The sequence below is a fragment of the Piliocolobus tephrosceles genome, chromosome 3 (assembly GCF_002776525.5).
Source record: "Piliocolobus tephrosceles isolate RC106 chromosome 3, ASM277652v3, whole genome shotgun sequence".
Classification (NCBI taxonomy): Eukaryota; Metazoa; Chordata; class Mammalia; order Primates; family Cercopithecidae; genus Piliocolobus; species Piliocolobus tephrosceles.
Window position 1 is genome coordinate 120,482,320 of NC_045436.1, and position 72,089 is coordinate 120,554,408.

At 35.3% G+C, this 72,089-nt stretch overlaps 1 protein-coding gene and 1 pseudogene across 4 annotated transcripts; both read left to right on the forward strand.

Annotated features, from left to right (window-relative positions):
• The first annotated feature begins 31,576 nt into the window (after window positions 1-31,576).
• On the forward strand, window positions 31,577-55,996 carry LOC111555799 (UDP-glucuronosyltransferase 2B18). 4 transcript variants are annotated; one of them, XM_026447944.1, is made up of 7 exons: window positions 31,618-31,935; window positions 32,287-32,338; window positions 33,640-33,788; window positions 48,131-48,262; window positions 51,767-51,854; window positions 52,720-52,939; window positions 55,618-55,897. In XM_026447944.1, exons 1-7 carry the CDS (start codon window positions 31,618-31,620, stop codon window positions 55,895-55,897), a joined length of 1,239 nt encoding a protein of 412 aa, XP_026303729.1. The 4 variants fall into 4 exon arrangements, with proteins under 4 accessions (XP_026303728.1, XP_026303729.1, XP_023087922.2 ...); XM_026447943.1 differs by having other exon boundaries at window positions 31,577-32,338; window positions 55,618-55,996; XM_023232154.2 differs by lacking the exon at window positions 32,287-32,338 and having other exon boundaries at window positions 31,618-32,086.
• Window positions 55,997-67,627: 11,631 nt separating this feature from the next.
• On the forward strand, window positions 67,628-68,801 carry LOC111555787 (annotated as a pseudogene).
• The last annotated feature ends 3,288 nt before the right edge of the window (window positions 68,802-72,089 follow it).

Genomic DNA, 72,089 nt, shown 5'->3' on the forward strand with positions numbered 1-72,089 from the left:
TTGCTTAATGCTCCCTTGCCTCTTACCCCTCCTCATCAGAAGCATCCAATCAACCATAGAATCCATAATTAACAGAACCACCTCCACTCAACTGACGGTTCTAACTAAGTATCAACCCGTACCAGAGAAGAACTGACTTGTAATGAGGAATCACATGATAGTGATGCCTTCTATTAAACTTCATTTACAGGAGGCATCAAAGGGGAAGATGAGGTGGGAAATTAAAGAAAGAAAAAATTAAATTAAATTAAAAAGGAGAAATAAGCTTTCCTGTATTAGGCTAACTTGTCCCAAAGGCAGCAATGGGTACAGCCCAGACCCAGGGAATGTCTTGATAATACTATCTAAAAAGCCAGAACACACACACAAAAAATGTGGTCAGGAGACTCTCCCAGCACTCCTTCAACAGAGAGAGAAGAAAAACAAATTTTCCTTTGTTTTGTGGTATGAGTTTATAGATTCTTGTTCTCTGTTACAGATTCTGTAACTAGTAACTTCAAGTATTCTGTTTTGTCTAAAAAGTACAGTGAAAGTCATGAGAAGCCTGAGCAGGCCTGAACTACAGCTGTCTGGGCACCATAGTGAAGGTTATAAGGTAAGCCAGTGCAAGGCTCTTTTGAGCAGAACCTAGACAAGAGACATCTAGGTTGCATAGCAATGGTCATGTGTAATCTTGAGTTATGAACTGTCACAATTTGATTAATTGTTCTGCCTCTGTATCCCTACTTTCACGCCACTGTAAGCCTGCATCAAGTTAGCCCACCCCTTTTGGAAAGTGTGTATGAAAGTCAAGTGCTGTCTTTGTTGCGGGACCAATCTTTGGATGTTAAGTCCGCTGAGTCTGAGTGCACTCAATAAAGATATCCTCCTGCATATAACCCAAAGTCTCTCTCTTGTCCTGCTGATTCCTGCAAAAAGAGGTCAGTTTAAAAACAATATACATAATAGATGATAAAATAGCACAAAGACAGTTGTTGATTAATAATACTTTGCCATTAATATTATGATTAGCAAAAAATTCATAATTAGGAGGTCCAGTGTGGCGTTTTGGTATTATTACGATAGTGGAGGCAGGTAACGGATGTCACCAAATTCTGCCCTGCCATTCAATTATATTATTTTTAGGATTTCTAAGTACACTGTACTCACTACAAATGTCATCAGAAAGGAGTTATACTTTATGGGTTACTTCACTAGCACAATAACAATAAGTAGGTATTGGAAAAAAAAATAGAAATGTATCATGGTGTTTAGGCTTTCCATGTCTGGGCCTCTTTACTTAACCAAATTTTGAAATAGGTCTATTCAGTGCATTGTTCACAGAGCTATTTAGAAGAAAGGAAGCCCAAACTCACCGACCCTGAGTCTAGGTGCCACTTAGCCACGTAGATTTACAGATACAGAAAAAACAAACTACCTTGGTGGACTGGACTTGGCCAATATCTCATAGGAAGATGCAATAGAAAAGAGGGAGATCAAATCCTGCCCTTAAGGTAGACAGAATCTGTCAATGCTTTTAGAGTATACCATCAAAGAGTTAACAGTCAGCAGAACAAAATTTAGCATCATCACAATTTAAGAAGTTTTTCAACAGCCCTATTATTTATAAACTGCCAATCAGCATTTTTATATGTAAATAATTTGCAGTGGGAGTAAATGTCATAATATTCTCGATATATGTGAAAAATATCACTTAAAATTTTTTCTTGGAAGAAGTGCTTAATAATTTGTAATCAGAAACAAATTACATGTACTTTCTAAGTAGATTAATCTATTTCTCATACATAGATGATGGCGTAGATTTGCTTTTCTAGTAAATTATCAGATATCAGACTCTAACTTATGGAATGAGTGAATATAAGTAACCTCCCTCCCATTTCATTTTTTTATAAATGAAAAGCTTAATATTAAATTTGTAAGACAAATATGTATGTAGTAAATACATTAGTAACATAGGTATAGACCATTAGTAACTTTTTATTCTTCTTTACACTAGAATTATGTCTGCCTAAAAATTACTTAAATATTTAAATTTTTAATTGTTATCACAATTCTCTAAGTCACTATATGTGAAACATCATGATTGCATTTAACATGACAATATAAAAATTAGTCAAGATAATATCATTGTTCAATTTACTTCAGTGTTCTAATAGTTCTCATTACTTAACTTGTCCTCATTTCCTTATTAGCCATATGGAAGGCATTTGACTAGGTGATCTCAATCTTTTTAGAATTCTAACAGAAATGTTATAATTTATATTTTACTCATAGAACAAGGTACATTCTTTTTTAAAGCTTTTAAGTTCAGGGGTACATGTTCCAGTTTGCTATATATGTAAACTTGTGTCATGGGGGTTTGTTTGACAGATTATTTCATCACACAGGCATTAAGCCTAGTACCCATTAGTGATTTTTTCTGCTCCTCTCCCTTGTCTCCACCCTCTGAAAGGCCCTGTGTATTGTTGCCCTCTATGTGTCCATGTGTTCTCATCAGTATGCTCCCTTATCTACATAGTTCTATAGAAATTTGATGACAGGAAATCAGATACCTTAGTAACAATACTCAACTATATAGTGGATAGTCCAGAATCACCTTCCCGGTAAGACTCTGAGGATCAAATATTGAAAACGTGGGTAACAGCATACAAGGATGAAAATAGTTCAACAGAAAACACACTGTTGACGTAATAAATGATTCACCATTTATTATTTAAAAAGTCAAAAATAAAATCTAACTTCTTTACATTTATCTTCCAGTCCTATGGAAAATATAATAAACTAAAAGGGGTTGATATTTTATTATACTCGGTCACATTCTTTATGGCCAGAAACAAACTATCTTTATTTCAAGTGTAGTTACCTTTCACAAAGTTTTTTTTTCAACAATTTTCTGGGTTGTCTGTCTCCTAATTCAATCATTACACCTACCCTTTCTCCTAATGTATAGATGTCACAAATGCAACTGAAAAATGACAGCTTTTCTTTCATTACGAGCTGCTGCATTTTCTATAGGAGTAAATACCCGGTCTTTATCCGGGAGTGTTGATAACACATTTCATGATGGAGTGTGGCCTGTCCTTTCTCTATTCAAGCACCACCACCACCCCACTCTAGTAAACAACTAGAGCTTTCAAATTTTCCTTTTAAAAATTATTGAAAAGAGGAGATATTAATATAAATGTAGCCATTTCTTTGTTTTTACAGTGGTGGTTGATTTGCTTATTTAGAAGAATTATAAAATCAAAAAATAGTTGACTTGAAAGAGATAAGTTGGAATATTTCTGTTTAATAGCCAAAATGTATGAAACCAGAAATATGTGGTTTAAAAATTATTTCAGCACATACATTAATTTCAGTTATGCTATTACTATTATACTAGTAATAGCAATAATTTTTAATAAACATAGCTCTGGTATTGAAAAATGACAATTTTTAATTAGTTGATACATATTGAATGTGTGTGACACACATTGTATTGGTTCTTTGTATTATGTGACCCAATTGTATAAAAAAAAATCAGAATTAGTGGCCTCTTCTGAAAAACTCAGTCCACCACGTGTTTTTTTAAGTAGCAAGGAGAGAAGTTACCTCCATTGCTATTGCTACAGTGCCATGCTTTAGCACTTCTTGGTTTTGACTTGGTAAGCAATATACATATATGCATCCTTATTCTTTGTCTATTAGTCCATAATTATTTCAACACTAGAAACAAATGGAACTGCAACACCTCAAAGTAAAATATTGAAAGCCACTTAGATTCTAAAATCCCAATACAAGAAAAAGAGTAATGACAGGGAACATTTACTGACAATCACTTTATGATGAGAATAATTCTACCAAGTATTCCGAGAATCATTACATGATGACTCATAATAATCAGGCAAGAAAGATACAATTCTTATTCATTCAATTTAACAATAAAAAAAAAAAAAACTTGAAATGGATACATTTTTAAAAAAAGGACCAGTAGATATTAGGTTAGGATTCAAACTAAGGCCATCCACTTTCATACTTTTAACCGTTAATCCACTGATGTAATGTTAATTCCAACTCTTGGTCAGTGCCAACTTCTTATGAGCTTTGCCCTGACATGCACCTGACCTCGTCAGATTTGTCTGCTATCTCTAGACTTTGATATTATTTTGAAACTTGTACACCAGTTCCATTATTATTTTTTTTTTTTACTGGATAATTCAATTTCTGTACTCTCAAATGATTTTTTTTAACCCTTTGGACTTATCTGATTTCAATTTTTAGGCTACAAATACTTGTTCTCTCTAAATTATCTCTTTACATCTTGAAATCTTATGCATGAAACAAATTCTAGCCCATAAACCAAAATCTCTATAACCACCATGAAATAAAATATTTTATTTTTCATCTACTTTTATGGGGCACTCATTTTTAACATCTACATAAAAATTTCACGTATTTGTCTTTTCTGGTTCATTATATACGTTGATGTCTATTTGATTTTCCATTAGCTGTAAAAAGGATGTGATGTAGTTATCAATCATTTCTAATGATCAGTCTCTGAAGCCCTTGGACCAAAAACTCTTCTAGGTTGAGTTTGTCATGCACCACAATGGAGCCAAGTACCTGCTGCCACCTACCCACAACCTCACCTGCTTGCAGTACTACTCCATGGATGTGCTGGCCTGCATGGCAGTTGTTACTCTCTTTGTCATAATATGTGGCTTGATTATCAACTGTTTGTTAAGGTAAGAAAGAAAGAAGAGAGGATATCTGTTTAAGATCTAAGGCAGGCAGGCATGATACAGAAAATCATGCCATTTAATGCCACCACTATGTATCAAGGTATGGACTAAATTCTTTACTGCATTTTACAAGACCTGTGCCTTCTTGATTTGTATGAAATTTTTAATCTTTGTTAAACATTAAGTAATGTACAATTTTAATTTCAGAAAACCTGTAATAATTCACTCTTAAGGCTAATCTATGTATATTTTTAAACTGAAAATAAAAAGAGATTCACTAGAAACTCAGTCTGTTTCCTTGAGAAGGCCAGAAAGACTAGATATACTTTGCATTTTAAGAAATCTCTTCTTTTATATATATATTTATATAATATATAATAAATTCATATATTATGCATTCATATAACATATAAAATAAATATATTTATATATTGTATTTTTATTGTTTAATTTCAACTTTTATTTCAAGTTCAGAAGTACATGTGCAGGATGTTCATGTTTATTACATAGATAAATAAACCGCTTCTGTATAAACAGATACAGTTATATGGAATATATGTGTGTCTGTCAGAAAAAAAGAAAAGAAAAGAAAAACTGAGCAAGATCCTTGTTAAAAATTGCAAGACACATTTTATTTTGACTACTGAAGTAGGGGATAGAGACTACAGTATGAACTGAACTCAACTCCAACTAAGACAAAGGTTAACTGAGACTTTTAAAGAAAATCTGTTTGTGAATAAAATGGGAATATGAGGAAATAAAAATAAGGAAACCAAAAAGAGAGTAGTTGGCTATATGGAAGTAGAAAATTACATGGAAATTAAGTGTAAATGATTGATTATTAGACAGGAGGAGTTAGACAGGGTAATTTTGCAATTTGGCAGGATCACATTTTATTGAGCAAAGCCTCAGTATGAAGGCTAGGGTCACCTTCCAGGACAAACCCATGACATAGTGCACATATAAGCTGGACTAAACTTAGCCAACTCTCTTAGTATGGTGTTTAGGCAAGTTCTTTGTGTTAAATGGGTATTTCCAATTAATATCCTTCATGAAATACAGCACATTTTCTCATGAAAATTTTCTTTATTTCAAAACTCTAGATGGTCATAACTGGCTTCCTAGGTAAAACTATGCAACCTGGTAAAATGTTTGTTTAGAAAGACTGAAGATATTTTCCACATGAGACCTTGAATACCCTTGAGTTACTATTTTTGCTTTAGTAATGACCATTTGTAATTGGATAGTAATACATAAAAGAAAAGAAAAGGCTAGTTCCCTTTAGTTAAGAATTATAGACATGGTCCAGCAGGTTTAGTCCAGTCCCTCTAGATTATAATGTTACATGATTTCATGCCTGCAATAAGATCTCACATTTCTTGTCCTTACCTTGTCAAGTATGATATCTCCTCCTACTTTAATGCCTGGTATACTAAGGATATACAAATCAGAAATGTATATAATTATTTTACTTATTCTCTTCTCATAACATATTAAAAACTAAATTATAGGTGGAATAAAGAGCCAAATATCACGTGCAACAATTTTTAAAGTCTATGCTGGAGAAAACGTAGTAAATGGCAAAAAGCTCTCCGATACTTACATTAAACTTGTTCATTACAGCCTTTGGACTCAGAACAAGGTTTGAAAAGCAAATAGCAGAGAAGAAGGGAACCAACATAAGAGCAGTTCTTCTGTCTGACAAGAGTTGTGTCTAAAACAGTTGAAAGAAAGAGAGGTATAATGATTATTTCTGACACATGAAATAGATTTTTATAGTACTCTTCTTTATGAGAAAATGTTGTAGCAATAATTGGTAATAAAATGAATTATTATAATGTCTAGAAAACAAATATATACCAAATATTTTATTTTACTAAACTTTGAACATAGAGTCATGCCACTAGAAAGAAAAAAAATAGCAAAGTACAAGAAAAAAAAAAGTGTAATGTATTTGTGCTGTTATAGAAATGTCTTCTTTATAAAAGGGGTAACCTTATAGATAATATTAGCCTGGGGAAATAATGTAACTCAACATGTACTACATAAACTAAATTTTAGTCTATTTATATTTTTTTAATGAAACAACTTCTGAAAATACATCAAGGACCTTGCCAAAATAGATCTTCTTTGCAATTCGTAAACCATATAGCCAGATACAAAAATCTATGTCTATTCATGAGTTATCAAAGAATACTTTCATTTTTTTTTCATATTGAGACATCTTTTCACATAAAATACTATGTACACATATAGTTAGGAACGTATGTGAATATGAAGGTTGACTTGATAGAGACTCATAAAATCACATAGTATATTAGATTCCAAAATTTCCAATATTGTTCATGTGTCTGTTTCTTTGAGATTGATTCTAAAAGCTTTTAAATATCTCAAGAGTTAACAAAATTTAAACACAGAAACTCTAATCACTTGGAATCATTGAATTGAAATAACATTCTTAATCCTTGTGATCATCTTTTTCTATAAAACTTTGAATATGCTGCTTAAAGACTGGAATATGAAGCACCACAGAAGTTGAAGACAAAAGTAAAATAATGGTGAATTTAATGGTGAAAGTAACATATGAAGCTGAATCTGTTTATGTCAAGGACAAATGGTTTATGTAGTTTTCTGAATTAATATCTATGCAGAAGGCAATGTTTGTTAAAGATAAAACAAATGTGCTAATTAGAAATTTCCTTCTTATATTCTTTAAGTATATTCTTTAATAGTCTTAAATATATTCTTTAACATACAAATTCTTAAAACCCAATAATAATTGTAAAAAATTACTGAATGACAGTAAAGAGTAGGGTCTTGCAAGGGATGTGTCTTCCAGCATCTAACACCTCACAACTACCCCAGTGTTCTCTATTGATGAAGGTTAATATTCAACTAGCTGGTGAAGGAGAAATGTTTACAGGATACTGATTCAGTATCATAAAGTTATATTTGTACCTAGGGGATAAGAAACTGAAAACTTGTAAAGCATAAATTTTCAAATTTTTTATTTGCTATCATTCTAAAAGTTGTGTTCCTTTGAACACTGAATCTTGGAAAAATTTGGTTGAGTAGGAGGCATGATTTTCTTTTGAAAACAACATTTTTGAAAGTGGGGGCATGTAGAGGTTCTGAGAAAGATGATTTAGAGTTGGCCCACTGGGTTCACCACCCCGCTGGTGGTCACTTCTCTAATGTCCAAATGTATAATAGGAATTGATGTACTAGCAGGTTGGATTTTTTATTTCAGTAGTAGCTAGCTCAGACTTGGTTAGAGGAAGTTTTGTCATGCTGGACCCATGCATACCCTTAGCCTATCACCACTCTATTCATAGTCCCAACAAATCAACACTGGAGTAGCCAGGTATTTGGTGCTTTACCTATAATGGATATTAACTGTCACCAATTCAAAGTATATCCAGATGTCTCATTGATTTCATTGCAAGTTCCTAATTATTAGTCCGATTAATCACTTTTTGGGTTTATGATCCAGTGAGAATTTTGTTCATGTACTGCACCGATTTCTTCAAGTGCCGTTTTGCTATAGATTCGTCTTTGGTATAGAGACTTTATTTAAGGATGAATTTGTTCTTCATAGAAGATCTAGAATCCTGACTCATCATGACAGTGGCTCAGAGTGATTGTCAAAAGCAAGATTGATAAAGGTCAGAAAAACAAGTAAAAATTAATGAATAATCCTCAGTCAGACAAGGTGAACTTTGCAGTTGAATTAATCTGTCATAATGAGGACACGCAGGTTGCAAGAGTTAAGACAGAATGAAATACAACTTGAGACAAACACATTGAATCAGGTTATAAATGTTTGAACAAAGCATGTAATGAGTAATTCAGACCAAGAAAATAACTAGAAACAAGAAAGCTTTGGAAAAAAACAGGTAATCAGGAAATTTCTTTTTTTTTTTTTTTTTTATTATTATACTTTAAGTTCTAGGGTACATGTGCATAACATGCAGGTTTGTTACATATGTATACATGTGCCATGTTGGTGTGCTGCACCCATCAACTCGTCAGCATCCATCAATTCATCATTTATATCAGGTATAACTCCCCAATGCAATCCCTCCCCCCTCCCCCCTCCCCAAGATAGGCCCCAGTGTGTGATGTTCCCCTTCCCGAGTCCAAGTGAGCTCATTGTTCAGTTCCCACCTATGAGTGAGAACATGCGGTGTTTGGTTTTCTCTTCTTGTGATAGTTTGCTAAGAATGATGGTTTCCAGCTGCATCCATGTCCCTACAAAGGACGCAAACTCATCCTTTTTTATGGCTGCATAGTATTCCATGGTGTATATGTGCCACATTTTCTTAATCCAGTCTGTCACTGATGGACATTTGGGTTGATTCCAAGTCTTTGCTATTGTGAAATTTCTAACGTAAGATGTTAACAAGCAATGCTTTTAGGTTTTAATCTGTTTACTGACAATTTCTAGAGCATTAGGTGATTCCTCCGGGGGCCTCTGTCAGTCAAGCATTTGGTTTCATTTTATTTCATGTACTCAACTATCATTTTGTATATAATTAGGAAGCCCATTTCTGATTTCAAAAATATCTGATTTATTTTTTATTCAACCTTCTCACCTCATCCCATGACTCTTGCATCTCTGAACATTTGAATCATGCTTATTTAAAAATCTCATTTTGTCCAGGCATGGTGGTTCACATCGGTAATCCCAACACTTTGGGATGTTGAAATAGGAGGATTGACCCCAGGAGTTTGAGATCAGTCTGGATAACATAATGAGAGCTTATCACTACAAAAATTTAAAATACTCGTTGGGTGTGGTCTCATGCATCTGTGGTCCCAGCCACTTGGGAGACAGGTGAAAGAATGACTTGAGCTTCGGCGGTTGAGTCTGAAGTGAGCTGTGATCACACCACTGCAGTTCAGCCTGGACAGCAAAGTGAGAGTCACTTGAGCTTGGTAGGTTGAGGTTGCAGTGAGCTCTGAACACACAACTGCATTTCATTCAGCCTGGATGATGGAATACCACCTTATCTTAAAATTATATATATATATATATATATATAAAATCAAAGCCTCATTCTGATTGTGTCTTCTATCTACTATCCTTGGATGAAAATCTTCCAACTACGTTATCACTGGTTATTTCCTCATATGGTTTTCTTGAGGAAGTCTTCAACATGTGTGGATTTCTGCAACATCCCTCATATTCTCTATTGTAAGAGAATCCCTTCACAATATTTAAAATTTCCTCTGCTGCAGTCTAGGGAGATCTCCAGTTACACACATGTTTAATTTTATTTTTTAACGAAAGTCACAACACTCTGTAAATTTTTGTTCCTTGCTTCAAGGTACTATTTTTCATTTGGTTTCCTCCCAAAAGTCACTTTTTCATAGTTTTCACAAGCATCTTTTCATAGAATTCCCTCCAATTTTAACAACTGGTGGACATTCTTCCTTCATTTTTTACTAGGCTATATATGTCTTTTGACATCATTTTTTAATGCATGTATATGTGTCTGGAGCAGAATAAGTTGGAAAAAGTTGAGTCACTTATGATCACCTCAGTATACTATGTCGTTTAATTTATTTGAGCCTAGTTTTTAGGACACCTATTTCATATATAAAAATCTATGAGTAAATATTTTAAAATGCTTAATGAATGATTCAGTAGTTGTAAAAATATAAATTCACACAAATTTTAGGATTTTATTGTGTTTTTAATGTCCATATGTAATGAATTTCATAGTTGCTTAGAGGCTTCTGTTGACCAAATCAATACCTCAAATTTGTGGAATTTGAGACATCACTGCAAATATTTTGACATTCTTATTAAACTGTGGTCCCTCCCCTTGAAATGTGGCAAGGCTTTCGACTTGCTCTGCAAATAAATTATAGTGAAAGGGACAGCATAATTTTGAAGACTGTTAGAAAATGCAGTACATTGTCTCTGTCTTTCTGTCTCTGTTTGTCTCTGTCTTCTACTTATACCTTTTTCTCTCTTTTTTTCTCCTTCTTCCTGTTTCTCTTTTTCTCCCTGTATACACTTTGAAGCCCAGTGTCACACACAAAGTCCTGATGATAAAGGACAATTTCAAGGAGAGATGCAAAGAGGAGACTAAGAAGTCATGATTATTCATTCTCACAGGAATTTGAGTCTTCTGACATCAATCATCACGTAAGTGAATGAATGACCTTGAGCTGATTACATCCCCAGCCACCATATGAAAGTAATGACCTGAGAAACACTGTGTATGAACCACCTGACTGAGGCTACCCAACACTCATGCTATGGGAGTTGTAATAAAATGCTTGCTGTTTTTCCAAATGCCCACAATTGAGGGTAGTTTATTATAAAGTGATAAATAGCTGCAAGGATATTTGTTTACTATATTATATTTATTATACTTTAAGTTCTGGGGTACATGTGCAAACATCCAGGATTGCTACATAGGTATACATGTGCCATGGTTGTTTGCTGCACCCATCAGCTCGTCACCTATATTAGGTATTTCCCCTAATGCTATTCCTCCCCTAGCCCCCCACCTCATGACAGGCCCCATTGTGTGATGTTCCCCTCCCTGTGTCCACATGTTCTTATTGTTCAACTCCCACTTATGAGTGAGAACATGCGGTGTTAGGTTCTGTTCTTGTGATAGCTTGCTGAGAATGATGGTTTCCAGCTTCATCCATATCCCTGCAAAGGACATGTACTCATCCTTTTTTATGTGTGTATAGTATTCCAAAGTATATATGTGCAACATTTTCTTTATCCAGTCTATCACTGATGGACATTGGGTTTGTTCCAAGTCTTTGCTCTTGTGAACAGTGCCACAATAAACATATGCATGCATGTGTCTTTATAATAAAATGATGTATAATCCTTTAGGTATATGCCGAGTAATGGGATTGCTGGGTCAAATGGTATTTCTAGTTCTAGATCCTTGAGGAATCACCACACTGTCTTCTACAACGGCTGAATTTACACTCCCACCAACAGCGTAAAAGCATTCCTATTTCTCCACATCCTCCCCAGCATCAGCTGCTTCATGACTTTTTAATGATCACTATTCTAACTGGCGTGAGATGGTATTACATTGAGGTTTTGATTTGTATTTCTCTAATGACGAGGGATAATGAGCTTTTTTCCACATGTTTGTTGGCTATATAAATGTCTTCTTCTGAGAAGTGTCTGTTCATATCCTTCACCCACATTTTGATAGGGTTTTTTTTTTTTTTCTGGTAAATTTTTTTAACTTCTTTGTAGATTCTGGATATTAGCCCTTTGTCAGATGGATAGATTACAAAAATTTTTCACATTCTGTAGGTTGCCGGTTCACTCTGATGATAGTTTATTTTGCTGTGCAGAAGTTCTTTAGTTTAATTAGATTCCATTTGTCTATTCTGGCTTTCATTGCCATTGCTTTTGGTGTTTTAATTATGAATCCTTTCCCATGCCTATGTCCTAAATAGTATTGCCTAAGTTTTCTTCTAGGATTTTTATGATTTTAGGTCTTATGTTTAAGTCTTTAGTCCATCTTGAGTTAATTTTGTATAAGGTATACAGAAGGGTTCCAATTTCAGTTTTCTACATATGGCTAGCCAGTTTTCCCAGCACCATTTATTAAATAGGGAATGCTTTCCCCATTGCTTGTTTTTGTCAGGTTTGTCAAAGATCAGATGGTTGTATAAGTGTGGTGTTATTTATGATGCCTCTGTTCTGTTCCATTGGTCTGTATATCCGTTTTGGTACCAGTACCATGCTGTTTTGGTTACTGTACCATTGTAATATGGTTTGAAGTCAGGTAGCATGATACCTCCAGCTTTGTTCCTTTTGCTTAGGTTTGTCTTGGCTCTGCGGGCTCTTTTTTGGTTCCATATGAAGTTTAAAGTAATGTTTCCTTTTTCCAATTCTGGAAAGAAAGTCAATGATAGCTTGATGACAATAGCATTGAATTTATAAATTACTTTCGGCAGTATGGCCATTTTCATGATACTGACTCTTCCTATCCATGAGTATGGAATGTCTTTCCATTTATTTGTGTCCTGTCTTATTTTCTTAAGCAGTGGTTTGTAGTTCTCTTTAAAGAGGTTGTTCACATCCTTTGTAAGTTGTATTCATAGATACTTTATTCTCTTTGTATCAGTTGTGAACGGGAGTTCACTCATGATTTGGCTCTCTGGTTTTGAAATTATTATTATTATTGGTATATAGGAATGCTTGTGATTTTTACACATTGGCTTTGTATCCTGAGACTTTGCAGAAGTTGCTTATCAGCTTAAGGAGATTTGGGGCGGAGACAGTGGGGTTTTCTTAACATATAATCATGTCATCTACAGAGACAATTTCACTTCCTCTTTTCCTATTTCAATAACCTTTATTTCTTTATCTTGCCTGATTTTCCTGTCCAGAACTTACAATACTACGTTGAATAGAAGTGATGAGAGAGGGCATCCTTGTCTTGCACCGATGTTCAAAGGGAATGCTTCCAGCTCTTGCCCATTAAATATAATATGACCTGTGGGTTTGTCATAAGTAGCTCTTATTATTTTGAGATATGTTCCATCAATACCTAGTTTATTGAGAGTTGTTAGCATGAACTGGTGCTGAATTTTGTCAATGGCCTTTTCTGCATCTATTGAGATAATCATTTTTTTTTCATTGGTTCTGTTTATGTCATGGATTACATTTTTTGATATTCGTATGTTGAACCAGACTTGCAACCCAAGTATGAAGCCGACTTGATTATGGTGGATAAGCTTTTTGATGTGCTGATGAATTTGTGTTGCCAGTATTTTATTTAGGATTTTCACATCGATCTTTATCAGGGATATTCACCCAAAATTTCCTTTTATTGTTGTGGTTCTTGCCAGGTTTTGGTATCAGGATGATGCTAGCCTCATAAAATGAGTTAGTGAGGAGTCCTTCTTTTTCTATGTTTGGAATAGTTTCAGAAGGAATGGTATCATCTCCTCTTTGTACCTCTGGTAGAATTCAGCTGTGAATCCATCTGGTCCTGGACTTTTTTTTTGGTTGGTAGGCTATTAATTACTGCCTCAACTTCAGAGCCTGTTTTTTCTTTCTCCTTTCTTGATGCTCTTAGGGATTTAATTATGAAATAAGATGAATTCAGTTGACTATCTTTGATTCTAGTCCACTCCTGGGTCTTAGAGGAGCCCCTTCTGATTATTTTCTCCATGCCTGTGTGTCTTTTGTTAAATGTTCTGGCTATGTGTCCTCCTCAGGAAGGGGCCATAGTTGGCACACAAAACCGTAACTTTGACCTGTCAGACTTAATCTGCTGTCTTTGTGCTTTCTGAAGTTCAGATGAAAGTGGAAATACTAGGTGGGTTGGAATCTCTTGCAGATGTGGCCCATCTGGCTATGAAAGGTGAGGACAAGTGAAGTTATTTGCCATGCTGTCGGTGTGTTACTGGGGCAATAGGAGTCTGCACCACCTAGTGACAAGTGACAGTGGTGGCTGGAATGTCACACATCCTGCCATACAAGTGTTTCCTGGGGTAACAGGAGGCTGCACACTTTACCTGAACTCACACAAAGCAAGATTACTGAGCTGGAAGCTGTATCAGGTATTACCTGCCTGGTTACCAGTGACAGGTTCAGGTGGAGCATGCTCTGCTGTTCAGGTGTTTCCTGGTACAATAGGAAGCTGAGCCCTCCAGCTGAGTTCACACAAAAAGGAGGCCACTTGGCTGGAAGCTCTAGCAAGCATTGCCCATCTGGCTAATGGCAGCAGAATGGGTGAGGTTGTGTGCCATGCCATCTGGGTGTTTCCTGGGACAACAGGAAGCTGCATCCTTCTGCTGCGTTCAAATAGAAGTGAGACTGCTGGGCTGGAAGCTCTAGCAAGCATGATAGTAATACAAGTTGATTCTTAATTAATTAAAGCACATGGAGGAGCCGATCCAAAAAGACAAACACCATTAAATCTCTCAGACTTTAAAAATATAGACATATTCATTTTTCACAACATAGCACATTGTGACAGGTCTTTCCTGATTTACTACATTTACTTATTATCCTCTGAAGTATATTTTTATGCCTGAATTTTACCTAAGCTCCAGTCTTCCATTAACTTTGCATTCATTCTTAATTTTTGTAAACCACCATATTTTCTAGAAATTGGTGATTATATTCTAAAATCATTATAGTCACCAAATCATATGAACACCTGCTTGGCCTCTCTGGATAGGGTCAAGTTCCTCATATAAGCAAAATTTACTTTTATTTGGCATTTACAATGTGAACATAATCTTAAAATCTGACTTTGGCTTTTGGTGTTATTAATAAGGTTTATAATCCAATTTGTGTGTGTTTTTTTTTTTTTTTTTTTTTTTTTTTTTTTTTTTTTTTTTTTTTTTTAGAAGTGATACAGCCATACTGTAATCCTAGCATGCCTGAGTTTTGTATATAGCTTGGAAATAATATTTATTGTCAAATATTTTTTAAATATTTAACTTTCTTCTAAGATATTTATTAATCTCAGCATCTTTTTTTTTGCATATTTTCCCTGTGAAGTGCCATTCACTCTATCAATTACTACCAGAAAATCTGTTGTCACCTTGCCTATTTATGCAAAGCAAATCATTCTCCAACTGTTGACTCTAATCCTTCCTCTCAAATAGGTTCTACTAAATAAATGACCGTGAATCTCCAGGCATGGTAGCACATGCCTGTAATCCCAGCTATTTGGGAGAATGAGGCACAAGTATTGCTTGAACCCAGGAGGCAGAGGTTGCAGTGAGCTGAGATCACACCACTGCACTTTGGCCTGGGCAACAGAGGAAGACTCCATCTCAAAAAAAAAAAAAAAAAAAAAAAAAATTGTCAATAACTACACTTTCAAATTTGCTTGTGGTTCTCTTCTTAGCAAAATGAGGTTATTAAAAGTGATTGGCATTTTAAATAACATTCCTTTGACTTTCTGAGCACCTATTGAAAAGTCTCAGCTGAAGCATAACTTCAACTGAAAAAAATTAAATGCATTTGACTTTCTGTACTAAACATTCTTCTCTACACACTCCTTACCATGGACTATCTCTAATGGAGCCCTTTCTTTAATATAGAAATAAATTCCATTCAAATTCTTTAAATATAAACACGTGAGCTACTTGACAAGGCACAGGAACTATATCACATTCTCTTTTATTCTCTATATACCATTACTGAGTGGATTACGTAAGTGCTGTAAATTGTGCATTAAATGTGTAACATGAAAAAAAACAGAAGCATAGATAGCTGAGCAAATAGAGAAATTATTATCTAATTCATATCATGACACTCTATCACTTTACCCAACAATGAGTCTCCTAGGAAATTATAATTATTTACATAGAAAAGTATTATTACTAAATTAATCACTGAAGAAAAATCAGTTGCAGAAAGATCATATTTTTCCCAAACATAGCACTCATTTTTTTTATATATATATTTTACCTAATGGCATTATCAATGTTTTGACCATTCAGGTAGAAACCATATCAGTGTCTTTGTTGATACAATACTTTCACCCTCAGATGTAGTCGGTCGGTAATCACAAATTCAAATTATATTCCTCACATTTACTAACATCAATGCAAGCCACAGCCCCAAAGTCTCATACTTGGTTTCCTAATAAATACTTTTAATTATTTTCCCTACATTTACACCCTTCTGTTTATTTGCCAATCTTTGTTCGGCTGCTAGACTGGTTTGCTAAAGAAACAAAACAAAACAGCAATGACTTTTTGACTGGTTTCCCTTAATGCTAGATTAAATTATTTTGCCTGTAAATTAAGATAGAAACCCGTATATCTCACATAAAGCTACACAAGTCCTCCAATTTCAACCAAAATTTTTCTTTTATAATCTATGGTATATGATTTACTCTAAAATTCATACTTGTGGGAATAGTTTCCAAATATCAGGAAATTCTCTCATTTTCTGATTTGTTTCCTTTAGCCATTCTCTGTCTAGAGCCTACCAAAGCTTTCATCTGACCGTATATGTGATCTGTCACATCAGCTTCTTCTGATTGCTCCACAGATGGCTAATGGTTTTCTCTGGGTTTCTGATCATATTGCACCATTTATATCACACATCACAATATTCTTCAGAGTACAAGCATACCTTACTTTATTGCACTTTGTTTTATTATGGTTTGCCCATGTTTAGTTTCTTTTTTTTTTTCTTTTTTTTTTTTTTTTTTTACAAATTGAATGGTTTTCGCAATTGCACATCACGCAAGTCTATTGACATCATTTTTTAAACTTCAAGTAACTAATTTATATCTCTGTGAGCCATTTTGCTAATTTTCACAAGTTCAAGCTTTTTGTCTATTATTATATCTGTCATGGTGATCTGTGATTGGTGATTTTTCATATTACTATTGTAATTGGTTTCGAGCATCACAAATTATGCCCACAAAAGATGTTCAACTTAATAAATGGGTGTCTACTGAGTGCCTCACATATCAGTTGTTTCCTAGTCTCTCTCCCACCCTTCAGGCCTATTTCCTGAGACACAAGGGCATTGAAATTAAGCCAGTTAATAATCTTACAAAGGTCTCTAAGTAGAAGGGAGAGTACCACATCTTTCACTTTAAATCAAAAGCTAGAAATAATTAAGAAACATGAGGAACACATATTAAAAGCTTAGAAAGACTTAAAGCTGGGCCTTTTGCATCAAACAGCCAAGTTGTTAATTAAAAAACAAACAAACAAACAAACAAAAAGATAAAACAAAATTCATGAAGGATATTAGAAGTGATATTCCAGTGAATGCCCAAATGGTAAAAAATTAAAAGCCCATTATCATTGATTTGAAGAAGTTTTAATCTGGATGTCTCAAACCAGCCACAATCATAACTTAAGTGTAACCCTAATCCAGCACAAGACCCTACCTCTTTTTAATCTATGAAGGCTGAAATAGGTGAGGGAGCCACAGAGAAAAATTTGGAAAGCTAGCAGACATTGGTCCATGAGGCTGAGAGAAAAAAAAAATCTATCTCTATAACAAAGAAGTGCAAAGTAAGGTAGCAAGTGCCAATGTAGAAGCTGCAGAAAATTATCGAGAGAACCTAGCTAAGATCATTGATGATGTTGATTACACTAAACAATAGAATTTGAATGTTGACAAAACAGTCCTTTATTGAAAAAATGTGTCATCTGAGACTTTAATAGCTAAAGAGGGGAAGTCAATGCCTGACTTTAAAGCATTAAAAGACAGGCTGACTCTTTTGTTAGTGGCTAATTCAGCTAGTGACTTTAAGTTGAAGACAATGTTCATTTATTATTTTGAAAGTTCTAGAGTCCTTGAGAATCATGCATTGAGAACCCTTGAGAATCTACTTTGCCTGTGTACTATAAAAGAGAAACAATGCCTAGATGACAGCAAATCCATTTAAAGCATGACTCACTGAATATTTTAAGTTGACTCTTGAGATCTACTCCTCAGAAAATAAAATTTATTTCAAAATATTACTGCTCAATGACAATGCACATGGACACCCAAAAATTCTGATGAAAATGTACAAAGAGATTAATGTTGTTTTCATGCCCACCAACATTACATCTATTCTGTGGCCCACTAATAAAGGTGATTTACTTTCGAGTTTTATCATTTAAGAAATACATTTTGTAATGGTATTGCTGTCTTAGATTGTGATTTCTGTGATTAGTATGAACAGAGTAAATTGTAAACCTTCTGTAAATAATTTACCATATTAGAAACTAAAACATTTATGATTCATAGGAGCAGGTCAGCATATCAACATTAACAGGAGTTTGGAAGAACTTGATTCTAATCTTCATGGATGACTTGAGGAGTTCAAGACTTTGTAACTACAGATGTGTTTTCTTCCATTACTTTCATCAATGTTTCATCATTTTATAATATCTTATGTCTTCATGGCTATATCTATTCCTACATATTTCATTTTTGTAGGTTTATAAATGTGATTTCTTTTTTTCACTCTTTGTTTTTCATTTAGATATTGGAATACAGACACACAACTGATTTGTTGGATGATAATTTAGTGCCTTCTGCCTTCACAGGATTTGTTGATTAATTTTAAGAGCTTCTGGTGGAGTCTTTAGGATTTTCTGTGTATAAAATCATGTCATATGCAGAGAGGGATAATTTGATTTTCTCCTTTCCAATGGATGCCCTTTATGTCTTTCTCTTGGCTAATTTCTCTGGCTAGAAACTCTAATGTTATATTGAATAAGAGTGGTCAACATGGACATATTTGTCTTGTTCCAGATCTTAGAGACAAAGCTTTCCAACTTTCTTTTTCTAGTGTGTTGTTACCGGTGCATTTGTCAAATATATGTCATAAAGTATATTTTTTAATATACTTTATTTGTTGAAAGTTTAACGTTTTCTTCATGAAGAAATGTACATTTTATCAAATCCTTTTTGTGCATCTACTGATAAAATTATATGTTTTTTCTTAATTCTCTTGATGTAATGTATCACATTTATTGGTTTGCATATGTGTAACCTTCTCTGCATCCCTGGGATAAATCCCAGTTCATCATTGTGTATAATCTGTTTGATGTGCTCTTGGATTTGGTTGGCTAGCAGTTGTTGAGTATTTTTGCATCTATGTCCTTCAGGATTATTGGTCTATAAATTCTCTCTCTCTCTCTCTCCCTCTCTCTCTCTGGCTCCTTCTTTCTGGTTTTAGTATCAACATAATCACACTCTTGAAAAATTATTTTTAAAGCATTTACTTAATGTTTTGGTAAAAAACATTGGAGAAAAAATTGATTACTTTTTTAAATTACACTTTAAGTTCTGCGATACATGTGCAGATCATGCAGCTTTGATACACAGGTATACATGTCCCATGGTGGTTTGCTGCACCCATCAACCAGTCACCTAGGTTTTAAGCCCCACATGCATTAGCTATTTGTCCTAATGCACTCCCTCCCCTTGCCACCCACCACGACAGGCCCCAGTGTGTTATGTACCCCTCCATGTGCCCATGTGTTCTCATTGTTCAACTTTCACTTAGCAGTGAGTACATGAAGTGTTTGGTTTTCTGTTCCTGTGTTAGTTTGCTGAGAATGATGTTTTCCAGCTTGGTCTATGTTCCCACAAATGACACGAACTCATTCTTTCTTATAGCTGCATAGTATTCCATGGGGTATATTGCCACATTTTCTTTATCCAGTCTGTCATTGAGGGGCATTTGGCTTGGTTCTAAGTCCTTGCTATTGTGAATAGTGCTGCAATAAACATATTTGCGCATGTGTCTGTATAGTAGTATGATTTATAATCCTTTGGGTAGATGCCCAGTAATGGGATTCCTGGATCAAATGGTATTTCTAGTTCAAGATTCTTGAGAAATCACCACACTGTCTTCCACAATGGTTGAACTAATTTACATTCCCACCAACAGTGTAAAAGCATTCTTGTTTCTATACATCCTCTCCAGCATCAGTTGTTTCCTGACTTTAATGATCACCATTCTGAGTGATGTGAGATGGCATCTCCTTGTGGTTTAGATTTGCATTTCTCTGATGACTAGTGATGATAAGCATTTTTTCATATGTTTGTTGGCTGCATAAATGTCTTCTTTTGAGAAGTGTCTGTTCATATCCTTTACCCAGTTTTTTATGGGGTTGTTTTTGTCTTGTAAATTTGTTTAAGTTCTTTGTAGATTCTGGATATCAGCCCTTTGTCACATGGAGAGATTGCAAAAGTTTTCTCCCTGTCTATAGCTTTCCTGTTCACTCTGGTGATAGTTTATTTTGCTGTGCAGAAGCTCTTCAGTTTAATTAGATCCTATTTGTCAATTCTGGCTTTTTTTGCAATTGCTTTTGGTGCTTTGGTCATGAAGTATTTGCCCATGCCTATGTCCTGAAAAGGCATTGCCTAGGTTTTTTTCCTAGGGTTTTTATGGTTTTAGGTTTTACGTTTAAGTCTTTAATCCATCTTGAGTTAGTACTGAAGCCATCAGTTCATGGTTTTTAGTTTTTGCTTTTTGATGTGAGTTCTTACTACTGTTTCAGTCTTTTTACTCATTATTTCCCTGTTCATGTTTCTATTTCTTTTAAATTCAATCCTGGTTGGTTGCACGTGTCCAAAAATTTTTCTATATCCTTTAGATTTTTTTATTTGTTGGCATGAACTTGTTTATAATAGTATCTTATTATCCTTTGTATTTCTGTGTATCTGTTGTTATGTATCTTTTTCATCTCTCATTTTATTTATTTGAGTCATCACTTTTTGTAGTTAATCTAGCTGAAGATTTTTCAATTTTATGTGTTCAATAAACCAACTTTTGTCTTGTTGATTTTTAAATACTTTCAAAACCTCTGTTTTATTTATTTCCACTATAATCTTTGTTATATCCCTTTTCTATTATTTTTTAGTTTAGTTTCAGTTTTCACATTTCTTGAGGTGGTATAGGTTGTTTACTTAAGACATTTCTGCATTCTTAATGAAGACATTTATTGGTATGTATTTGTTGTTTTAGAACTTATTTTTTCTATATCTTCTAGGTTTTGTTATATTGTCTTTCCATTTTTATTTTTCTCATATATTTTAAAATAATTTATCTATATACTCAATGGTTGTTTATGAGCACAGTTAATTCCCGTATAGTTGTACATGTTCCCATATTCTTTTTTTTTTTTTTTTTTTTTTTGATTTCTAGTTTTATTCCGTTGTGGAAAAAAATTGACCGAATTTTGATTTAAAAACATTTTAAGACATATTTTGTCCTAAAATATGATCTATTCTAGAAAATGTTTCATGTACTGTTGAGAAGATTACATATTCTGCACCTGTTTGATGGAATGTTCTGTAAATGTCCATGTTAGGTTTATCTTACCTAGAGTGCAGTTTAACTCTGAGGTTTCTTCTTTGATTTTCTGTCTGAATTATATTTTTATTATTGAAAGTAAAGTGCTGAAGTTTTCTATTATTATCATATCACAATAAAACTCTCTCTTCAGCTCTATAAATTTTGCTTTATATATTTGGATGTTCCAGTGTTATGATCATATATATTTACAATTTTATTTTGTTGCTCTATTTTGCTCTTGATTATTATATAATGGCCAACTTCTTATCAATCCTGACTTAAAATATATTTTAACTAAGTATGGCTACTACTGTAATTTTTTTATTTTTTACAATGACAAGAAACAAAATTGTCTATTTCTTTCCTTTTAGTCTTTGTATGCCTTCATAGGGGAAGTGAGTTTCCTGTGTGGACAATAGAGTTGATTTTTAATTATTCATCCATTCAGTCACTCTATGTCTTTTACCTGGATCATTCAATCAATTTCATTCTGCAATATTATTAACAGATAAAGATTTACTACCTCCATTTTTTTAACTGTTTTCTGGGTTATTTTTGTACATCCTTTCTCTCTCTGTAGGTGTCTTTATAGTAGTAGATTTATAATCCTTTGGGTAGATGCCCAGTAATGGGATTGCTAGATCAAATGGTATTTCTATGCTCTGTCTCTCTTTCGCTCTCTCTCTCTGTCTTTATCTCTCTCTCTCTCTCTCTCTCTCTCTATCTCTTTGTGTCTTCCTTTATGGTTAAGTAATTTTCTCTAGTAGTATGTTTTGATTTCAGCCATTTTTGTTTGTTGTGTCTATGTTTGGCTTCTTAGTTAATGAAAGATTTACAAGAATATTTTATTGTTATATATTTTAAACTGATGACAACTTTGAGCACAGAGAAAAATAAACAAAACTGTATTTTGACATAATTTTGTCTTCTACATAATGACTTTTTGACATCTCAATTTATATCCTTCCAAATTTTCATCTCTTAACCATTTATTATTTTCTTTAATAACCTTGTCTTTTTTCTTCATGATAAAGATATAAATGGCTTATATACCACAATTATAGTATTAAAGTATTCTGAATTTGTCTTTATAATTGCTTCTACTAGTGCTTTTTTTGCCTTCAGATATGTTCTTATTACATGTGAGTGTCCTTTTCTTTCCAATAAAAAAATTTTCCTTCTTACTATTTCTTATAAGATTGGTCTGGTGTTTATGCATGCCTTAGCTTTTGTTTGTCTAGGAAAATCTTATCACTCTTTCAGGTTTTAAGAATTGCTTTGGTAGGCACAGTATTTTTGTATGGCAGTTTTTTTCGGTACTTTAAATGTATATCTTATTGTCTTCTTGCTCACAGGTTGATTTATTTTTTTGAGAAATTTGATGAAACTTGAATTGGGACACTGTTTAATATAATACAAACTTTTTCTTATACTGTTATCACTATTGTTTCTTTGTATTTACCTTTTAACCATTTAAATAGGATGTGCCTTTGGGAAATACTCTTTGGATTAAATTTGATTATGGTAGCTGGATACTGTCATCTTTCTCTAGATTTACAAAATGTTCCATCATTATTTTCTTAACTATGCTTTCTAGATCTTTTTATTTCTTATCTCTTTCAAGAACTCCTATTATACGGAGGTAGTTTGCTTAATAATGTTTGATATTGTCATAGGTTTACTTCACTAATTTTAATTATATCTCTTTTTTTGCTCTTCTGACTGGGTAATTACATATGTTTTACCTTTAGGATTGCTGATTTCTTACTCTGTTTGACCAAGTCTGCTGTTGAAGTTTTCTAATGAGTTTTTCAATTCACTTCACTTATTTTTATTAATTGGATTTCTTTTTATTTTTAAAACATTTCCACTTATTTGCAAAATTTATCATCTCTTTCCTAGATTATTCTCTAAAGTGTGTTTTTTTCAACTTTCTAATCATATGTACTGTGATTTCTGAATTTTTAAAATAGTGGTGCACTAAATGTCTTATCAAAAATTGTATGGAGCATCTGAACTTTAATTCTTCACTGTAACTTAAAACCAGACTTGCAGTGATTTCTAGTTCTTGGAAAGACTTAAGCAATAACAGAAACTTAATCTCAAATGTTATACTTGTTTGCAGGTCATAGAAAAGCTCCGTATGAGGACCTGAGAATTGTAAAAAAATATGTGTCAAAGATTCAGACCTTCCTTTGGATTTTGGTCCCTGCAGTGTTATGGTACTGGTCAGACCCTGCAGTGTAGCATTCCTGCTAATAGGAACACCAATCAGTTGCTGAGACCTGTGTGCCTGTCACTGTTATTAGTACTCCCACTCTTGTTTCCAATTCACCCCAGGTAATTCAACTGTCTAACCACTCCTAATGCCTCTCCTGGAGTAGGACAAAATTGGACTTTCCAAAAAAAATCACAGATCCATGAAGAAACTGAACGTTCACTTCAAATTTCCTCCTCTGATCTTGTTAACTGCAGGTAAAGTTCTCTCACAGTGGTGTCTTCTTGGTGTGTGGAAGGGGTGTCATAATCCAAAAGAATTATTCATCTTACAGATCATGAGTTTTCCCATGTCTATGAGTCTTGGGATTTTCTTCTTCTTTTTTTAGCTCTGGTGAATTCAGAGTGTTTTTTTGTATTGCATAGTTACTAGCAATATTTTTGTGTGGGAATGAATGTTGGGGGTGTTATTTCATCATTTTGCTGACATCACTCCTCAAGGAATATTTTTATGAGTTTGCAAACTATTGTGATTTTAGAATTAGATATTTACCAAATATTAAAAGAGCTGTATATTTATTACTTAAGTGTTCTGTATAATTATTTGGTTGGGCACTGTTTCTAGTAAATAATTACTATTTATTGAAGCCATGTGTTTCTAACACAAACTTTCTTGTAGAGACTGGAAGTATATGGCAGAATATAGGGACAATATAACTATACATATGGAAACTTCTTCAGATTTTTATTAAAGCATAAGTAAACTACATTATTCTACATAATATTGCATCTTATGATGCAGAAATTATTTTCTTTGTAGGAAATGAAATAATTTGTCCATATCTCTGGCAAAGATGGCACTGTGGTGTTTTCTCTGGGGCCAGTTGTGCAAAACCTTACAGAAGAGAAGGCTCATCTCATTGCTTCAGACTTGGCCCAGATTCCACAGAAGGTGAGTACAACCTCCAATCCTTATAAGCAGCCGTTTACACAGTGAAGAAAGTGTGGGTTTCCATTCAGGATTTGAATCTCATTTTCTGCTTTGCATTAACAGGCACTACTTCTACATAAAAAATTTTAAAGCATTATAGTAATGTATGTGGGCGCATGTAATCATTTCCCTATGAATTCTTGAAGTTACTTTGGAAATACTTCTCTTTGTTGTCATTTGTTTGTGACAAAATGAAAATAAAATATTAAGTTCCTATCTCACATTTTGAGATATTAAATCCTTTTTTTGTTTGTTTGTTTTTTAGACGGAGTCTCGCTCTGTCATCTAGTCTGGAGTGCAGTGGCGCAATCTTGGCTCATTGCAAACTCCGCCCTCCCAGGTTCACACCATTCTCCTGTCTTAGCCTCCCGAGTAGCTGGGACTACAGGCACCTGCCACCACAACCGGCTAGTTTTTTGTGTTTTTAGTAGCCTAGTAGCTGGGACTATAGGCACCCGCCACCACGCCCAGCAAATTTTTTGTATTTTTCGTAGAGAGGGGTTTTCACCATGTTAGCCAGGATGGTCTCAATCTCCTGATCTCATGATCCACCCGCCTCGGCCTCCCAAAGTGCTGGGATTACAGGCGTCAGCCACTGCGCCTGGCCAAGATTTTAAATCTTAAGATCTGTGCTGACTCCTCAAAAACAAACAAATCAAAAAACAAACAAACAAAAGCAACCCTGAAGTGTACTAACTCCAAGGAACATATAAAGAGAGGGCTGATATAACAAAGATAGAGAAGAATTATGCCCAAGAATCTCCTCAACATATTTGACTGTGTCAGAACTCCACCCAGTGTACTTGGGCATAAAAGTAGAAGCTTAGATTGATGTAGTCTTTCTTATGAATTAGACATTTCTAGAATTAAAAGGGAATTGTAATTTTGATATTATAGTTTAGCAATCAGTTAATTTTAACTTTCTTGTTATTGCAATTCTAGATTTCCACTCTTTAGGTAGTACTATTTCACTATCCAATGAGTTTTTTTTTTTTAATTTAATGTTTAATTAAATTTAATAAAACTCAATAAAAGCAAGTATGCTAATTAGGATTGTGAAATTTGTTTTGTTTATGAAATTGGGACATCTATGTATTCCTATGTTTTCAAATGCAATATTTTCATATAGGTTTCCCATAACAAAATGAAGTATGTGACAAAAGGCATAAAGATGAACAAAATTCAACATTTAACATAAATTCTAAGTAACTTTTTTTCTTTTTTAATTAAAAGAAATTAATATATAAAATCAAGGAGCAAAGGAGGCATGAAGAAAAGCAGAAAGTAAAGACGACTAACTATCCAAAAACAAATAGCAAAATCTAAAGCAAAGTTTTTCTATGAAGAGAATAGCATGGAAAAGACTCATCCCCATGATTCAATTAATTCCATCAAGTCCCTCCTACAACATGTGGGAATTGTGGTAGTTACACTTCAAGATGAGATTTTGGTGGAGACACAGTCAAACCATATCAGGCCATTATGATCTCCTGTTTTGGTTACAAATGCACATTTTTAATAATCCTTTCTAATTTTAAGATCTTGACTTTACATGCCAATATTAATTGACACAGTTGCTTGCTAAAGGAAAATCTTGATTTCATAACTGTCATTCTTTAAAAGTTGTGTAAGTAAATTTTGGAGGTGTATTAATAGTATGACAAGTAAGACTGCCTAATGTGTTCATTCCAAATTAACTGTCTTTTGTAATCTCCTGCCCTCAACATTCTCTGTGATCCATACACATTGGGATGCTCTCCATATGTCCATGACCTTTACTGTTTCTGTTCTTTGTTGGAAAATCCCTTCTTGGCCACACACTCCCTAGGTCCAATCAAAGCTTTCATCTTATATCGTATGTTACCTGCCTCATTAAGTTTTTCTAATTATTTCATATAGAAGTACTTGTGCTTTTCTTTTTTGGAACTCTAAACATCCTTATTATTCATGTGATTCGTATCAAAATAGTCTTTATATTATAGCTATTCCATGTATTATCAGCTAATTAGTGAAGGTCCACATAGGTAAGGTGATGTAAAATATTTGTTTTCCCAAACCTCCTTGTACCTTTGGGCTTTGTGTGGAATGCCAGAAAGTGTTTATATGTTTGTGTTTTGTGTGAATTAGAAACTTTAAAGATTACATTTTTTTTTTCTGTCATTGAAAATATAGATGAGTACAGTTGTATTTCATGTATTTTTATTTTTTTAAGGTTGGAACAAATTTTCTGGATACACTATTTTTTGATTCCCATAATAAACATCAAGTTTCAAAATAAACAGTGGCCATTTATACTTAATATTTAATGTTTAACATCTGTGTATATTTCTTTCAATTCTGAGCACTGTAAACTCTGAGTCTCTGTGAGCAGTGTGTCTGGGAGCTACCATCATGGTGTTTGAGAGTGGGCTTTAACTATTCTCCACTGGCAGCTCTGCTGTGCTGGTTGTGCATTCTGTGGGAAAGTCCTGGCTGGCCTTGTGACGTGAGCCACTAGCTTAATGTCAAAAACATTCTAGAGAAACTCATAGAAAGGGACCACAAAGTAACAGTGTTTACTTACTGCAGGCTTTTCTCATTGACTACAAGCCTTATTCATTGAATTTCAAGGAGGTCCATGTGGCACATGACAAAGGTAATCTTGAGAATGCAAATGATGAATTTTTGACCTAGCTTAATATTTTATTTTACTTTCTCTTTGAGACAAGGTCTTGCTTTGTCACCCAGGCTGAAGTGCAATTATGCAATCATGGCTTGCTGCAGCCTTGAAATCTCAGGCTCAGGTGATCCTCCCCACCAAAGCCTCCCAAGTAGCTGGGACTATAGTCACACCCCAGCACACCTGGTCAATTTTTTTTGTAAAATGTTTTTACAGAGTAGGTCTTGCTATATTGCCTAGGCTGGTCTCAAACTCTTTGCCTTAAATGATCCTCTCACCTTGGCCTCCCAAAGTTCTGGGATTATAGGTTGAGCTACTACATTTGGCTCCTAGACCCAGTTCTCAATATCTTTCCTGGCTTAGCATCTGGTAATCAAAGGTATAACTAAATATATTTTTTAATTGAATTGGGTGGAATTTTTAAACCACTACGTGAGTGTTGTCTACAGTCAGACACTCACGAAGAAGCTGCAGGAATTGAATCATTACAAGGTAATGGTTCACTGACCCTATAGTTTTCTCTGGGGAGCTAGTGGCTAAGCTGCTTGCAGTCCCTTTTGTGCTCACACTTAGGAGGCAAATCGGAGTGATAATGCAGGAAACTTCTAGCTCCACCTTCCTATGTACCTGTGCACATTGTAGGACTAACAGACAGAATGACCTTTCTGGAAAAAGTAAAATATAAAATGCTTTAAGTTTTCTTTACCTTTTGTATCCAGGATTATAACTTTCATTTTTGGTAATCATTTTATAGTGAGGCATTAGATAAGTGTCTTTTATTTTAAATGAGTTATCAAAATAAATAGAAAAGAGTTAAATGAAATCTATGTAAATATAAATAATACATTTTTATATATCTGTCCTACATGCAAAACAGTGATACCAATGAAAGACTAATCAAAATCTAATTGGGAATAGAAGTAATACATTTCTTAAAATAGTTACACTTTCTTTACAGACAGTTAACCATTTTTCTTGATACTTGTTACAGTAATGTCAAAAAAATAAAAATAAAAAACAGTATTAATACTCTGGAAGATGTATGGTTTGTTGTACATAATCTCCAAAGCCCACTGGCTGGAATTGCTGAGTTGCCCAAACAGCAAAGATGGTGACCCATATCTCTCTCTGTGAGCTCTGTCCCAGGGAGTTTTCAAATCTCTGTGGGCTCAAGAACAATGGTGGAAGTGCCTGGAGTCCCACGTTGGGAGGTCCCACCCAGTGAGGCGGAACAGGATCTGCAACCTACCTGAAGAAGCAGTCTGGCCATGTTTTGGTAGAGTAGCTGTGTTGTGCTAGGGAATTCCTTCCTTCCCCTGATCGATTTGGACTGTCCAAAACTGAAATGCCAGGACAGCTAAGTTGCACAAACAGCAAAGATAGTGGTCCGGGTACCCAGCGTGGCTGAGAGTTCCATTCCAGGGAGGCCCAACACTCCTATCATGGCTGGTTGAAATTCCAAGCCAGTGAATCTTATCCTGTGAGTTGCTGTGAAAATGGGACCCATAGACTGTCACTGCTTGGCCCCCTGAATTCAGCCTTCCACTTTGCAATTCTAACCTTCCACTTTGCAAGAGTTACAACTACTTTTCCCAGGAAGCCCTGAAAGCCAGAGTATCTAGACACCACATCTCTACATGTGCCTGAGTGACTGCTCTGCTGAGACTCCGCATACCTCTGTGTGTCAGACTGAAGGCCCTGGTTGAGTGAGTTCATGAGGGGATCTCGTGACCTGAGGGTTACAAAGATCTGTGAAGGAAACCTGTTACTTGGAGTAGCACATACACTCACCACTTCCCTGGGTGAGGACATTTTCCTTGGTTCTGTGTTGCTACCCGGTTGGCTGCCGTCCTGCCTTGCTTTTCTTCATTCTCTGTGGATCAAATTGTTTCCTTAAATAGTCCCAATGTGAGTGCGTGTATGTTTCAGTTGAATGGGCTCTATTTACTCACCCTTTCTGTTCCTCTTTGTGAGAGCCATGCATGTTACCTACCTTCAGTCAGTCATCTTGGCCACTCTTCCAGCTTAAAATATTTTTAGGATATATCTCATATTAAGTGTTTTCACTAATACAAGGCATACTTCTGAGATGTTGCAGATTTGGTTCTCGAATACTACAATAAAGCAAATATTGCAATGAAGTGAGTCACACAATTTGGTTTCTAAGGCATATAAAAAGTTATGTTTACACAATGCTGTAGTGTATTCAGTCTGTGATAATATTAAGTCTATAAAGTATATGCCTTAATTAAAAAACACTTAATTGCTAAAGAGTGCTAATGATCATCTGAGTCTTCAGTTAGTGCAACTTTTGTTAATGGAGAGTCTCGCATCAATGTTGATGGTTGATAATTTATTATGGTGGTGGCTGCTAGTAGTTGGCACGGCTGTGGCAATTTCTTAAAAATAAGATAACAATGGCATTTGCCACATACATTAACCCACCCTTTCACAAAACATTTTTTTTTCAGCATGCAATGCTATCAGATAGCATTTTGCCCACAGAGGATCTTCTTTCACAATTGGAATTAATCCTATCAAACTCTAATGCTGCTTTATAAAGTAAGTTTAAGTAATATTCTAAATCTCCTGTTGTCATTCAACAATGTTCATAACATTTTCACCAGGAGTAGACTCCATCTCAAGAAACCAGTTTCTTTGCTCTTCCCTAAGAAGTAACTCCTCACTTATTTGTTTTATCATGAGATTTCATCAATTCTGTTACATCATTAAGTTCCACTTCTAATTATAGTTATCTTTCTAGTTTTATTATATTTGCAATTACTTATTCCATTGAAGTTTTGTTATAGGACCAACAGGATCATATGTTTACTGTCCAATAATAGTCCGATTACACTGAGACGTTAGGTTTGGCAGCGAAGAAGGAGTTTAATATTTGCAGGGCACTGAGCAAGGAGATGAGAAGAGAACCTCACATCCAGCTCCTCAAGGAGTTCTGCGCTGGAGGTTTTAAGGAGATCATAGATGGAGATGGACTGGAAAATTTGGGTAATTGATTAGTCTGGGTAATAGGGACAAAGTTATCAGAACAAGAAACAACATTATTTGCTGAGTCAGTTCCTTGTGGGGTCCTCTAGATCAGCTGGCATCAGTGAAGTCCCTCAGATCAGCTGGCATCAGTGAGGTCCTTCAGACCTGCTGAGTCAGTAGTTTTATCAGTGTGCTGGACCTGAAGGAATATCTCAGAAGGAAAGTTGACCATTTCATAATGTTTAAGTTATTACCTATAGAGGAGTTAAGAGGAACTACAATCTCATAACAAAGTCTGCATAATTCCACGACAATAGCCAAATAACTATGAGGAAGTGTGTCAGAGAAGAAGCTAACCTAATGATTAATGCTGAATGTACTACAAGCTTGATTTACTTTTCTCCTTTTCTCTCTTTATCTTTGATTACTTTAATAAAGTGTATAAAGATAGTATCATCTTGAAACTCTCAATATCTTACATCATGGTTGTAAGAATCAACTTGTATATGCTATATAATAAATGAACATTTAAAATATTATGTTACATAAAAGAAGCCACTCACGAAATACCACATATTGTATGATTGCATGTATTAAAAATCGTCCAGAATAGGCAAATCTATAGAGATAGAAATTCAATTAGCAATTACCCAGCACAGGGGAAATGCAGAAACTAGATGTGGAGAGGAAAAGGCTAAAGTCTATAGGGCTTATTTTGGGGAGATAAAAGGGCTGTCAAATAGATTGTTGTGGTAGACACACAATTCTGTGAATATACTATGAAACAGTAAATTTTACACAATAATTGACAAATTGTATGATATTTACATTATACGTCAACAAAGGGTACAAAAATGTATGGACCATGTTTAGTCATTTTATCTTTACTTTTATGTCAAATGGGCTGCAGAAACATGACCTTTCACTGCTACTATTCTGGACACTCTTCTAAAATATATTGCATAAGACAGAAGGCATGTCCATACAAGATCCTTGATATTAGCTGAAGGATAGCACTCAGAAACATAAACGGGAAATTAATCACATCTGTGTAAACAGGTCATTTACCTTCATTTGTCTTCCTGCCATCCACATGCTCAGACTGTTGGTTTAATGATATTGTAAGTACTTTGAAGAACAAGGGTTACATTTTAACTTCTTGGCTAATTTATCTTTGGACATAACCATGAGAAATGACAGAAAAGAACAGCAACTGGAAAACAAGCATTGCATTGCACCAGAATGTCTGTGAAATGGACTTCAGTAATTCTGCTAATACAACTGAGCTTTTACTTTAGCTCTGGGAGTTGTGGAAAGGTGCTGGTGTGGGCAGCAGAATATAGCCATTGGATGAATATGAAGACAATCCTGGAAGAGCTTGTCCAGAGAGGTCATGAGGTGACTGTACTGGCACCTTCAGCTTACATTCTTTTTGATCCCAACAACTCATCCGCTCTTAAAATTGAAGTTTTTCCTACATCTTTAACTAAAACTGAGTATGAGAATATCGTCATGCAACAGATTAAGAGATGGTCAGACCTTCCAAAAGATACATTTTGGTTATATTTTTCACAAATACAAGAAATCATGTGGAAGTTTGGTGACATAATTAGAAACTTCTGTAAAGATGTAGTTTCAAATAAGAAATTAATGAAGAAACTACAAGAGTCAAGATTTGACGTCGTGTTTGCAGATGCTATGTTTTCCGGTAGTGAGCTGCTGGCTGAGCTATTTAACATACCCCTTGTGTACAGTCTCCGCTTCACTCCTGGCTACGTTTTTGAAAAGCAATGTGGAGGATTTCTTTTCCCTCCCTCCTACGTACCTGTTGTTATGTCAGAATTAAGTGATCAAATGACTTTCATGGAGAGGGTAAAAAATATGCTCTATATGCTTTATTTTGACTTTTGTTTCCAAATATTTGCCATGAAGAAGTGGGATCAGTTTTATAGTGAAGTTCTAGGTAAGTTTTTTTTTTTTTTCAATCTGTACCATGAAGATCTACTTATTTGTGTCTTTGAAGCAGAGCTTATATAAAGCCTTAAAGTCAGAGTAGTGGGGTTTTGGTAAGTGAATTTATAAAACGAAAATACAAGATGATCTATCAATCTCACAAATATTATAGAAAAGCTTAAATTATGGGGTCAGTTAAAACCCTAGGGCCATCACTCACACAGAACACCCCAGGAAATCATAACCCTATATATTAGTGGATCTAAGACTTTAAGCAATTACGCATCTATTTTACTATACATTGCTTTACATCTTAAAAACAGTAAAACCCATCAAATAACATCTTACTGAATGAATGGATTTAGAATGAGTAGTTACACATTTTTCTACAACTGTCTATATAACTGCCAAAATTATTTTTTCTTGTAAAGCTTAGCTTTCTTATTTAGAAATTAAAAGATGTTCCCATGTTATCAGAAGGTTTCCTTCACAGTATAGAGAGATAATGTCCATATCTCAGATGCAAAAATCAATAAAGGTAATTTGAAGTTTCTAATGTTTCTATACTCTTTCATTAAAGAATTGGAAACCATTCATTTAAAGTCCAATCATCTTGTTGAAATGTGAAGATTGTTATATCTACATAGTTTTTTTCAAACTATGTCTCTTTATTTAAAAATATAAGACAGATTAAGGTTGAGTACAAATCTTTATTTCAATAATTTCTCAAAAAATTCTAGCTATAATTTACAAATATATTTACTTAAAATAATATTATTAAGATCTTAGCTTGAATCTAAAAGAGTACAAGATTTTCAGCCATACTCGCCACATAGTCCAGAGTTCACCTGAAGAACCAAAGATAAAAGGATTGGCTTAATGAGTTGTGTAAACTAGACTATTTCTTAGAAAATTATTTTTATGGGTGAAGTAAAATTAGTTGACTATGGAGCTCAAAGAGTTGTTTAAATGTCCATATGCTCCTATTGAAGCTTTAAAAAGAAAATAAATTGATGTTTAATTCTCTATGACTTATTTTAATAATTGCTTATGATTGTGAGTATAGTGATGTGACATTAGAGATGTAGCTTAACCTCAAATTCTCCTACTACTTTGCCTTTCTTATAAATATACATGGGCAAAATAAATAATACATAAAATTAAATTATGTCTATAGATGAATATATATTTTTTTCAAAGCACAGGCACTTTGCCTATATTTTTGCCTATATTATTCTAACTCCTTTCAGAAAATTGTCTAATGTAATTATCTAGTGTCATCCACCTTTTCTTTTTTGTTATTCTTGTCAGGAAGACCCACTACATTATCTGAGACAATGGGGAAAGCTGACATATGGCTTATTCGAAACTCCTGGAATTTTCAATTTCCACATCCACTATTACCAAATGTTGATTTTGTTGGAGGACTCCACTGCAAACCTGCCAAACCCCTACCTAAGGTAAACATACTTCCATTGCTTTTATTTTGTTGGCTTTGAAGTTTCAGTAGAAATGACTCTATAGTCTTCACTCAGAGTGTTTGACTTACCCTGAAAGAAAGATGGGAAGTAGGTTGGGTAAAGCAGATACCAATTAGAAACTCATGTACATAGTGATACCATCACACATATGTGAGTTTTATGAGTGTTACAAATAGAGGGGAATACTAACGAGACTTTGAAAATAGAGTTGGTTAAATTAAAGTCTTCATTATGCAACACCTAAGAAGGTATTGATCATTCGTTCAAATAATATTTGCAAAGGAATAAGCACAAAACACAGGTAAGTGCAGAATTTTCAGAGAAAAAAAAAAAATGGACACAGTTTCTGTCTCCACATTACTTCCATTCTACTTCAAAAGATAGAATATGTGCAAGTAATAACAGTTATATAAAACCGGTTCCGGCACCAGCCTCTACTATGGCAGATGCGAGCAATAGTAGGAAGGAGAGGGGATGGAGTCAGAAGCTTGTATTATTTATTCAGGGGAATGCTATGTCGGGGACGCCAATTATTAGGGGCACTAGTCAGTTCCCAAAGCCCCCAATTATAATGGGTATTACTATGAAGAAGATTATGACGAATGCGTGGGCTGTGACAACAACATTATAGATATGGTCGTTGCCTAGGAGTTTGCCAGGTTGACCCAATTCAGCTCGGGGAAGGAGGTTTAAAGCTGTACTTCTGACCCCAGCTCATGCGCCGATAGTAGGTATAAGGTTCCGATGTCTTTATGGTTGGTTGAAAATAGTCAACGGTTGGCGAACATAGGTGGCGGGGATAAAATGGCTGAGTAAGCATTAGACTGTAAATCTAAAGACAGAGGTTAGGCCTCTTTTTACCAGTCCCGAGGTGATTTTCATATTGAATAGCAAATTCGAAGGAGCAGCTTCAATTCTGCCGCGGCTTCTCCCGCCTTTTCTTCCCTGTGGTAGGAGAAGTAGATTGAAGGCAGTTGATTCGGGTATTTAGCTGTTAACTAAATTTTTGTGTGTTTCAGTCCCATTAATCTAGTAAGGGCTTAGTTTAATTAAAGTGATTGACTTGCGTTCAGTTGATGCAGAGTGAAATTTTACAGTCCTTGTGTATTTCAGAAATTAAGTATGGTTTACTTACTAAGGGCTTTGAAGGCTCTTTGTCTTGCTTAACCTAAATTTCTAGGAGATAGATAGGGTTAATGGGGAGATTGGTAAGGGGAATGTGGTGAGGGTAATAAGTCCGGGGAGTAGTCATGTAGGCTTTCAAATTGTCATTTTATTTTTATGTTGTTGGATGTGGGAAACAATGGCACGGAAGTAGAGTAGATTAAGCATATATAAAAGTATAGGTTGAGGAGGGTTATAATGGTTATGGTAATAGGAATAATAAAGTTGTTATTTTTTGTGAGTTCTTGAATAATAATTCATTTAGGTAGGAAGCCGGTTAGTGGGGGTAGGCCTCCTAGGGATAATAAGGTAGATGATATTAAGGGTATCAGTCAGGTTAGTTTACTTCAGGAGCAGGATAACAGTAAGGTTGTGGTGTTTGAATTTAGGTTGAGTGTTATAAATGCAGCGGCTGTTAGGATGATATAGATGGTTAGGTAGAAGTTGGTAATGTTTGGGTTATATGTTAATGTAGTTATTATTCAGCCTATATTGTGATTGAGAAGTATGCCAAGATCTTACATAGCTGTGTTTGGTTGAGCCCTCCTCAACTGCCCACCATAATGGATAAAATTGAGAGTAAGAAGGATGCTTACATTTATTGATGGTGAGATTTGGTATATAATTGAGATGGGAGCTAATTTATGCCATGTAAGAAGGAGCAGACTGGAGATTAGGAGGGTTCCTTGGGTGACTTCTGGGATTCAGAAATGAAAGGGGGCTATTCCTAGCTTTATGGTAAGTGCTATTATTATTATTAAGGATGAGTATTAGTTGATGTTGTTTCTTATGGTTCAAAACCCAGAAAACAGGTTGTTGGAGAGGATGGCTATTATGAGAATTATGGATGCAGTTGTTTGTGTGAGGAAGTATTTGGTGGCGGCTTCTGTGGAACGGGGACTTGTTTTTTTTCATTAGAATTGGAATGAAGGCTAGTATATTTATTTCTAGGCCTGTTCAGGTGAAAAATCAGTGAGAGCTTAGTGATGTGATGAGGGTGCCTGTGAAGATGGTGAAGTAGATGATAAGTTGAGCTAGTGGGTTGATTAGTATGGGAAGGGCGAAACCAACATTTTCAGGGTATGGGCCCGATAGCTTATTTAGTTGACCTTACTTTAGGATAGGGTGTGATGGGTAGCACGGAGAATTTTGGATTCTCAGGGATAGGTTCAATTCCTATGATTCTAGAAATAAGAGTATTGAAACCTCCATTATTTACTCTATCAAAGTAATTCTTTTGTCAGACATATTTCTAGGTTTGGGGGGGAATGCTGGAGATTGCAATGGGTGTTGAAATACACCACATGAGAAGTGCCAGCGTGAGTGGGAGGAACTTTTTCATAGTAGACATATAAGTTGATTGTATCGGAATTGGGGGTATGCTGTTCCAATTCATAAAAATAGGGAGGTTAGGAGGAGTGTTTTGATGGTAAAGCATATTGTGAATAATTCTGGAGAATAGATGGTGTATAATGTACCTAGAAAAATTATGGTTGTTAGAGCATTTATTATAATAATATTTATGTACTCAGCTGTAAAGAATAGAGCGAATGGACCTGCGGCATATTCGATGTTGAAGCCTGAGACTAGTTCTGATTCACCCTCTGTGAGATCAAAAGGGGCTCGGTTAGTTTCTACTAGTGTGGAGATGAACCATATTATGGCTAAGGGTCGTGATGGTAGGAGAAGTCAGAGGTGTTCTTGTGTTGTGAGGAGTGTTTGTAGGTTAAATGAGCCGCTTATTAGCAGGACTGGTAGTAGGATAATGGCTAGGGTAACTTCACATGAAATTGTTTGGGCGACGGCTCGTAATGCACCGATTAGTGCATAGTTTGAGTCTGATGCTCATCCTGACCATAGGACTGAGTAGACAGCTAAGCTGGATGTGGCTAGAATGAATAAAAGGCCAAGGTTGGAATTAATTAGGGGTTGGGTATGGGGAGGGAGGTTCATAGGAGAAAGGTGATAGAAAGGGCTAAGTTTGGGGTGGTAATATAGAGGGTAATGGTGGATGTTGAGAGTTTTAAGGGTTCTTTGGTGAAGAGTTTTATTGCATTGGCGAAGGGTTGTAATAGTCCGTAGGGGCCCACAGTGTTAAGTCCTTTGCATAGTTGTATGTAGCTTAACATTTTTCATTCAATAAGTGTGAGGAATGCTATAGCAGCTAGTACGGGTGCAACAAGAAGCAGAAGGTTGATTACAGGCGTGGTGTTAAGAAGAGTAACTGAACCTATGATTGTAAAGTTTTAAGTTTTATGCAATTACTGGGCTCTACCATCTTAACAAACCCTGTTCTTGGGTTGGGTGTGTAATGCTCTGTTAGATTGAGATTATATAATCTATGGAGAGAGGGTGCTTCGTGAAGTAGGCCCTATTTCTCTTATCCTTTTGTATAGGGAGAAATGTAAAATAGATAGAAACAGACCTGGATTGCTCCAGTCTGAACTCAGATCACATGGGACTTTAATGCTTGAACAAATGAACGCTTGATAGCTGCTGCACCATTAGGATGTCCTGATCCAACATCGAGGTCATAAACCCTATTCTTGATATGGACTCTAGAATAGGATTGTGCTATTATCCCTAGGGTAACTTGTTCCGTTGGTCAAGTTATTGGGTCAATTGTGTGTTGATTTGCTTTGGCTGGTGTAGACTTGGCATAGGTTGTTCAGAGGTTGGGTTATGCTCAGAGGTCACCCCAATCAAAATTTTTAATGCAGGTACAGTAGTTTAAAGTCCATAGGTCTATATGGTTTTTATTACATTAGCATACTGAAGCTTCATAGGATCTTCTCATCTTATTGTTTTATGCCCATCTCTTCACAGGCAGGTCAATTTCACTGGTTAAAAGTAAGAGACAGTTAAACCCTCATGGTGCCATTCATACAAATCCCTATTTAAGGAACAAGTGATTATGCTACCTTTGCACGGTCAGGGTACCGCGGCGGTTAAACATGTGTCACTGGGCAGGCGGTGCCTCTAATACTTGTAATACTAGAGGTGATGTTTTTGGTAAACAGGCGGGGTTAGATTTGCCTAGTTCCTTTTACTTTCTTAACCTTTCCTTAAGAACATGCCTGTGTTGGGTTAACAGTGCGAGTAGTAATGATTTTATTAGTTATTTGTTATTATTAGACTGAATCAGTGAAGTATTTCTATCTGATGTAGGCTTATACAGTGGAGAAAATTGTTCATGTTACTTATACTAACATTATTGCTTCTACAAAATAATAGATTAATCCAATGGGGTGTAAGGAGTTCGGTGATATGTCTGAGATTTTTAGGTGTTTGGATGTTGAGCTTGAATGCTTTCTTAATTGGTGGCTGCTTTTAGGCCAACTGTGGAAGCTGGGTTTTTTACTCTCTGTGTAAGGTTTTTTCCTAGTGTCTAAAGAGCTGTCCCCTCTTTAGACTAACAATTAAATTTACAAGGGGATTAGGTGATTCTGTAGGTAAATTTGTGGTTGAACTAAGATTCTATCTTGGATAACCAGCTATCACCAGGCTCGTTAGGTTTGTCACCGCTGCTCATAAATCTTCCCACTTTTTGAAGTTATTTCTAGTTAGTTCATTATGCAGAAGGTACAGGGGTATGTCCTTGCTGTTTTGTGCTTGGTCAGTTTTTTCATCTTTCCCTTACGGTACTGTATCTATTGGGCCAGGGTAAAATTTCTATCACCTGTACTTTTATTTGGGTAAATGATTTAGTTAGGTTTATTTGATAATAATATTGGTTAGGTTTGGGGCTAGAGTTGGTTCAAGGTGATCAAATTATATTGAGAGCTTCTGGGTGTAAGCCAGGTGCTTTGTGTTAAGCTATACCTTCGTTTATCCAAGTGCACCTTCCTGTACACTTACCGTGTTACGACTTATCTCCTCTATATAAATATGAGGGGTGATTAGTTAAGGTAGTCCTTAAATAAACTTGAGGAGGGTGATGGGCAGTGTGTGCATGCTTTATGCCCTTATTCAATTAAGCACTCTGCTCTTAATTTACTGTGAAATCTTCCTTAGGCTCTTAGATTTCATAAGAGCTATCATGGAATTTTCTGGGGTAGAAAATGTAGCCCATTTCTTACCACCTAATAGGCTACACCTTGACCTAATGTTTTTATGAGTATACTTGTGCTTACTTTGTGGCCTGTACTAGGGTTTGCTGAGGATAGCGGTATATAGGCTGAGCAAAAGGTGGTGAGGTAGATCGGGGTTTATCAGTTATAGTACAGGCTCCTCTAGAGGGATGTGAAGCACTGCCAAGTCCTTTGAGTTTTAAGCTGTTACTTGTAGCATTCTGGTGAGTAGCTTTGTTAATTTAACTATTAGGGTTTAGGGCTAAGCATAGTGGGGTATCTAATCCCAGTTTGGATCTTAGCTGTTGTGTGTTCAGAAGTATTAAAGCCACTTTCATAGTTTATTTTATATCAGCTATGGTTTTTTACAGTTTAGATGGAATTTAGCTTTATTGAGGTCATATCTAAAACACTCTTTATACCCCGGTCTCTATTAGCTTGGGTTAATCATATGGCCACGGTGGCTGGGGTGGCTGGCATGAAATTAACCAACTCTGATTACTATACTAGCATAGCTTAGTTAAACTTTCATTTATTGCTAGAGGTTTATCACTGCTGTTTTCTGTCAGGGTGTGGCTGAGCTAAGTGTTTTGAAGTGCTTTAGTGCGTACTTGATACTTAGTCCTTTGATTGTAGCCATTTAGAGGGTTATTTCACTGGGGTTTGGATACTTATATGTGTAATTTGGTTAAGAGTTAATAGAAAGGCTAGGACCAAGCCTGTTGTTTATGGGGTGGTGTAAGTCTATCTGGACATTTTCAGTGTCTTACTTTGGATAAGTTAAGCTACATAAACGGGTATTAGTTGGATTTTAGATATATATATATAGAGAGAGAGATAGTTACGAAGCACTGTCTTTGGGGTTGTGATAGTGGGAGTTGTGGGTTTAGTAGTGGGTGGGTATGTAAGTTGAGTAAAATCAGGGTAAAGAAATTAAATTTGGGAGGCAGCAGAACAAAGCTGAAAAGAAAATTGTGTTAGTTGAGGGGTGACTGTTAAAGTTGTGTGCAGCCAAAAGATAAAAATTTAGGCTCTGGCTAAGTTGGATTGAGGCTTTTGTTTTTGGGGTTTGGCAAAGGTATCTATTTTCCTGGCAAGTGAAGTTGGAGATGGGGGGGGGGGGTTGTGAAATTTTATCATAGTATTTGGTGTGAAAGGCAGTTGCTGGTGTGTTTAGTTATTGTCATGTCTTACAAGCATGGATTAATTAACACCTTGTGATAGTTATGCGAGGCTGGAATATGGAATGTAGGTGCAATCAACAATATTATGTACTAGGAATCAAAGACAGATCCTGCGACATACAGTGTGGGGGCGGGGGGGCAGCTTTCTGCGATGGGGTCGTGTGCACAGCCGAAAGATAAAATAGCAAATGCATAGAGAGCTCCCGTGACTGGTGAATAGGGTGATAGACCTGTGATCCATCGAGATGTCTTATTTAAGGGGAACGTGTGGGCGATCTTAATTTCATGGCCCTGCGGTAAGAACCAGATGCCGGATACAGTTCACTATAGCTACCCTCAAGTGTTATGGGCCCAGAGCAAGGAGAGTAGCACTCTTGTGCCAGATATTGATTTCACAGAGGATGGTGAACAAAGGACCACTAACTGAGGAGGGTATTCGTGGTGACAAGGATTTATTTGACTTAAATGTGCTATGTTCAAAGAACGATCAAATGTACTATGTACTATGTACTATTAAGGATATAAAGTACTGGTCAATATCCCTGGGGACAGGAGCTGACTTTGAAGGGTGGTGTTATGTTCTATAGTTAGATAAGCGGGTATGGTACTTGCTTGTAAGCATGTTTTTCGAGCATTTAATGTACTTATGTATTAGTATGTGTTATGTACAGGTAAGTATTTATAGTATTATATAATATTCATGTTGGCCAGCAGTAATGCATGATGTACATAGAATTATGGGGCGGATCAATACTTAAGTTGTACTTAAAGTTGATGCTCCATTAGAATACAAAGAGTAGTTTAAATTCGAATTTTAGCTTTGGGTGCTGATGGTGAAGTTAAGTGCTTTCTCTCTGAGTTGTCCTGGGGAGAGGGTCTCCATCACCGGTTTACAAGACCAGTGTATTAGTTTATACTACAAGGGCAGATTCATTTGAGTAGTTTGTTTTCGGCTAGGGAAGCAAGTGGCATTAGGGTTAGGATTGTGGTGAAGTATGTTATGGATGCTATTTGTCTGATAATAGTAAATGGATGGTTTACTGGTTGTCCTCCGACCCATGTAAGGGTTAGTAGGGTTACAATTAGGAGTCAGTATAGGAATTGGATGAGTGGGCAGAATATTATGCTTTGTTGTTTAGATATATGAAGTGTGGGAATGAGTGCTAAGATAAGGATTGGTAGTAGAAGTGCTAATACTCCTCCTAGTTTGTTGGGGATGGATAGTAGAATTGCGTATGTGAATAAGAAGTATCATTTGGGTTTAATATGAGGGGGAGTATGTAGGGGGTTAACCAGGGTATAGTTGTCTGGGTCGCTTAGGAAGTCAGCTGAGAATAGCACTAGGGTTGCTAGAGTCAGAAAGAGGAGTATCAAGCCTAGGATATCTTTGATTGTATAATGGGGGTGGAAGGTAATTTTGTCAGAGTAGGAGGAGATTCCTGAGGGGTTGTTTGACCCTATTTAATGGAAGAATAGTAGATGTAGGATTGTTAGCGCTGTGATAATGAAGGGTGGGATGAAGTGGAGGGTGAAGAATTGCGTGAGGGTGGGGTTGTCAATTGAATATCCACCTCAGACTCACTGGACAAGGTTGATTCCAATATATGGAATGGCGGACAGGAAATTTGTGATTATTGTGGCACCTCAGAATGATATTTGGCCTCATGGGAGTACATAGCCTATGGAGGCTGTTACTATGGTTGTGAGTAACAGAGTAATGCCAATATTTCAGATTTCTAAGAGGAGGAATGAACCATAGTATAGGCCTCTGCCAATGTGTAGAAAAAGACAGATAAAGAATATTGAGGCGCCGTTGGCGTGGAGGTGGCTGATGGTTCAGCCACAATTCGGCAATTGAGGAGAAGGCGGAGGAGATATCTGGCGAATAGTGTATTGCTAGGAAGAGGCCTGTGATGATCGGGAGGGTTAAGCAGGTACCGAGAAGTGAATCAGAATTCCATCACATGGAGATGTTGGATTGAGTGGGGAGATCAATGAGGGAGTGGTTGATTATTTTTATTAGTGGGTTGGATTTGCATGTTGCAGTCATTAGTGTTTTTGTAGTTGAAATACAATGATGGTTTTTCATATCATTATTCATGGTTACAGTCTATGTAGGAATGATGACATATGCTTTATTCTTGTTAAGTGCACTATTAGTTATGGGTTTTGTAGGTTTTTCTTCTAAGCCTTCTCCTATTTATGGGGGATTGGCGTTGTTAGTGGTGTGGTTGGTTGTGTTATTGTTTTGAATTACGGGGAACTTATATAGGTTTAGTGGGTCGTTTTTATTTATTTGGGGGGTATAATGGTTGTTTTTGGTTATACTATGGCGATGGCTATTGAGGAGTACCCTGAGACATGGGGCTTAGGGACTGAAGTTTTGGAGAGTGCTTTGGTGGGGTTAGTAATGGAAGTGCATTTAGTTTTATGGGCATCAGAGTATGATGGATTGGTGGTAGTGGTTAATTTTAATAGCATGGGGTTTGAGTGGTTTTTGAGGGGGAAGGGTCAAGGTTGATTCGAGAGGATTCTATTGGCACGGGTGCTTTATATGATTATGGCCGCTGGTTGGTGGTGGTTATTGGTTGGACATTATTTTTAGCATGTATATTGCGATTGAGATTGCTTGGGGTAACAGACTACATGATTACGAGTAAGTCTAGGATAAGCAGGATAAGGAAGGAGAGGAAATAGTGTTTAATTATACCTTGTTGAGTGGTGGTGACAGTGGAGGTGGCAACCTGGGTTTGTAAGATTGTTTTGGGTATAGATTTTTCTAGTCTAGTCAAATTAAGTCTAGTAAGATAGAAGCTAGGTTTTGGCTTATAAGCAGGTTTTGGTAGGGGGTTATGCTTTGGATTGTAGTAAGATAAAATCCTAGTATGTTGGAGAAATTGAACATGTATAGTGTAGTGTTTATTATAAGTTTGTTGGTTATGAAGCTAAGGTCTAAGGTTACTAGGGATCCTAGGGCAGTTACGTTTAGGGCTGAGAGTTTTAAGTAGAGTGGAATTGTTGTATGAGGGAGTGAAGTGGGAGAGATACTGTTGGTAATAAGGAACCCTGTGATTACGCTGCTGATTGTGAGGTGTTTAATTGGGTTTAATAGGGTAGGAATGCCTTCGTTAATGTTGATTAGGGTTGGGAAGTGGGGTTGTCCTGTTAGGGTGAGAAGGATGATTCAGGTGCTGTAGGCGCTTGTTAGGGAGGTGGCAATGAGAGTAATAGATAGGGCTCAGGCGTTGGTATATTATGTGTTTGCAGTTTCGATGATGAGGTCTTTGCAGGAGAAGCCTGTGAAAAAAGGCATGCCTGTAAGTGCTAGATTACCAATGATTAAGGAGGTTGAGGTGAGGGGTATTGTTTTAAATAATCCTCCTATTTTTCAAATATCTTGTTCATTGTTGAGGTTATGAATAATAGATCTGGAGCTTATAAATAGTATGACTTTGAAGAAAGCGTGAGTGCAGATATGTAGGAATGCTAGATATGGTTGATTAGTGCCAATAGCAACTATTATTAGGCCTAGTTGACTTGAAGTGGAGAAGGCTGCAATTTTTTTGATATCGTTTTGTGTTAGGGCACAGATTGCTGTGAATAGGGTGGTAATGGCTCCCAGGCATAGTGTGAGACTTTGAATTGTTGTGTTGCTTTCTACTAAGAGGTGAAAGTGGATGAGTGGGAAGATTCTGGCTACAACCATAGTGCTGGAGTGGAGTAGAGCTGAGACCGGGGTTGGACCTTCTATAGCAGAGGGAAGTCAGGGGTGGAGACCGAGTTGGGCTGATTTTCCTGTTGCTGCTAAGAGGAGGCCTATTAGTGGGAGGAAATTTGAATTGGAGTCTAGGATAAGTATTTGCTGAGGGTCTCATGAGTTGTAGTGTAAGAGGAATCAGGCTAGGGTTAGGATGATGCCAATATCGCTGATGTGGTTATATAATATTGCCTGGATGGCTGCAGTGTTAGCATCTGTTTGGGCATGTCATCAGCTGATAGGAAGGAAGGATATAATTCCTACACCTTCTCATTCAATAAAGAGTTGGAAGATATTGTTGACAGTAACTAGAATTAGTATAGTGGTGAGAAAAATGAGTAGGTATTTAAAAAATTGGTTAATTTTTGGGTCTGAGTTTATGTATCATAGTGAGAATTCTATGATGGATCAAGTGACGAATAGTGCAACTGGAGTAAACATTACGGAAAAGTAGTCTAGTTTAAAACTTAGTGACAGCTCTCAGCATCAATTTGAGATGATGGTTTCTTGGTCTAGGCATATAAATATTCTTGTAGGGAGAAGGCTGATAATGAAGGTGGATATAATAATTATTTTTGTATAGCATGGGTATAGGTTTTTTTTGCTAGGGTTGATAAAGGTAATGAGGACGGGAAATTAAGGAGGTCAAGGTTATTATGGTAATGGAGGTATACATGGTTATTACTTTTATCTGGAGTTGCGCCAATATTTTTGGTTCCTAAGACCAATGGATAACTGTCATCCTTTAAAAGTTGAGCGAGCCATGTTGTTAGACATGGGGGCATGAATTAGCAATTTCTGCGAACTTTCTCAGTGAATAAGAAGTAGTAGGCTTCTATAGTTAGATTCACAATCTAATGTTTGGTTAAACTATATTTACAAGATAGCATAATATTAGGGTTAAGAGATAGGAGGAGGATGGGGGAGAGGTGTATAAATATTAGTGTATTTTCCTGCATGAGGGAGGGTTTTATATTAGTAATTTATCTCTGGCCTATAGTCAGTTACTCAGAAATATTATTAATTTTGCAATTATTATTTTGTTATTATTACTATTAACACTACTAATTACTTAACATGTGCAAGTCACTTGAGATATCGTTCTTCATTTAACAGAACCAGATTGTTCAGTACATCAAAATTATATTATCTTGCAAAGTCATAGTTGATAGATACCTTGTGGACTTGATTAAAAATAGACATATCAGTTTTGACACTAAGATGAGCTAGTTGAAATTCTAAAATTCTACCACAGGTAATAAGGATCTTCACCAGTATTGCAGCTTAAAACACTTTCTCAACAATATAAATGTGTTCCTTTAACATTTGCAGACAAACTCAGTGTTCATTTGATCTTACTAAAGCATTTAAATCATTCTTCATTGAGACCCCAAAGGTTTACATACTATAGCACAAACATACCCTATGAAAGCAGATGATTTTTGCCATATGACAAGCAACTCATTAAAGCTTCCTGTGGTAACTTGTCTCAACATCCTATCTGCCTGACAGAGAAGCACAGAGATAATGAACAATGCATGTATAATATAGACCAAATAATTTATACCACCTGTATCTGAATAGTACTCTTAGTTTCAGTACCAAAAAAATCCTGTCAGCATGTACGATTATATTCTTTGTGAAAGAACACAACAAACTCATATATTTTAAATTAATATCACACTTTTAAGACATGTGTACAAAGCAAGCATTCTTTATTACATTATTAAGTAATCTCTTAAAAGACCATTTTTGTCTACATAAAACTGAGATTTTATTCCATTGTTAAAACTCAGTATCTATGTTGAAAGCAAATTGCATGGGCTTTATATGATAACTTTCTCAAGAGGCAAAAGCTGGGGTAAGACTAATGAAAAATCTCTGCCACCCTGCCCTACTCTTGAAAGATTTCCCCACTCACAATAAGGGAAACCGATAGTGTCAGTAGGAAGGGGAAGAGAGTAGGGCTTGTAGAAGGACAAGAAAAAGAAGGGCTAGTAGTACAATAGTGATAATTACTACTATTAGCTGTTGTTACTAACTTGCAGAAAGATTTGAATGCAAGTCAGTGGTTGTGAAACCAGTTCTTTGTTTATTTTGTAAAATAATTGCTAACCCAGGTTGCTTTCATTTCAATTAAATATTAGATTCTCAGATAATTTCTATATAAGAGAATAAGACACTTGACAAAATGTATTAGGTGTTTTAAAAAATGAAATTTGCTATGAGTTTTATAATATATTCATGTGAAATCATACAGAGAAAAAATTAATCAAGGTGTACCTATTCAACATTATGGAAAATATGCATAAAATTAACATTGGAAGTAGTCCAACATCTTAAATGAAGGAATGATTAAAAATTTATACTGTGTGCATACAATAGCATTACAATAATTTTATCAATGAAATATTCAATTACACTGTCAACCGTAATACAAATAAAGGAAGTTAGAAAATGATAAATGTAACAAGATGACAAGTTTTTGCAGGAGGAATATGTATACACAATAAGGGTAACATTTTCTAAATAAGTGTCACATCTGTACATTGAGATATATAAATAGGTCAAAAGCCATGATGAAAAAATACACTTTGCATAAATAATATCACAACATAAAAATTTTAGAAAAATTTTATTTAAAAAAATTTTTCGTGCTTTTATAAAATTTCTTACATTAACTTTGACATTATTTTTATTATGTCATTATTTTTATTATGTCATCACAGAAGAAGAAACAACCAGTCCATATCAGTGATGAATCTGTAGACAGAGATTAGATTCCTTCAACACTGCATGGATAAACAGGGCTCTCGGAATCAAGCGAATGAGGTTAAACACTGAACACCAGTTACAGTAAATATGGCTACAGACAACTGCAATCACACACAATACCTAGGTGCCCCAAGTATTACCTGGAATAGCAGTAAAATGACTCTTACGTTAAGATTAAAAATCATATTTTAAAAAACACTCTGTAATATGTGGTCTGCACAGTTAACATTTGGACATTTTTTCTTTGTTTTGTTAAGGACCATTAGGAAAAGTTTTACCACAATGATTAAATCTCAAAGTATTTAAATTTAAATATTGGCATACATTGGAGAACGCAAGTCAGAATAATTCACCAATTATTGGTGAATTGGTGAAATTCATCAATTTCAGCCAAGCACATCTTCACCAGGAGTGTTACATGGTGTGAGTGAGCTGCTCAAAAGAGAGACAAGTTCTCCCCTGCAGAAAGGCCTGGTGGCCTCTTCTATTCAGGTGCAAGTGCTGCCTCTGAGACACAACAAAGTGATGATGAGAGTTCCTCACATTCAGTTATAAATAGCACATCAGTTTAACAGTGTGATCTCAGGTCAATAAGTGCTCCACCTAAACAATAACCTGAAAATATGATCATTCAACTATGTAATAAAAAAAAAAAAAACAATTCTGTATTATAAATGAGACTCCTGGACTAATTCACAGAAATTCCAAATTACAATACCCGACTCCAGAATGTCAGTGGTTCTTAACCATCAGCTTTTATATATTTTTTTCAGTTTTTCAAAAACTACCGGAAAACTCTGACAAACTTTAAGCGAAGTATAAAGCATTGTAGAGAAACATAAATGTAGATATAAAATTATCCCAACTGTGAGTAGCTTATCCTCAGAGCTCATAGTGAGGGAGGTAAACACTAATGGCTTCCAACTAAAAGAATCCTACAGAAAACCTGCCTGTAATCAACACAAGTGATTTAGTAGAACAACAATATAGAATTAAAGCTGAGTGGTGCCACTTTCCAAGAACCTATATTAGTAATTTTAGTATTATAAGAGAAGAATCTGTGTATAATATTTTTAACATTATCTCCCTGACTACAATGATATAGCTCCATTTCTTTTCTCCCTTACACACATGCACACAAATACATACACATACACACATATTTACACAAATATCCTTAACAGAGTCCACCTATCTCACATTATATATCTAATTGCAAAAAACTTGAGTGATTGAGTCAGTTGGAAAATATTTACTCCAATAATTCCTCAAAATACCTGATTTTCTCTCTTTAGTAACTTGTACCAATTCTTTCAGTAGTGCCCGCTATGCTGATATTCTTTTGTGATGAAACAAATTCTTTTTTCACAGGAAATGGAAGAGTTTGTAGAGAGCTCTGGAGAAAATGGTGTTGTGGTGTTTTCTCTGGGGTCAATGGTCACTAAGATGAAAGAAGAAAGAGCCAACGTAATTGCATCAGCCCTTGCCCAGATTCCACAAAAGGTAAGATGAAGTGTCTTACTGGTGTGGAAAACTACTGAAAGAGGCTGCTAAAGTTTGTAAGTAATCCAATTATAGAAACTTCTGACTAATGTGAAGTTGACCAAAAGTTGAAAAATTAGAACAAGGATAATCCTGGAGAGACTGTGATAAGTTTGAAAATTTTAGTTGCATTTTTAAAAACGGTTTTAAGTATGAACATTCCCCTATGTAAATATGCGAACAATAAATTGTATGGAGAAAGATATTTAAAAAGTGTTTGGAGACTTTTCAGCTCCTGTCCCATAAAATTTTGAATTGTGTATGTGGTCTACATGGAAAGAATATTAAAGAGTAGATTGAACTCTTTATAGCTGAATATAGCCTTAAATGTGCTTGTATATCATCCACCGACAGAAGTCATAGTTGTGCCTCAGACTTAGAGGTTACATGTGGCCCTGGGGAAGTTTCTACCCTTGGTATGCATGAGTGGTTTCTATTAGCATCAGTGGGAACTCACTACTCCATATGTATCCACCAAAGGCAACTTGAGACTCACAATTATTTTTAATTTCTGATATTAACACTCATATATACCGCTGAATTTAACTCAATATGTTTCAGGTAAGTGAAAATCATGCTTAATGTAGTCTTTAGAATGATTTTCAGGTGTTTTCATAAAAAATGTATATCCAGAACTGCATCCTTGTAGAAATATAAGTAAAACTTATGATCATTTTCTTCAGAACAGTTTTCCTAATCTCAGCAGTATCCAATGAGTAAAGAACACTTGACTGACTCTTGAACCACCTCTATTACTTATTGTACTCTGGAAGCTCTTGGTGAATGTTTACAATTATGGGATGTAGTATTTCTATTTGCACTTTAAGTCAAATGCTTATATAAAATACCTGACAACAAATGGAGAAGATTGGCTCTGTTAGTAATTATGTGGTATATACTCTATTTAAAGATCTGTGGTAGTATAACATGATTGAATGTCGTTAATTTAGGAATAATAACTGCTACATGTGGGGAGCAGGGGAGTAAGGAAAATGAATTCCAATCCTGTGATTAAATGTGTAAACTGTAGGCCAGGCACGGTAGCTCATGCCTGTAATCCCAGCACTTTGGGAGGCCAAGGCGGGCGGATCACGAGATCAGGAGTTCGAGACCAGCTTGGCCAATGTGGTGAAACTCCATTTCTACTAAAGATACAAAAAATCACCCAGGCATGTTGGCATGCACCTGTGATCGCAGCTACTTGGGAGGCTGGGGCAGGAGAATCACTGTAAGAAGTGTATCTGAGTAATGTTCAGGGTACTATTCAGAGAAAGAACAGCCTAGGCTGACAGACAACTTGTCCAAGTATCCACACAGCCAGATAGATTTAGAGAAAGAGAAAAAGCAGCCAGCCCTGCTGGATTGCACCCAGCCAATGTCTGAAGCAGGAAGATGAAAGAGAAAGGGTGGAGATGGATCCTGCCCTGAAGGTGGACGCTGCGCAGTATAAAATGTGGCCCGACAAGGACTCTGCACTATCAGATTAACAACTCCTCTCAATGGAGGAAGCAGAAGAAAATATAGAAAGGAGTCAAACAGAAGAAAGCCAGGCACAGAAACAAGTTCAGATGCCCACTCTATAAAATATAGTAGAAATGTATTTTCTTCTATATAGAATAAGCCAGTGACCTTTGTGTATTTGTCAATCACCTTCTAATTTCCTGCCTGATAAAGCTTTCTGTAATGACCTCTTCCAACCTTTTGCTGAAACCTGAGTTACTTTAACACTGATGTGGCAAATAAAAGTTAAACACTGTAAATTATTGTTCAGTTTATGAGGATTGCTTGGGAGTTTCAAAATTAGTAACTTAAACATAAAATGTCTTGGCTATAGCAGAACATATTAATCACTGTTGTCAAAGCTTTGTAGCACATTGTCTCGGTGTTAATAATCAGTTGACCAAATTGAGCAAAACACAATTTTGAGTTTATTCCATAGCTGTATTTTTATTCATGATACCAACAGGTTCCTCATTTCTATGCCAAAATGTATCCAAAGTTAGAAATACTGATAATACTCTGAATTTGTGTAAAAAATGGTCACTTGGAATTTATTTTGGAAATAGTGCTTGATAATTTATAATTCCAATGAAGTTATACATACTACCTTTGCAGCATTAATCTCTTTCTTATAAGTAGCTTATTTATGTTCTTGCTATTTTGTCAATCAAAGGACAACGGGCTCTAACCTACACATAAGTAGGTACATGTGAACTACTTGTCAAATTACTCAAAAAGAAATGAATATGTTAAAATTAAATTTGGAAGATTAAAACTAGTATAAAATACATAAAACAAAAGAAGCACTCAGGTCATTATGAAATTGTTAGTTTTTTACACTAGAATTAAAATGAATAGTAAAAATTTTTTATACATTTCTTAGAATAGTTTTATTTTTAAAAAATTAATTTAATTTTAACTTTTAATTTCAAGGGTACATGTACAGTTTTTTTTATATAGGTAAACTTGTGTCATGGGGGTTTATTGTACTGATCATTTCATCACCCAGATATTAAGGTTAATATCAGTTAATTATTTTTCCTGATCCTCGTTCTCCTCCCATCCTCCACCCTCCAATACACAGTAGTGTATGTTGTTCCTGTCTATGTGTCCACATGTTGTCATCTTTCACCTTCCACTTGTAAGTGAGGATATGCTATATTTTTATTTCCATCCCTTTGTTAGTTTGCTAAGGATAATGGTCTCCAGTTCCATCCATATCCCTGCAAAATACATAATTTTGTTCTTTTTATACGGCTGCATAATATTCAGTAGTGTATATGTACCATATTTTCTTTTTTCAGCCCATAATCGATGGGCATTTAGGTTGACTCGATGTCCTTGCTATTGTGAATAGTACTGCAATTACTATCCCTGTGCATGGGTCATTATAAAAGAACAATTTACAGTCCTTTGGTTATATACCTAGTAATGGGATTGCTGAGTTTCATGGTATTTTTGCCTCTAGGTTTTTGAGGAATTGCCACTGTCTTCCACAATGTTTGAACTAACTTACATTCCAACCAACAGAGTATAAGCAAGCCTTTTCTATACAACCTCACCCACATCGTGATATTCTGACTGGTGTGAGATGCTGTCTCATCATGGGTTTGGTTCACATTTCTCTAATGATCTGTGATGTTAAGCTTTTTTTTCTTTTTTCATATGATGACTGGCCACACGTAGGTTTTCTTTTAAAAAGTGTAACATTTTTTAAATACTTGAACTTTTCATTGATAATCCGATTTTTTCTAAGGTACTATTTTGGAAAATCGTGATTTCCTTATGTGCCTAACTAATTATAAAAGTTGAGAAAATTAAATGTGAGTATTCTATTTACATCAGTCTTTGAGTAGTTCTGATTTACTAACATCCCTTGATCTCGTTCCTATCTTTTTACAGTTCTAACATTCTATAACTTTTGAATTCCACTCATGGAATAAGATATTTTCTTCACTGTAACAGGTTCTGTGGAGATTTGATGGGAAAAAACCGGATACCTTAGGCCTCAATACTCGGCTCTATAAGTGGATACCCCAGAATGACCTTCTAGGTAAGACTGCAGTGAACAAATACTGGATATATTAGTAACAGCACATTAGAGTGTTAATAGTTAATCCTGAAACAAGCTTTTTGAATATTTGTTTAGGAAAAACAAAATGTAACTTCTTTATGTTTATTTATACTGATAAATAACATAAAGAAGTTCTTTTTCCTAGGGGAAAAAGAATACGCTACAATTATTGGCATTTTATGATACACACTCACATTCTTTATGGTCAGAATCAGCAAGAATCTTTATTTCAGGTGTTACTATATCTCACAGAATTTCTCAATAACTTCCTGAGCTATCTCTCTGTCTCCTATTTCTACAACTTTACACCTGTTGTTTCCTCTCCTGCAGGGTTATTTCAAGTGCCACCAAAAATAATAGCTCTTCTATCACCAGTGATTCTGTATTTTCTGAAGGGTTAAATTGCTAATCTTAATCATAAAGTGATGACAGGTCATGATGAAGTGTGACCTGTCCTTCCTCAATCCTAGCACCACCATCAACCCACTGCCTGCTGCCTTGCACACCCCGCATATCACACTATGTGACTGCACTTAAAAAAAGTAGTTCACTTCATGCCCATCTCTTTGCTGTCTTCTTTATTGCTCACTTAAAAAATCTAGATCGCACTTTTTCATTAGTCCAACTGGAACTCTTGTATTGTTTTGCAGTCTGAAGTCACACACACCATGCAGCCTTCACTTGCATACCCAGCACAAGTACGTGTTTTTTCCTCTGAAGTCTGGAAAGTAATAGCAAATTAGTTAAATGTGTTATCTAGAAAATACTGTTACTTTCAGAGCCTTTCATTGTGTGTCTCATTTTATTCCTATGAATAATTTTTCTAAAATTCATGCAATCCTAGGTCATCCAAAAACCAGAGCTTTTATAACTCACGGTGGAGCCAATGGCATCTACGAGGCGATCTACCATGGGGTCCCTATGGTGGGCATTCCATTGTTTGCCGATCAACCTGATAACATTGCTCACATGAAGGCCAGAGGAGCAGCTGTTAGATTGGACTTCGACACAATGTCAAGTACAGACTTGGTGAATGCACTGAAGACAGTAATTAATGATCCTTTGTGAGTAGAACAATATTTTTCACTAGGTGGTATTTATAGATAGCTTCTCTTGTCAATAGTGAGTGTGAGTTTCATCCTTTTTATAAGAGCGTAATTCTGAAAGAATTTAAATGATTTAACCAATCTGAAACCTGCTTTTAGTTTGTATCAGTTATGTAAAAATTGTATTTGAAACCCATACATCTAATGAATAGCCAGTTAGTGAAACAATTTTCTACACAAAAATAATTTTAAAATGATATAGAAAATATAAAAAATACATTTCTTAAAATTTTGACATAATGAATCCTTAGTAGAAAGGAAGAATAAATGAAATAATATAATAAATATTTTAATTTGGTATCTAAAATGCCTCACAACATGACTGTTTTCCTGCTGAAAAATTAACTTTTATTATTATCATATTGTAATGGACTTGAAAATGAGATTTAACTTTGATGCCATAAAATCCTCCTTTTTTATCCATCAACAAAATAATACACAGCAATGGAATTACCCAACAACTGCTACATTAAAAAAGACACTAATGAATATATACTATATAATTCAATTACATAAACAAGCAAAAATGATGTATGCTATCTGAAGTCAAGCTATTACTTAATTGGAGGACAAAAGTAGTGACTAAATGGTTCAGAAAAAGAAAGTTATTCTAGGCAGGTTGTGATATTCTATACCACGAACTGAAGAGTAGTAGGTAAATAGATATCTTCACCTCAAAATAATGTTCAAGATGATCTTACATTTTCGAACTATTCACTTAGTGTACATATATTTATCTTTTGTATTTAATATTTATATGTTTATTTTATGAGATATATAATGCATTTTACAATTCTAGGAATCAAATAGCAAAATAAGCACAGAAAATAGAGAAAATCCTAGAGGTTCCATCATAGTGTGGTCAGTAAAAGCCTCTCGTAGAAGTAACATTAGAAGGAAGCCATAAAAAGGGAGAGAAGCATGCCTTGGGTTGTAGCAAGAGAGAATACTCCAAGAGCAGGAGAGAGGGAAAAAATATGTAAGGTGCTAAGATGAGAACACCTTTGGGAGCTTAAAGAAAAAAATAGAAGGCCAATCAGAAGACAGTGTGCAGGGGGAAAGTGTTAGGAAAAGAGCTTGCCAGTGTCTAACAATGTAGGGTTCTGTAGACCAAATAACAGAGTTGTATTTTATTCTTTAAATAATGAGAAGTCAGGCCAAAGTCTTAATCAAGGGAGTGCTATAAACTGACTTTAATTGCAAAATATCATTCTGGCTACAGGGTAGGGAACAGTAGGAGACGAAGAGTAATGTAGAAGCAAAGTGACTAGCTATAAGGCATGTCACTCACCATGACACAATTACTTTTTAGGAACTTAGAGATGATAATTCTCATATTGCATTTTCACAATCTTTCTTACAGCACTTAAAATGGTTCATGCTGTTGAGCACATTCTCATATGTCTGAGAACTAACAGTGTAATTGGAATGTGTTCGTAATACGAAGGACAAATGTTTAAGGGAATATCCTGTTTTCCATGATGTGATTATTTCACATTGTATCGAAACAACTCATATACCCCATAAATATATATACTTAATATGTACCCACAAAAACTTAAAAGTAAACAATTAAAAGCAAATTAAAATGCCTTACATTTTCTCTGCTTCAAAAAAATTAACTTTCTCACCTAACATTCAATTTCTACTTTAAAAATATTTGTTGGCCGGGCACGGTGGCTCAAGCCTGTAATCCCAGCACTTTGGGAGGCCGAGATGGGCGGATCACAAGGTCAGGAGATCGAGACCATCCTGGCTAATACAGTGAAACCCCGTCTCTACTAAAAAATACAAAAAACTAGCCAGGCGAGGTGGCGGGAGCCTGTAGTCCCAGCTACTCGGGAGGCTGAGGCAGGAGAATGGTGTAAACCCGGGGGGCGGAGCTTGCAGTGAGCTGAGATCTGGCCACTGCACTCCACACTCCAGCCTGGGCGACAGAGCGAGACTCCGTCCCCCCCCAAAAAAAAAAAAAAAAAAAAAAATTGTCAATGAGAAAACTCCACTTTAAAAGCCAAACTTTCCACAATGACTCAAATTAAAATACACAAATTCTATGTCAATTCTTTAACATTTACTTTCAATTATTTGGCACTTTAAAAGCCTTTCATAAACTTGATATGCACAGACACATTCACTTACTTTCAGTGTTATTAAGGGAGGAGACCATTCCTCATATTGTCTTATGCCCAATTTCTGCCTCCTAAGAAAGAAGTAAAAACTAAAAGGCAGAAATGAAATGCACAAGCAGACAGCCTGGTGCCACACTCTGGGCCTGGTTGTTAAAGATCGACCCCTGACCTAACTGGTTATCTTATCTATAGATTCCAGACATTTTATGGAAAAGCATTGTAAAAATCCCTGTCCTCTTCTGTTCCATTCTGATTATTGGTGCATGCAGCCCCCAGTCATGTACCCACTGCTTGCTTAATCAATCACGACCCTCTCACGTGGACCCCTGTAGAGTTGTGAGTCCTTAAAAAGAACAGGAATTGCTTACTTGGAGAGCTCAGCTCTTGAGATAGGAATCTTGCTGATGCTCCCAGCTGAATAAACCCCTTCCTTGTTTAACTCAGAGTCTGAGAGGTTTTGTCTATGTCTCTTCCTGCTACATTTGTATCTTTGTTTTTATCCTTCAGATATAAAGAGAATGTTATGAAATTATCAAGAATTCAACATGATCAACCAGTGAAGCCCCTGGATCGAGCAGTCTTCTGGATTGAATTTGTCATGCGCCACAAAGGAGCTAAACACCTTCGGGTTGCAGCCCATGATCTCACCTGGTTCCAGTACCACTCTTTGGATGTGATTGGGTTCCTGCTGGCCTCTGTGGCTACTGTGATATTTATCATCATGAAATGTTGTCTGTTTTGTTTCTGGAAGTTTACTAGAAAAGGAAAGAAGGGAAAAAGTGATTAGTTATATCTGAGATTTGAAGCTGGAAAACCTGATAGATGAGACTACTTCAGTTTATTCCAGGAAGAAAGGTTATATGCAAGATTTCTTTCTTCCTGTGACCAAAAAAATAAATAAAAAATAAAAATAAAAAACTTTTCAAAAGTAAATTTGTCAAATCAAAATTTGTTTTTCAGAGATTTACTGCCCAGTTAATGGTAAGAAATATTTTGTGAAAATGAAGAAAACACTCGGGAAAATAAAAAATAATGTAAATCCATATGAGCTTGTATTGAAATTTGTTGAACTTATATTGAAATTGGTTGTTCTAATTCACAGTTTACACAAGAAAATTTTTACTCAGCTTAACTATATTTCACACATTCTACTTAAACACAAAAACATGAAGAACTCCACTGACAGTATCAGTGCTGTTTTGCACATACTCAGAATAATTTGGCTTCATTTTGAACAGGATTATATTGTTTCAACTGCTGCTGAAGAAATTATTACATAGTTAAATTATATAGAAAGTCTCTCTTCCTTTTGATATTTTAAGATGAGTAGTATTGCTTGGCTTTTATAATGCATGCAGCGTTATTTTCACATTTTTCCTAAAATATATAGACAAATGTTTACTGTTTTAGAACTTAAGTCATTTCTCAGTGGAAATTATGTGGAATTAGAAATATAACAACTCTTAACCTTCTTCCTACTGTAAAATTGAACTATTTTGTAACATATTTGGTTTCATGAGCCAATTCTATTTTTTCTAGATATTTAAAAATATTTATCTGGTTGATTTTATTATAATATTTTAAATTATGTTAATAGTTATTTGGGAACAAGTGGTGTTTGATTAGATGGATAAGTTCTTTAGTAGTAATTTCTAAGGTTTTGGTGCACATATCACGTGAGCAGTGTACCCTGCACTCAATGTGTAGTCTTGTATCCCTTACCCTCTCCCAACCTCCCCGCTGAATCCTGAAAGCTCATATTTTTCTTATGCCTTTGCATCATCATAGCTTAGCTCCCACTTATAAGTGAGAATTTACGGTTTTCAGTTTTCTATTCCTGAATTATCTCACTTAGAATAATGCTCTCCCACTCCAAACAAGTTGCTGTTAATGCCATTATTTTGTTTCTTTTTATGGCTTAGTGGTATTCCATGGTGTATAAATATAGTATGTATGTGTGCGTGTATGTACATAGGTATATGTGAGTGTGTGTGTATACATATACACATACACACATACATGTATGTATACCACATTTTCTTTATCCACCTGTTGGTTGGTTGATGGGCATTTAGGCTGGTTCCATATTTTTTAAATTGCTAATAGTGCTGTTGTAAACATCTATGTTCATGGATCTCTTTCATATAAAACTTTTTGTATCTACTATGTATCTGGGAAGATACACAGTAGTGGGATTGCTAGATCAAATAGTACTTCTACTTTTAGTTCTTATAGGAATCTTCATATGGTTTTTCATAGTATTTATACTAGTTTGCATTCCCACAGCAGCACAAAAGTGTCCCCCTTTTGCCACATCCATGCCAACATTGTATTATTTTTGGATTTTTAAATTATGGCCATTCTTGCAGGAGTATAGTGGTATTGCATTACGCTTTTGATTTGCATTTTATTGATAGTTAGTGAAGTCGAGTGTTTTTTCATGTGTTGGCCAGTTATACATCTTCTTTTAAGAATTGTCTATTTATTACCTTAGCCTACTTTTTGAAGGGGTTTGTTTTTCTCTTGTGGATTTGTTTTAGTTCTCTGTAAATTCTGGACATTAGTGCTTTGTCAGATGCATTAGTCCTTTGTCAGATGCATAGTTCATCAATATTTTTGATTACTCTGTAAGTTGTCTGTTTACACAGCGGATTATTTCTTTTGCTGGCAGAAGCTTTTTAGTTTAATTAAATCACAACTATTTATCTTTGTTTTAGTTGTATTTGCTTCTGGATTTTCGGTCGTGAGGTTTTTGCCTAATCCAATGTCTAGAAGAGTTTTTGAAATGTTACCTTCTAGAATTTTTTATTGTTTCAGGTCTTAGATTTCATTATTTGCTCCATCTTGAGTTGATTTTTTATATGGTGAGAGACGAAGATGCAGTTTCATTTTCCTACATGTGGATTGCCAATTATTCTAGCCCCATGTGTTGAATAGGGTGTCATCTTCCCCACTTTATGTTTTTGTTTACTTTGTCAAACTTCAGTTGGCTGTCAGTATTTGTCTTTATTTCTGGATTCTCTATTCTGTTCCATTGGTCTACATGCCTGTTGTTATATCGATGCCATGTTGTTTCGGTAACTTGGAATATGCCTTGCAATATGTTGGGTAATGTTGAGAGGAGGTGCCTGCTGGGCTTCCTGGGTCAAACAGGGACCCAGAAAGCTGTGAAACTCACTCATTTACTGCATGAGGACTTACTTCGATCCTGGATGAATAATATTGAAGATACATGCTTAAAATATTCCTAACTACAGGATTTCTGCATGTGTTTTCTTCCCCAAGAAAGCTATAAACAATGAAATTTTTGCTGTAAGTTTTCCTGTGTCCTCTCTCCCTTCCCCCTTCCCCAAAACTAAAGTGAAAGAAATGTTAACTGCCTGTTTTTCTGTAACCAGTGGACCTTATCTACACTCCTAATTCCACTTCCTTGTAAACATCCTTTGTAAAGTCCTGTAAGATCCTGTCTCCTTTGCCATGCCACTGCAAGGTCATAAAGTAGATAAAACCTAATTTTCAATTCCGGTTTTCCTCAAGTTCTAAGATTAAGACGTGTTACAAATGGTTAATTGCCTTTGTTTCTGGCTCTGGTAACATCTTGGTGCACATATTTCCCCCCCTTAAAGAGTTTAAAAGGCAATCATATAATCCAGCTCTGGTTACTCATTCATAACCCCTTCCACACTGTGGAAGCTTTGTACTCTTGTTCTGCTCAATAAAACCTACTGCTCACTCTCAGTCCAGGTCTCTTTCACTTGCCGTGGTCAGCCGCAACACCAGTTTTTGGCATGGCTAGGCAAGAACCTTAGGCGTTACAATGTGATGCCCCCAGATTTGTTCCTTTTTCTTAGTCTTGTTTTGGCTATGCTGGGTTCAAAGCTGAGAATCAAATAACAACTCATCCATTTTCACAATAGCTGTAAAAAAAAAAAAAAAGAAAAAACACTTTTTTCTCACCTTTAATCTACCTTTAACCCTCCTTTAATCTACACATGCGGGAAGCACTTTATGATCAAACTAGTCCAGATTGACAGAACTCTACTTGTCTTTGTCACTTAAAAGTCTTACCATTAACCAATTCTCACAAAAAAAAAAAATTCTCCAGTGTAAGGTGTGATTAAAAACAGATATATATGTATATTTATAATTTTATACACATAAATAAATCATGTAATCTATAGATACATACACACTAAAACATTGATGAGATAGAGAAATTATAGAAAATTTCATGAATATATCTTACCAAGAAGGTGAAAAATCTCTACAAAGAAAACTACAAAACATTGCGAAAAAAGTCATAGATGACATAAATGGTAATACAGCCCATGCTCATGGATGGGTAGAATGAATTTTGTGAAAATGAGCATTTGCCAAAAGAAATCTATAAATCTAATTCAATTCTCATTAAAATGTCATCATCATTCTTAATAGAACGAGAAAAAACAATCCTAAATTTCATATGGGTTTTATTATCATATTCGACCTTTAATAACAATCGTAAGTCCTTAATTTTAGATTACGATCATATAGAAATTGCACTCTAAAGGGACTTAGTGAATTTTCTATCTTGCTAAACATGCATGTACATATACATGTCCATTTCTTTTTAAACAAAACACGTCATTAGTTAACTAGCTAATAGATATGTATGTTGTGAAATTCAATGTGTATTTTGAAGACAGCTTGAAATACTTATTATTCTACATAACTATACTTTAAATAATCGTATCTTTTTTCTTATTTTCCAGTCTTTTGATTCATTTCTCCTATGAATATAATATGGAAATATAAACTTTTTAGCATGTCAAAAATATATATACAAAGAATTTAAAAGTTTATAAATTTTGTGGAAAATAGCTAAATCAAGTCGTAACCCTCCTTTAATCTACACATCAAGGAAGCACTTTATGATCAAACTAGCCCAGATTGACAGAAATCTACTTGTCTTTGTCACTTAAATGTCTTACCATTAACTAATTCTCACAAAAAAAGGATTATAAATTATGCTACTACAAAGACACATGCACACGTTATGTTTATTGCGGCACTATTCACAATAGCAAAGACTTGGAATCAACCCAAATGTCCATCAGTGACAGACTGGATTAAGAAAATGTGGCACATATACACCATGGAATCCTATGCAGCCATAAAAATGGATGAGTTTGTGTCCTTTGTAGGGACATGGATGCAGCTGGAAACCATCATTCTTAGCAAACTATCACAAGAAGAGAAAACCAAACACCGCATGTTCTCACTCATAGGTGGGAACTGAACAATGAGCTCACTTGGACTCGGGAAGGGGAACATCACACACTGGAGCCTATCATGGGGAGGGGGGAGGGGGGAGGGATTGCATTGGGGAGTTATATCTGATATCAATGATGAATTGGATGAATTGATGGGTGCTGACGAGTTGATGGGTGCAGCACACCAACATGGCACATGTATACATATGTAACAAACCTGCACGTTATGCACATGTACCCTAGAACTTAAAGTATAATAAAAATATATATATATATTCTCCAGCTTAAAGTGTGATTAAAAACAGATATATATGCATATTTATAATTTTATACACATAGATAAATAATGCAATCTATAGACACGTAAACACTAAAACATTAATGAGATAGAGAAATTATACAAAATTTCATACAAATCAACCAGGAATTAATACAGATATAAAGACAAACAGAACTTATATAGTGCCAAAGATTAATAATGTTGTTTTATCATGATTACAAACCTGAATTATTTCACATAAAACTTATAACACACATAACAAAAGACTGGTATCCATTGTTCAGTGAGAACTACAAATCACCAACCAAAAGAGACTAACAATCTAATTAAAAAAATGATGAAAATATGAAGAAGTAATTCAAAATAAAAATGGCCAATAAGATATAAAAGACTAAAAAGTTACTCATGCTCATAAAAATATAACTAATGCCAACAAATTAATGCCATAGAGAAGATTTGCACCCCATAAAAACCTGAGAAATCTATTTTTGAGGGAGTATAATTTGAGTCAACACTCTTAAATAAAATGTAAATATGCCATTTGAAACTGAAGTTTTACATCTAGAAATTTATCATGTAGAAATCCTTGCATACAAGCACATGAATGAACCAAATTTCTACAGCACTTAAATGGCTTTCAGTCAATGAACACATACATGTACCTCCAACAAATGTTTGAAGGTAACCTCTGCAGAGAACAGGCTGATTATCACATTACTAAACAGAAAAAGAAGTTTCCAGAAAAACAAAAAAGTGGTTTTTGCAATAAAATAAAATATACATAAGCTAGTATGAAGAAGAAAGAATCTCAAAAAATACATGTAATTCCAAGGATGATAATTTAAATTTCTATTCTATACAATTATGCAATGTTTAACTTTCCACAAAGTTTTCATGTATTAATTATGAGACTTAAAATTTAATTAGTGAAATAAAAACATCAATTCAGGACGAAGTTCCAAAATGTAACATCATGTTATTAATTCACTAGTGTCATTCAAAAACTTGATAATGTTTCTTGTATATCATCTATTTTATCCACTTGTAGCTTGCTTTTAGGACGTTTGTTCTATTTTTAAAAATATGTATGAATAACTATGATACAATGTTTAAAAATTGCAATAATTGTATAAATCTAAATTCATGTAATTTTAATATTTTTTCTATAACCATTTTTAATATTTTATGAATCATACAATAGTTTAATAACTTCTGCTGCCTTCTTCGAAAGGTTTTATTTGTTGTTATTTTGATACATGACTATAAATACATTGACAATTTTCCTATCAAGTAATATCCCCTCCCTTTGAAGTTTGGCAAACTTTGTAGCTGTCTCAACACAAAGAATGTAATGGAAATAATGCAGCTAAACTTTCAAAGCTCTGATAGAAACACAGCACGTTCTCTCTCTGTTTCTCTCTTTCAGTTTCTTCCTTTCTTGTCTTTTTTTCTCTCACTATTACACAACAACTCAATCTGTAGTCCCCATAACAAATGACAATTTTGTAGAGACATAAATATATGCCTAAGAAATCCTGGTAGCCCACCAGCACTCTGAGCTTTTCAACACGAATCACTAAGTATATTAAGTGAATGATCTTCAGATAATTATAGACTCAGGCACCATAGGAAATAAGAAACTCTGTGGAAGGAACACACAACTGAGCCCACCTAACAACTACACTTTGAAAATATCTGCACCCAGAGTAAGAGAGTCAACATAACATGGTAGCTAAGAGCTGGCACTCTGGATCAAGATGGCCTTTATTCAAGTCTTAGAAATCACTATATAATGACGTGGGGTTCGACAAGTTACGGGGACTTTATTTGCCTCAGCTTCCTCACCAATGAAATAGCAATGGTTGTCATTGCATTATCAATATCATGGTATTGATGAAAGAATGAAGTCATTAATATTGCAAAACACTAACAATTGTGTGTACAGCAAAATAAAATTGGCACTATTATGATAAATTAAAAATTTCCACAGTAATAATTTTAGTGTTCATATAATTGCATAATATATTAATTTCAAAACATACTATGTTTCTAATGTAAATGATAAAAATGACAGCATTTACTATTTCAAGCACATGGGAATTAAATTTGTAGCATAAACCAAGGGCTGACAAACTATGGCTTCTTGGTCAAATCCGGTCAGCCACTTGTTTATTTAAAGAATAATTGATATAGGAATTTCACACCACAAAATTATACACTTACACCATTTAATGTGTATGATTCATTGGCATTTAACACATTTGCCACTACCACTACTATCTAGATCCAAAGTAATTGTTTTCACTTCAAAAGGAAGATTTAAACCCATTAGATAGTCATGTCGCATTCTTCTATTCTCTATGCCTTGCAACCTGGCATTATGTGTTGGCATCATTCTATAACCCATTGGGTAATACTTTTTAAAAAATGCAGATAGGTATATAACTTCAACAAAGTGTTTTACTTTTTCTTATTTCTAACGTGTCCTATTTTTTTCTAAACAGCAATTCTATGATGTATAAAATTAAACTTTTCTTTCTAATTTCTCTGTTATTAAGTATATTCAGAGGTGTTGTGATTTATACTGTTATGAGTTCTTTCCAATTTTATATTGAAGTATCTTTCTTGAGAATGGCTGTAAACCAAGATCCTGGAAAGCTCTGATAGAGGTGGGGAAGTGAGTTTCAGATATATGAGTCAGGTCAAATATATTGAAATGAGAAAGGAAGAACAAAATGCATAAAATAGAAGAAATTTATTACTCACAGTTCCTAAGTGATGTTAGGGATGATGATAAGAATGTGACAGAAAGTCCAGAAGTGACAGAGAGCTCAACCAGCTGTCTGGAAGTGGAAGGGGAAACCCCTGTGGGAGGGCTTTTGTTAAGGACCATGAGTATTATTTCCTAGGCTTCTCTGCATGAGTAGAGGAATGGCTGGATTAAGGGAACACACAAGAAGGGGAAAATTATTATATGACTCTGGTATTGATCATTAGGTTATATCATGGTCATTACATCTGTGATATGTTGCATTTCTGGATCATTAGGATGAGAAACAAGTAAACTCTATCTCAAACAACTACACGAGGAAGGGAAGTTTTAACAAAGCCAGAAGTGACAAGCTATGACTAGATCTTAAACAACTCATATTAAGCCTAAAAATGAATGCTGAGGCAGAACAAACTTATGATATGAAGATAGACCGACATTTTAGAAGAAAACATGTCCTGGCCAATGCCAGATTGGTAGCATAAAATGAATCAGCTCTGAAATGTAACGAGAATAAATAATGAAAATTGTTTTTACAGACAACTATTTAATCATATTCGGAGAGGTTGACTACAGTGGAATGCACCTATAGTCCCAGCTACTCAGGAGGCTAAGGAAGCAGGATAACTTCAGCCAAGGAGTTCAAGGCCAGCCTGGGCAACTTTGTGAAACCCCATCTCCTCACCATTTTCCAGTTTAGGTAAAACGTGTACAGCTCACAGCCAGCACTTATTTAATTTTACATAAATACACTCCTTGAGGATGAAGCAAGTCTGACTCTTTTTCAGTGTGAACATCATTATAAAAACTCTTCCTGGAGTTATTTCTAAAGAGAGCTAACATCAGAATCGTCTGAATCATCTACTTTAGAAAAATTGAATTCAGGTTAATCTTCAGCCAACAACTGCTCGAGAACAATGTTAATATCCTACATTTTCTAGAATTTGACATTTTCAGCAACCGAAAATGTCTACATTTTGTAAATGGAAATAGCACTACTACCAATAGAATGCTAAAAACCGAATTTTTGTTTGTTTGTTTGTTTCCAAAGTTGGCATGCTAAAGGAATGAAAAAATAATAATAATAAATAGATATTTTGTGACAAAATTATCTCAAGATAAATGCTGCATCTGCAAGTACTGCCAGTGAGTATTCTCTGGGCAAACAGAGAAAGGGTTTAAAAAAATAAAATTAATTAACAAATTTAACAATATGCTAGGAATTGCCCTCAAAACATGCAGCAAACAAATAAACATTTATTAAGGAACACACTAAGGGTTGTTTAAAATAGCAAGAGCTTGTGGCATTAAACAAGGTCTTGTTTGCTAGCCTACCTTCCCTCAGTGCAACAGAAATTTTACTGCAAGCCGGTGGAGACAAGAACATTGGACTCCCCCTCTGTGAAACTTCTGCAAGAGGGCTATATTATCATTTTGGGAGGGAATAAGCTTCCTAAACTTTTCACAGAGACACCTCACCTATGTGTTACAGAGGCTAGATTTCCGGCAAGAGAGGTGAAAAAAGTTCACTTCTTTCATGTAGCCACTGTCAAAGCACAGAAGACAGGCACAGTGTACTAAGAACTCTGAGTACCAAAGAGTCATTACGATAGTTCATTTATAGGATGGAGGTTCAATGAGAGAAGAAGCAAATCAAGACTATAGCCTAGCACCTTACTCTTAGTGGCACAAACAGAAGTGTGCCACTGCCCGTGCCCCTAGCTCTGGAGCAAAGGTTGATGATACTTTTTTCCCAAGGAAAGAGTCAGACCACTAAACAAAGAGTTCTAAAGCTTTCATGACAGCAATTCACTTTATGTGAAAAAATGTGTAGGAAATTCAAGCATAAGCATGTGGTCAAAATATGAAGAGTTTTTTTGGTAACCGCTAAGTAGGTGGTAATTTCATGAGTGATGCCAACGAGAACATAAGAAAGCTAACTAATCAGAAAAAAAAGACAGAAAAGAACATTGTTTCCTGTGTTCATATCACCTTGAAATGCCTCAGAATCTATCACTGTAAAAGTGCCTAAATGTTACTGGTTCAGACAATGAAGTAATTTATGCCCAAAGGGCAATACCAAAAGAAAAAGATCAATCAGCCAATAATTTGTGAAGTTTAAGAGATAGACTGAGTATGTAAAACAAACAAACAAACAAACAAGCAAAACAGAAAAGAGTCAAAGAGTGTTCCTATTAAAATCACTGTTATTCCAGGGTTTGTGAAAACACCCAAGGGTGCACTTTCTGAGTAGAAACACCAAGGAAATAACACTGCAAGGGAAAAAGACTTCATTAAAATAATCCATCTCCTCACCAAACAAATTAACAATTAGAATTAAAAGAAGATACGGATATAATTTCCAGAGTAATTATAACATATTATCTAAAATATTGAGAGTTTAACAAATTTTAACAGGTGTGTAAAGAAATAGGAAAGTGGAACTGCTATATGGTGAAAATAGGCAATAAAACATGCCTGTGAAAGGGATGAGTTGGGTTGGGTGCAATGGCTCACACCTGCGATCCCAGCACTTGGGGAGGTCGCGTTGGGAGGATTGCCTGAAGTCAGGAGTTCAAGACCAGCCTGGCCAATATGGTGAAACTCCGACTACTAAAAACACAAAATTATCTGGATCTGGTGGTGCATGCCTGTAATCCCAGCTACTTGGTAAGATGGGACAGAAGAATTGATTGAACCTGGGAGGTAGGGATTGCAGGGAGTCAAGATCGTGCCACTGCACTCTAGCCTGGGCAATTGAGTGAGGCTCCGTCTGGAAAAAAAAAGAAAAAGAAAAGATGAGTTGTAGATTTAACAGGCAAAACTTTAAATTAGACATTATAAATATACTCAAAGACCTAAAGGAAATCACATATAAAGCTGAAAATTAAGGTACAAAGACAATGTTACATTCAATCGAGAATATGTAGAAAAAAATAGAAGTTATCTTTTTTCAAAGAACCAAGTGAACATAGTGGAATGAAAATATAATAACAGAAATAGAGAATGTACAAGCAGGATTCTGCCTCATATTTGAGGAAGAAAAATAAGAGCCAAAAAAATGCTGAAGAGAGATCAGCAGAGATTATATAATCCAAAGAACAGAGAAACAAAAAATGAAGAGAAATAAACAGAGCCTTATAGACTCTTGGGACACACTTAAGCACAGCAAAATAGGCCAAATAGGAGTATCACATGAAGAAGAGAAAGATTCAGTGGAAAATATTCAAAAATAATGCCCCAAATATCCCATAAACTATTTTAAAAACACTAATTTACACATTTCAGATGTTCTGTAAATTTTTAGGTTAGGGTAAACACAAAAAGATCCAAACAGAAACACAATAAAAATAGGTTGAAAACCAAAGGAAGAAAATTATAAAGCACAACGACTAAAACAAGTAACCACATATAAGGGAACTCAGATACCATCAATAGCTGACTACTCATCAGAAACAATTCTGCCCCTAATGCAATGGTATGCCACATTCAAAGTACTGAAAGAAAAAACTGCCAACCAGAAATTCTTTATACTACAAAATCAAAATCATCTTTAAATATTGATGATGAAATAAAGACTTTTCTAAACAAACAAAAACAGAAAGTTATTGCTAACTAATCTGCCTCATAATAAATTCTAAAGAAAATTTTCCAGGCTAAAAGTAAATAAACACAGAAAGCAGTGTAAATCCACATAATAAAAAAATACACCTGAATAAATAATTATGTAATTTTAACAGATAATATAAATTCATATTTATTTAACTTTCTTAACAAATTTAAGAAGCAATTACATAAAGCATATATATATATATATATAGTTGTAATGCTGAACATTTAACTTATACATACATAATATATTTGTCAATAACAGCACTAAGGAGGTATGTGGATGCAAAACTCTGTTGCAGCAAGGAATGACACCAAGAGGAGAGGGAGATAGGGAAGGATGGCAGGCAAGGGAGGAGGAATGTGGGTCTGCGAAGGTGCCTCCACAGGGACTTGCCACCATTAACCCTGCTGCCTCCAGCACAGCCTCGGCGTCTTGGAGCTGATGCAGTCAGGGCACGTCCAGGAATTGAGAAAACATGAGGGTGGCCCTTCTCAACCATGCCCCTGGTGAAAAATCAAACACTAATTTTCTGAGATATCTGAGGTAAGGTATCAACTGTGTGGGATACTACATAAATCCTAAAAGAATGCAATAAAGTGGCAATGTCTCAGGAACCAGACCCACCTATATCTAGAGATATGTCTTCTTGTCCCATAGTAGAAACCTAGTGTTATACACAGGTCAAAGTAGTAAAGTGTTCAACACATAGACCATTAATAACTTCAGTTTTTGTCAAGAGGAAATGGGTGAGGTGTTAAAAAGTTCAACATTTTCACTTGGCCCAAATGACAAAATGAAATGGTGCTTGAGGGTAAACACAAAGGGATTAGATAAAGAAAGTAAAGACTTCTTGTCCTTATATTTGCTTTTAGTCAGCTTGCCAAAAAGTGAAGTGTGAGCAAAATTCGAATTTTCTCTTCTGAATGCCAAAAGGGAAGAAATAAAAGCAATGGAAAGCCAAAGAGCATATCAATTCATGCAAGGGAAAGACTGAGATTTAAAAAATTTCATTAGAGGGAACCTTTAGCTTGACGAAGCTAATGGTCTTTTACCAGATGGCAAGCTTACATTATTTTGCAAGATGAGTGTGGTCCAAGACTCAGTAAACATATCAGGACATACTAATACAAATACTCTGAAGGTGGCTGAGTGTCGACTAGAAGATGTAGGTAATCTCTGGGAAAACACGAGATTTACAGACTGCAGTTTTGTTGTGAGAGGACAAGAATTTAAAGCTTTTAAATCTGCTTGTACCTCAATCCCCAGTTTTTAATGCCATGTTTGAACATGAAATGGAAAAAAGCATAAAGAATTGAGTGGAAATAAATGATTTAGACGCTGATATTTTTAAAGAAATGATGAGATGCATTAACACAGGGAAAGGACTAAACCTTGACAAAATGGCTGAAAACTTGTTGGCAGCTGTAGACAAACATGCACTGAAAACAGCTGAAGGTCATGTGTGAGGAAGCTTTGTCTAGTAATCTCTCAATAGAAAATGTTGCTGATACCCTTGTCCTCGCAGATTTGCACGTTGAAGAACAATTGAAAGCAGAAACCATAGACATTGTTAATAGGTGCATTGTACTTCGACAACTAGGATGTAAACATAAGAAAAACTGGAACAGCAGCCAAGCAACTGATGTAATGGAAACATCAAGGTGGAAGTCCATGATTCAGTCTCACCCTTACTTAGAAGCAGAAGCCTTCTGAGCACTAGCATCTGCACAGTGTCCACAGTTTGACATTCCACACAAACGGCTAAAACAGTCCTAAATCTTCTGTGAACAACTGAAAAATAGAATTGACTTTTAGTCATTCAAGTCCAGAAGGATTCTAAAAATAAACCATAAATCATAAGGAAGAGTTGTTTCTGTTATTTGGTCCACAGAACAGAAGCTAAAAAAGCATATTGCTTGCATTTCAGGTGGATAATTAATGGTTTATTCTTTAGCTTTAAGTTAGACTGATTAATTCACTTCAAGGCCTTAAATTATTTTCAGTGACTTATCTTGTTTGTATAATGCTTTAATTTTATCTATTATGACTTGTCATTTTGACCAATGCTATGCAGGATTGTATAAACTAGCTTTATAATGCAGCACTATTGATAACTGAAGATTTTAAGTTTCAAAAGGATCTTTTATTTTGAAAAAGAAAAGTGAATTTTATAGGGTTCATCCTATGCTGTCTCCAGGTTTAATATTAAATTCTCTTTAAAAGCACTTGTATTGGCATTTACCAGTAATGTCTTCAATCTAAGTTCTGTAATTATGAAAGAACACATTTACCTTCAAAGTAAGTTACAGCAATACACTGCTTCAATTCTAATTTATTTTTTCATTTTAGGGGGCAAATAAACAATGAGTTGGCCCAGATTTTTAGTGAAATTTGTGATGTTTTTCTGGTATGTTAACTGTCCCACAAACTGTGGGTTTATCTAAGTTTACAATGATTGAGAAGTGAATGAGGTTAAGATACCATGAAGAAAGCATGTATTGTGTGGAAGTAATTTTTTTTATTTATAGTGACCTACATTTATATACACATGTTAAGAGTAAGGATGACCAAATGTAAATTTAATGAATTAACAAAGATATATATATACTTTCACTTTTACTGTGTAACTTTTGTATGCTAAATGGTACATATTTATTTTTGCTTTTGAGCAAATTACTGGGTAGAATTAATTGTATCTTAACATTCGAAATAAATTTTTAGAAGGAGATAACTGGGATGTTTGTGATAATAGGTAAGAAAGACATTCTTGATTGTATTAAATGGCTTTGGATTGCAGGGATTCATTATTGAATTTACTCCTGTTTTTTCACACTTTACAAAATATACCTAACTATAAATGAACCTTGGATAGTCTACCCTCCTTCAAAAACTGAACTGAAGGCCGAGGCGGGTGGATCACACCTAAGGTCAGGAGTTCGAGACCAGCCTTGCCAACATGCTGAAACCCTGAAACTATGAAATCATACATAGATGATTGATAGATTTGCTTTCTTTATAATCATCAGATATGAGAATGTAACTTATGAAACAAGTGAATATAAGTAAATTCACTCCCACTTCATTGCTTTAGAAATGAAAAGCTTAACATTATATTTGGAAGATGAAAGTGAATTTAGTAAATACATTAATAAAAATGATGTGGACCATTAGCAATTTGTTACTCTTCTTTACACTGGAATTATGTCCGCCTAATGATTACTTAAATATTTGAATTTTTCATTTATTATCTCAATATCTAAGTCACTATGTATAAAACATCATGATTTTATTTAATTTGATTTAATATAAAATCAAGTCAAAGAAATATGGTTGTTCTATTTACTTCAGTTTTCTAGTAGTTCTCATTACTTACCCTGCCTTGTCCTAATTTCCTTATCGACCATATGGAAAGCATATAAGTAGGTGATATCCATCTTTTCAGAACTCTTTTTGGTTTTTGGTTTTTGTTTTTTTGAGACGGAGTCTCTCTCTGTCACCTAGACTGGAGTGCAATGGCACGATCTCAGCTCACTGCAACCTCTGTCTTCTGGGTTCAAGCAGTTTTCTGCCTCATCCACCCTAGTAGTTGGGATTACTGGTGACTGCCACCACGCCCGGCTAATTTTTTAAATATTTTTATTAAAGGCAGGATTTCACCATCTTGGCCAGGCTGGTCTTGATCTCTTGACCTAGTGATTCACCCGCCTCGGCCTCCCAAAGTGCTGGGATTACAGGTGTGAGCCACCGCGCCCGGTCCCTTTTTAGAATTCTAACAGACATGCTCTAATTTGAATTTGACTCATAAAACAAGGTACTTTATCTTTTTTTTTTTTTTTTTTTGTTTTAAGTTCAGGGGTAGAAGCGCAGGTTTGTTACATAAGTCAACTTGTGTCATGGGGGTTTGTTGTACAGATTATTCCATCACCCAGGTATTAAGCCAAGTGCCCATTAGTCATTTTTCTTGATCCCCTCCCTCCTCAAACCTTACACTCTCTGAAAGGCCCCAGTGTGTGTTGCTACCCTCTATGTGTCCATGTGTTCTCATCGGTAGGCTCCCTTATCTATATGGATCTGTGGAAATTTGATGACAGAAAATCAGATACCTTAGTACAATTACTCAGCTGTACAAGTGGGTAGTCCAGAATAACCTTCTTGGTAAGACTCTGAAGAATAAATTTTTGAAAACTTGAGTAACAGCCAATCAGGATAAAAATAGTACAACAGAAAATGTGTGATTCACCATTTGTTATTTAAAAACTCAAAAATAAAATCTTACTTCTTTTCATTTATGTTCCAGTCCTGGGGGGAAATATAATAAACTACAACTGTTGGCATTTTATTATATACAGTCACATTTTTTTATGACCAGAAACAAACTAACTTTATTTCAAGTGTAGTTACATCTCACAAATAATTTTTCAGCAGTTTTCTGGGTTGTCCGTCTCCTAATTCAAATGTTACACCTACCCTTTTCTCCTAAATAGCTAGATATTTCAAATGTAGATGAAAAATAACAGCCCTTCTTTTACTACCAGCGACTTCATTTTCTCTGGGAATAAATCCCTAGTCTAGTCTTTATTATGAAGTGGTAACACATTTTGTGATGGAGAGTGGCCTGTCCTTTCTTTATTCGAGCATCACCACCACCCCACTCCCTGCTGCTCTGGACACCATGTCCTATCACACTCAGTGACTCCACTATTTCTCTAACAGAACATGTTCTAGCATGCATAATACTTTTTGGGGGCTGCAGTAGGGAATATGCAGTTTTCTTTATCCACAGTGTGCTCTTTCTGTTTGTCCACATGAAATCTTGCATTCATTCTTCAAGTCACAAGTCACATATCAGTTCTTAAATGTGCAGTCTTCACTTATCACCCCAGAGGACTTGGTGCTTCTTTCTCTGAGATCTGAAAGTAATTTTAGTGCAGTTTGACTGTTACAGTAATTTGTTATCTAGAGAGCATTGCCCATTTCATTGCCTCATATTGAGCATTGCTCATTTTAATTCTAAGACTCTTCACGAATAGTTATTCAAAAGTTTATCTAATCCTAGGTCATCTA

Excerpts from the sequence above, each read along its gene's own strand:
- LOC111555799 (XM_026447943.1), top strand. The coding sequence starts at position 31,618 with ATGTCTGTGAAATGGACTTCAGTAATTCTGCTAATACAACTGAGCTTT. Across the intron at positions 32,339-33,639 it reads GTTTTATAGTGAAGTTCTAG|GAAGACCCACTACATTATCT; the intron begins GTAAGTTTTTTT and ends TATTCTTGTCAG. Across the intron at positions 33,789-48,130 it reads CTGCCAAACCCCTACCTAAG|GAAATGGAAGAGTTTGTAGA; the intron begins GTAAACATACTT and ends CTTTTTTCACAG.